We start from the raw sequence: 70,299 nt of genomic DNA on the forward strand, positions 1-70,299 counted from the left end.
CACCCCCATTACACCAAATTGAATATCCTATTTAAAAAATGGTATTTGCCAAAACCATACTAACCAAATTTCCACTAAGCAATGTCACGTAAATATGTACAGACACCTATAGAGAAAGCTTAGTTTAGATAGTGGGACTTGGAACAACCAATTTGCTTGGGTGTCAATTTTGCTCAATCACAAATATGAAAGAATGTCGAGATATTAGCGACTTCAATTCGCCATCTAAAACAACACGTACCATTACCAGTTGTAGCTATTCCCTGGTAGCTTAAAATTATTAATTTCAAAACCTCACGAGGAAAAGCATGTTTGCTATTGAGAATGAAATATTAGGAACCATAATTTTTTTCAAAGTTTCAACACGAAATTATATGGAGCTTATCGACCAAATACAAATAGATGAAGTGGATGGAAAAATGATAAGCATTAACAAGGAACATGGTCTAAGATACCATAGAAATTTAGTTTGACAACAAGAGCTGAGTTCTTAACTCCACCTAGGTATTTAGTAAAAATTTAACACTCGATGTTAAAGGTTGACGAATATATTTTTTATGGGCGTTCAAAATTCAAGATCGAATTTATATCGGAAGTAGGATATCTATAAAACCAGTTGATATTTCAGTATTTATTTTGTATAATTGTTTGAAAATGGTTATTGAAATTCAGTTCTTGAATTCTTAATTATCGGACAAATCACTTAATTTTATGTGTTAATAATATACTATATTTATTATATACCGGGTAATGCATTCTATAATTATCTGCTTAGGAATGGTACAATAACTTATAACTTGGAAAAAGAAAAATAATAACTTATAACTCATGCTATTATAAAATTAAATCCATCATAGATGGATTTTATGTAGAATGGGATCCCATTCATGTACCATAAGAAATATTTGAAAGTTAGATAATTTGTTGTATGGCATATAGTTCATAATCCTGTTAATTAGAGATTAAGACTATGTAACCTTGGAAAAACATTTTTATGATATCAACCACTTCTATGATTATACATCACACTATACTTCACCAACCTACATTCAAAAACTCAATCTAAAACTCTGGATATTACATAACCGAATTTCAAATTACCAAAATAAAGCTTAGATGGTATTTGAATATAGGTTTCGTAGAAAAAAAAATTTCTAGCAAATTTATGATTACGGGTCGATGAACCACTCTAATAGTTTATGCTAGTTAAATCTTTTTGAGGCAAGTTGCTTTGCACATTCAAAAGTAAAGCAACTATATACAAACTGCCAATATTCACACCAATCTGGTCATAGAAAGTTATACTAAATGATACAGCTCGAACATTAGCACAAAACCCTTATGAAAACCTAACAATTTCGCACTTCTATACTCAGCAAGGAAACTGCTATATTCAACATCATTTATTCTGGCTTTTCATATCAACTTATACTTTCACTGATCCACTTTGTCACTGATGCTTGCTGATTGTTTTTGCGCCAGCTTTGCTTGCTTTTTTGCCAGTTTATCAAGTGACATTTGTATCTCACGGCATCCAATAGAGCAGAACCCGCAGAAGTCTCTATACCACATTACCAATATTATATTCAAAATAACAAAAGTATAAGTTAAATTAAATTAAACAAATCATCCTTATATAACCAGCCTCAAATTTATTATTACATTTAATTTATTATTACATTATTAACAGTTTAAATTGTGAATGTAGCATAGGTTGGCAGAAATAAAAACTTCAGCCTCTCCTATCCCCTACCTCTTCCCAAAGAAGACAATAGGAAAAGAAAGAAACAATTTCCAGTTTTTGAACCTTTCCTATTCATGCCTCACTCATTTGTTTTTTAAACATCCCGAGAAGATATTAGAAAAGATTGGTCAATATCATAGCGAACATAAATATCATACAAAAGCCCTGAAATTAATAGATCTGGGGATGAGAGATTGAAATCATTTTAATTGGATGGAGAGGTGGGAAAGAGAGAGAGAGAGAGAACAGAGAAAGAAGAAATCAAATTTTGCTAGAAATCAGCTTTGGAACAAGAATAATAAATCTATTAATGCAACTAAGAAAATATGAAATTAAGATTATCAGCCAACAAAACTGTTCTACAAAAGTGAAATCGCATATTAATGCAGAAAAAAAAGATTATACGTTGAACATCAAACAGCAGACTTGACACATTAACATGAAACATATTAAATTTTACAAAATGATTAACAGTGAAGTACTAGTAATGGTAGCTAAGATTACCTATACATGTAGACTTCAACACCCACTGGCATATGCTTCTTGCAATAGTGGCAGTTGTCTAAAAAATGACCAAGTTTCGGTGGATTACTCTCCTTGGCTATCTTTTGAACCTAATAATTTAACAAAAAAGAAAAGAAACAAGAGAAAGCTAAATGACACCTCTCTAATTGATTCTACTATAGAAGAGAAAAAAAAATCTCATTACCCTAGCTTGATCCTCTGTTGACTGTTTCTGTTGCTGTTGCTTGATTGCAACCGACAGTGTCAACTCCTCTTCGGTGTCAACTCGGCTACGCTTCATTGGCATTACAGAAAGAATAGCTGCAGGGAAAAAAAGAATGAAATGAAATGAGAATTTATAGGAACAAAGGTGGCGTAGTATTAGGAAAATTTTGAGAGGAGTGATTTTTGGGTTGTACAACAGATGACTGAGTAGGTAGAATAAGAGCAGAAGAGAAAGGAGAGGAGAAACTATAGAAGATTTATGAGTGAGCGCAAACTCGCGGTTGAGGAGTGAATGTGCTAGACGGCAAGTATTTGACGGCTGCCGTAGACACTATTTATCACTTTTCAACTAAGGCAGTAGTAGTCCTTTCCTTTTTTTCGTTTTTCTTTTTTAATTCGGATAGTAATTTGGTGCAATCTATCACATTCAAGTATCTTAAATTAAATCAATGCCACATAATAGTTTCGTTAGAAGTTACTGTATCACCAATACTTTGTTTCAATTTCAATAAGGCATTGTTTGCCTAGGAGTGATTTGAGGGAAATTTTTTGTGGTAATATAAATTTGAAGGAAAATTGCAACATAAGATAGCGCTATTTCTTGTTATATTCCTTTTTTTTTTCTAAGCGAAGTGATGACATTGAGATTAGTATGAGTAATGTTGTATGATAAGTAATAGAATATTGTAATTGTTTATTTTCTCCAATTAGATGAAAATCATGGCGAAAAATATAGTTTTCCATAATTCTAGCGTCTTGTGCAATTAAATTTGTATGACGTGTGAAATTACAACACCACCGACGCTTGAAATCAAAGTTTGTCTGCATGACGTTCACAGTTGTGTTTAATCCACCGCATACAAGTGAGTGCAGATGACTTGTAAAACTTTAATTCTTCTAGAGCACTGAAAAATGGAAAAGAAAATTAAATACAAAAGGAAGATCGATATAGATATTGTTAAGAATGATTAGTAGATTTATAATACTATTGAAACACAATTGGTGATTTCAAAGTTCCGTACTTGAGGTATGGCTTTACTTAAAAAAAAAAGGTGTAATATTGAATTTCTAGCTCAGTAAGGACTAGGATATGTTTTTTGTCTAGCCAATTAGTACTAGGTAGTTGATGATACTTGCAACTCACTTTGTACATGCCAACTCATTAACAGACATTAGCATAATGGGGTATATTGTATGCAAAAAAATTTTAATACACAAAGGCGAAGTTGCAATTTAGGAGCAAAAGAATAGCGCAATGGATCTTCAACCAAAATCCTGAAAAACATTATTTGGTAAGTTATTCTAATGTCTAAAGTTAGGGATCATGTCTCATTGAGCGGAAATAGATTGAACGCAATAATTATCGTAATTTATCACCACCAATTAAAGATGTTCTCTAGTTTTGGAAAAATATAGAAATAAATAAATAAATAGAAGGAAAAAAAGAATATCTCATGTAAAACAAAAAAGCATTAGTATTATCATTTTTTCTGCTTAGTTGAGAAGTGTATACTTTGTACTTAATGTACGTTTACATATGCCAAAGCATTACTGCAACATGAAGGGGCGAGAACAGGCAGCTCCAAAGTTTTATATATTATGAATATTTACCCTAAGAACTTTTTTTATTAAGGTTTTACCCCATCAAACTTAATATTCAATCCTTACCTTCTGAAATTAATGGCTTTATTAGTTATATATATATTTTTCATTTTTTACAAGTTAAAATTATTCTTCTTCAAACACTCCTATTACTAATTTAGGCCCTCCTGTTTCTCTTGTAATTTAGGTTACATGTAGTAAAATAAACACATAAAAACTTAATGGCATTTACTTTGTGTTATTTCTTTGGAGCTTGTGAACCTTACACATGAATAGAATAGGAAATTGAGTTCCAATATGTACATTTTTTTAGAGTAGTTTAAACAAGTACTTTCCACATATATTACAGGGATAATTTCAGAAACTGCCCCTGAAATTTTTGACAATTACATTAAGCTCCCCTGAAATTTAAAAAATTACACATACCTTCCTTGTCATTTAAAATGACAATTTTACCCATAAATATTTTAACGAAATTCTCTTATTTGGTATACTTATACTTAGAATGAGTTTTAAAATTATTTTTTCATTCTTTTTCCTTCTTATTCCTTTTTTAAGTTTTTCGCCAATAAAACTGTAGAACTATAACAATTGCCTTTAGATTTATATTATAATCAAATGTCGAACTAGTGATTTTTTTGACAAGTTAATTTTATATGTAATCCAATGTTTTTGCTGATCTTTGTTTTCTATTTTTTGGTTTTAAAATTAACAATAAATAAAAAAGAAATGGCCCAAAAGCACTACTAAATTATGATAATTTCACTACTTCAAAAATTTATAAACTCTAAATGAATTATTTCATCATTTTCCTTTTTATCTTATAAATCTAAAACATAATAAAATACCAAAAAAAATATCACATCATAGTAATAAAATTATTATTATAATTATTTATCAAATAGTAGATATGGACATGAAAATTTTGGCACCTTTTCCTTATAATTATACTAAATAATCTTATAATTATATAGGAAAATAAATTAAAATTCATTCCACAAGGGCATTTTGGGTATTCATTTAAAAAATTGTCAAAGTCAATATTATTTTAGAATTTTGTTACTAAAACTATCAAATCAAGGGAGGTAAGTCTAATTTTTCAAACCTAAGGGGAGCTTAGTGAAATTGTCAGAAACCTCAGGGGAGGTTTCTGAAATTATCCCTATATTATATCCTTTTTATTTAATTCTTTAAAGCACCCAAGAACCGAGGTGCCATTAGTAGCCATTTTATAAACCATTAATGTTCAATCTTGTTAAGTAATAAATCATTATTAAACAAGTACTTTGCTATACTTTTAATAAAAATGGTTAGAAAATGAGAAAAATAAAAACGGTAAGTCATACTTTTCCCGACTAGTAAACAATGTCAATGTTTGAATTAACAACTCTAGCCCTCAAGAGGAAAGGGGCAGAACCTCGATAAAGGACAAAATGCTCTTATTCTCACCTATAGTCCTTCCTACCCTATGTATTCAAGGTGAATATTACAAGATTAAGAAAAATATAAATTCTATCATGAAGAAAAATTATCACGTCAATACCAATGAGATGGACGTCGACTGCAAGATAGTTCCAGTAGAGGAACATCAATATAATGGTACATGAGTAGCCAGAAAGTAATTATTACCTTAATCCAACTTCTAATCCCTTTTTTTTGTTGCCGTTGAATGAACTTTTTTCTCTCCAGGTTGTAATAACATCACATGGTACTACTTGATAACTCCATTGGAAATTTGAGTCTTAAATTCTATATATTTATTTTATTTTTGATATTTATATCCTATTAAGCCTACTGCAAAACTCAAATATATACTATATCAAAAATTAAGGTGAAATGAGAGGATATTCTGCCCTCTCCTTCACCATTGTATTATTTTATATGTCTTTAATTACTTGCTGGCTAGTCTTAGTCCACTTTTTCACACAGATCAAGCAACAAGTAGCAAGGGCTAATTTGTTCCAAGAGAACCTTCTTTTTTGTGTCAATTTATTTTGATGATCTTGCAATTGTGACTAATGAAAAATTTTAGATTGAAAAAACAATTGAAGTGTGCATGGGTAGGAAGAGAGTTTTAGATTGGGTCATTGCCTAGATTGGGTCATTGCCTCTATAACCCAAACTTAATGAGCTCTGGGAGAAGGATGTTTTATTCATGTAACTCCTGCAGCAATTGAAATACAGCAAATGTAATTATGAATAAAGAGTGCATTTAGGCCACTATTGAAAATTAAGATGAATTATGCTTAATTACACTCTAAACATATCGAGAAACCGTGATACTTATAAAATTATAAAGGATTTGGGTATCTCAACCATTACTTATATAACTAAGAGTTTTACTCACATTCTAAATTTAACAAAATTCATGGTACTTTTGTAGATAGAGTATAGATAAAGGGCTCTAAGTCTGTATTCATCGTTTAATGGATATCCTCTTTATCATAAGTGGTGAGAATTGGCTATTTTATTGATTGCCTCTCGAAATCGAAATCCTTGTTCGATCAGTGAGTAAACCGAGAAAAGGTTTTTGCATAGTTAACACCAGACAAACTGTCATGTAGAAGTAAAACTCAAATTAACTAGTTCAATTAATATAACATGTAAGGTGATAGAATTGATTGGAACTAAATAATCACACAAAATATGTAGAAGAGAAGAAAAGAATAAACAACTCAAATTATTGTTAACACCACGAACCAAGAAGAAATTCTTACCACAATGACGTCTAATAAGTTCTACAGATTCTCTTTTATGAAAAATAGTCCTCTATATATAACTCTTATTCATAATCTACTAGACTTGTTAAATAAGTGACAATCACACAAGTAATTACCTAATAAAATATTAGTTGCTAAACAAGAAAACTACTAAAAACTTGAATCTGATAAAACAACTAAAATTAATTAGGAATCTTCATAACTTGGTTCATTTTGTCAATAGTGATTCTCTTGATCCAAACTTCCTATTAAGGTCTAACACCTTCTCAACCAATAGTTGCTATTGAAAATTTTGTTGGTTGGAAACAACATCAGAAATAGGTTAAAAAGTAAGTAGAGAAAAGAAAGCTAAAAAAAAAAAAAAGAAACCCCTTTCGTAGAATTTGTGCACATAAACTGAAACTGCCAAATCTCATTCCCACAGTCCTATTCCCACTAGGATTTTGTTGCTTATATTCGTTCATTACATGTGCAGTATCCTCAAAACTACAAATCCTCTTCACTTTAGGAGTCGGGAGAAATCCTATTCCTCTATGTAACTCCTCTCAACTCATTCTATATAAGTTTATTATCCTCGCTGATTTCTTCATACTTTGTTTTCTAAAATTTTTCGATATCGTCAATGGCTAGACAGTCAACTATGTATTCTACTTTGAAGCCTTGCCTCTTTATTCTAATCTGCATCCTCATAGTCAGTCCTACAACTTTCACGGCTTAAGAAACCATTTGTCCCTTCCAACATATCTACCAGTTCGGCGATTCAATCTCAGATACGGGAAACATCATCCTCAAGGATGGCTTAGCTTCAGTATCTCCCTTATCTCGCTTGCCATATGGAATGACTTCCTTCCATAGACCTACTGGTCGATGCTCAAACGGCCTTCTCATGATCGACTCCATCTCCAGAGCTCTTAATCTTCCTCTCCTGGACCCCTACTTGAAAAGAACTGGAGTATTCAATCAGGGAGTAGACTTTGCTGTAGCGGGGAGCATAGCTCCCGACACCTCATTTTTCCAGGCCCGAAATATTCCAGTTCCTATCTCCAATACTCCTCTCGGTGCTCAGATGCAGTGGTTTAAAAATCATCTCAAATATGTTGGCCGTTCCCCATCAGATTGTGCAGCTAGACTTCAAAGATCCTTAATAATGATGGGAGAAATCGGGGGAAATGATTATAACCATACTTTCTTCAATGGAAAATCAATACAAGAGGTCAGGACTTATGTTCCTCACGTCGTAAGTGCGATAATCAATGGGGTAAGAGAAGTTGTTAGACTCGGGGCTGCTCGTGTTGTGGTTCCAGGAAATTTCCCTATTCGTTGCATCCCAATTTATTTGACTAGTTTTGCGATTCCTGAACCAGAAGCATACGACCAGATGGGATGCCTGAGAGAGGTAAATGAGTTTGCAAGGTACCACAACTACTATCTTCAAAGGGCTCTTCATTCTTTGAGGCAAAAGTTGAAAAGGGATAATCCAAATGTGGTTGTTGTCTACGCTGATTACTACGGGGCTCTGGAATCAGTTCTTGCTTGTGCTCCATTTCTTGGATTCGACCGAAGATCTTTATTAAAATCATATTGTGGGATTGGAGGGATTTACAACTATGATGGTCGGAGGATGTGCGGAACACTTGAAGTTCCAGTTTGTCGGGAGCTTGAAAAGTACATATATTGGGATGGAATTCATGTGACACAGAGAGCTAATCGCCATATGTCTGAGTTTCTGATCAGTTACATGTTATCAAAGATGCAGTGCGTGTGGTAGATACTAGATAGATATATGGATAAAGTTGGAGACAATTTTCTATTACACGTGTGCTTGCTTAGTCTTAATAAAGGTGAATTCTAGGCCTAATAATTTGTTTGGTATCAATTGTTGATGACATGGACTGGTACAAATTCTTGTGCAAATAAGAGACATTATCCAAGAAGATTGATGCTTAGAATGCTCTAATTCCAATTGCTTCCTGTAAATTTGTTTGTTTATCAATTGATTTTCAAATAATGTCACATATGATTGTTATCTAATACAAAAAATTAAATACAAAACGAAGATCGATATAGATATTGTTAAGAATGATTGGTAGATTTATAATACTATTGAAACACAATTGGTGATTTCAAAGTTCCGGACTTGAGGTATGGTTTTACTTAAAAAAAAAAGGCGTAATATTGATTTTCTAGCTCAGTAAGAGTTGAGATATATTTTTTGTCTAACCAATTAGTGCTAGGTAGTTGATGATACTTGCAACTCACTTTGTACATGCCAACTCATTAACAGACATTCGCATAATGGGCAGGGGCGGAGCCAGAAAAAATTCTTAGTGGGGCAAAAACAACACTAAAATTTTGTACCTCCTCTTTTTCTTGTTTTTTAAGCAAAAAAAAATTCACTAACAAGTACAAATGATGTATATATTCCATGAAAAACATAAAAAGGTAAATTCAAAATTATTAATGTAATAATAATTTTATTTTAAAAACAAACTAAACTATAGGTGGTGAGAATTGGCTATTTTATTCATTGTCGCTCGAAATCGAAATCCTGGTTCGATTAGTGGGTAAACCGAGAAAGGTTTCCGCATAGTTCACACCAGACAAACTGTCATGTAGAAGTAAAACTCAAATTAACTAGTTCAATTAATATAACATGTAAGGTGATAGAATTGATTGGAACTAAATAATCACACAAAATATGTAGAAGAGAAGAAAAGAATAAACAACTCAAATTATTGTTAACACCACGAACCAAGAAGAAATTCTTACCACAATGACGTCTAATAAGTTCTACAGATTCTCTTTTATGAAAAATAGTCCTCTATATATAACTCTTATTCATAATCTACTAGACTTGTTAAATAAGAGACAATCACACAAGTAATTACCTAATAAAATATTACTCCCTCCGTCCCGAAAAGTTTGTCACTTTTCGGGAATTAGAATATTTTTCAATAGTAGACAAGAATAAGAGATAGCTGTCTGTAATTCCTAAATTATCCCCGCCAAGCTGTCCAAATTTTGCCTATAGTGGTGCGGATGAAGTTATTCAAATGGTTTATGCAAACTAGTCAACACTTTGGGCCCACTACATTATTAAAGCTACACTAACTTTTTGCTTATTTTGCACTGCACGCGCTAGTAAACATTGGCTAGCATCAGCCACGCACTTCGAAGCGTGTCTTATTCTTTTGACAATTTATGCTGGATCCACATATTTAAAGGTAGTGTCAGAAGGGTAAAATTAGAAGAAGGAGAAAAATTCATTTGCCATTTTAGGTATGTGACAAACATTTTGGGACAGACCAAAATGGAAAGCATGACAGTTTCAATGGGACGGAGGGAGTAGTTGCTAAACAAGAAAACTACTAAAAACTTGAATATGATAAAACAACTAAAAATTAATTAGGAATCTTCATAACTTGGTTTATTTTGTCAATAGTGGTTCTCTTGATCTAAACTTCCGATTAAGGTCTAACACCTTTTCAACCAATAGTTGCTATTGAAAATTTTGTTTGTTGGAAACAACATCAGATATAGGTTAAAAAGTAAGGAGAGAAAAGAAAGCTAAAAAAAAAAAAGAAATCCCTTTCTTAGAATTTGTGCACATAAACTGAAACTGCCAAATCTCGTTCCCACAGTCCTATCCCCACTAGGATTTTGTTGCTTATATTCATTCCTTACATGTGCAGTATTCTCAAAACTACAAATCCTCTTCACTTTAGGAGTCGGGAGAAATCTTATTCCTCTATGTAACTTCTCTCAACTCATTCTATATAAGTTTATTATCCTCGCTGATTTCTTCATACTTTGTCTTCTCAAAATTTTTCGATATCTTCAATGGCTAGACAGTCAACTATGTATTCTACTTTGAAGCCTTGCCTTTTTATTCTAGTCTGCTTCCTCATAGTCAGTCCTACAGCTTTCACGGCTCAAGAAACTATTTGTCCCTTCCACATATCTACCAGTTCGGCGATTCAATCTCAGATACGGGAAACAACATCCTTAAGGATGGCTTAGCTTCAGTATCTCCCTCATCTCGCTTGCCATATGGAGTGACTTCCTTCCATATACCCACTGGTCATTCTCAAACGGCCTTCTCATGATCGACTTCATCTCCAGAGCTCTTAATCTTCCTCTCCTGGATCCCTGCTTGAAAAGAACTGGAGTATTCAATCAGGGAGTAGACTTTGCTGTAGCTGGGAGCACAGCTCTCGACACCTCATTTTTTCAGGCCCGAAATATTCCAGTTCCTATCTTCAATACTCCTCTCAGTGCTCAGATGCAATGGTTTAAAGATCATCTCAAATTTGTCTGTCGTTCCCCATCAGATTCTGCAGCTAGACTTCAAAGATCCTTAATAATGATGGGAGAAATCGGGGGTAATGATTATAACCATGCTTTCTTCAATGGAAAATCAATACAAGAGGTCAGGACTTATGTTCCTCACGTCGTAAGTGCGATAATTAATGGGGTAAGAGAAGTTGTTAGACTCGGGCTGCTCGTGTTGTGGTTGCAGGAAATTTCCCTATTAGTTGCATCCTAATTTATTTGACTAGTTTTGCGAATCCTGATCTAGAAGCATACGACCAGATGGGATGCTTGAGAGAGGTAAATGAGTTTGCAAGATACCACAACTACTATCTTCATAGGGCTCTTCATGCTTTGAGGCAAAAGTTGAAAAGGGACAATCTAAACGTGGTTGTTGTCTACGCTGATTACTACGGGGCTCTGGAATCAGTTCTTGCTCGTGCTCCATTTCTTGGATACGACCGAAGATCTTTATTAAAATCGTGTTGTGGGATTGCAGGGATTTACAACTATGATGGTCGGAGGATGTGCGGAACACCTGGAGTTCCAGTTTGTCGGGAGCCTGAAAAGTACATATATTGGGACGGAATTCATATGACACAGAAAACTTATCGCCATATGTTTGAGTTTCTGATCAGTGACATGTTGTCAAAGATGCAGTGCGTGTGGTAGATACTAGATAGACATGTGGATAAAGTTGGAGACAATTTTCTATTGCACGTGTGCTTGCTTAGTCTTAATAAAAGTGAATTCTAGGCCTAATAATTTGTTAGGTATCAATTGTTGATGACATGGACTGGTACAAATTCTTGTGCAAATAAGAGACATTATGCAAGAGGATTAATGCTTGGAATGCTCTAAATTCAATTGCTTCCTGTAAATTTGTTTGTTTATCAATTGATTTTCAAATAATGTCACATATGATTGATATCTAATACAAAGAATTAAATACAAAAGAAAGATCGATATAGATATTGTTAAGAATTATTAGTAGATTTATAATACTATTGAAACACAATTGGTGATTTCAAAGATCCGTACTTGAGGTATGGTTTTAATTAAAAAAATGGCGTAATATTGAATTTCTAACTCAATAAGAGTTGAGATATATTTTTTGTCTAGCCAATTAGTGCTAGGTAGTTGATGATACTTGTAACTTACTTTGTACATGCCAACTCATTAACAGACATTCGCATAATGGGCAGGGGCGGAGCCAAAAAAAATTCTTAGTGGGAGATAAAACAACACCAAAATTTTTTATCTACTCTTTTTTTAGTTTTATAAGCAAAAAAAAAAAAAAAATTCACCAACAAGTACAAATGATGTATATATTCCATGAAAAACATAAAAAGACAAATTTAAAATTATTAATGTAATAATAATTTTATTTCAAAAATAAACTAAACTATAGGTGGTGAGAATTGGTTATTTTATTCATTGTCTCTCGAAATCGAAATCCTGGTTCGATTAGCGAGTAAACTGAGAAAAGGTTTTTGCATAGTTCACACTAGACAAACTGTCATGTAGAAGTAGAACTCAAATTAATTAGTTCAATTAATATAACATGTAAGGTTATAGAATTGAATGGAACTAAATAATCACACAAAATATGTAGAAGAGAAGAAAAGAATAAACAATTCAAATTATTGTTAATACCTCGAACCAAGAAGAAATTCTTACCACAATGACGTCTAATAAGTTCTACAGATTTTTTTTTATGAAAAATAGTCCTCTATCTATAACGCTTATTCATAATCTACTAAACTTGTTAAATAAGAGACAATCACACAAGTAATTACCTAATAAAATAATAGTTGCTAAACAAGAAAACTACTAAAAACTTGAATCTGATAAAACAACTAAAAATTAATTAGAAATCTTCACAATTTGATTTATTTTGTCAATAGTGATTCTCTTGATCCAAACTTCCTATTAAGGTCTGACACCTTCTCAAGCAATAGTTGCTATTGAAAATTTTGTTGGTTGGAAACAATATCAGATAAAGGTTAAAAAGTACGGAGACAAAAGAATGCTAAAAAAAAAAAAAAATCCCTTTCGTAGAATTTGTGCACATAAACTGAAACTATCAAATCTCGTTCCCACAGTCCTATCCCCACTAGGATTTTGTTACTTATATTCATTCCTTAAATGTGCAGTATCTTCCAAACAACAAATCCTCTTTACTTTAAGAGTCGGGAGAAATCCTATTCCTCTATGTAATTCCTCTCAACTCCTTCTATATAAGTTTATTATCCTCGCTGATTTCTTCATACTTTGTTTTCTCAAAACTTTTCGATATCTTCAATGGTTAGACAGTCAACTATGTATTTTACTTTGAAGCGTTGCCTCTTTATTCTAGTCTGCTTCCTCATAGTCAATCCTACACCTTTCACGGCTCAAGAAACCATTTGACCCTTCCAACATATCTACCAGTTCGACGATTCTATCTCAGATACGGGAAACATCATCTTCAAGGGTGGCTTAGCTTCAGTATCTCCCTCATCTCGCTTGCCATATGGAATGACTTCCTTCCATAGACCCACTGGTCGATCCTCAAACGGCCTTCTCATGATGGACTTCATCTCCAGAGCTCTTAATCTTCCTCTCCTAGATCCCTACTTGAAAAGAATTGGAGTATTCAATCAAGGAGTAGACTTTGCTGTAGCTGGGAGCACAGCTCTCGACACCTCATTTTTCCAGGACCGAAATATTCCAGTTCCTATCTCCAATACTCCTCTCAGTGGTCAGATGCAATGGTTTAAAGATCATCTCAAATCTGTCTGCCGTTCCCCATCAGATTGTGCAACTAGACTTCAAAGATCCTTGATAATGATAGGAGAAATCGGGGGTAATGATTATAACCATGCTTTCTTCAATAAAAAATCAATACAAGAGGTCAGGACTTATGTTCCTCACGTTGTAAGTGCGATAATCAATGGGGTAAGAGAAGTTGTTAGACTCAGGGCTGCTCGTGTTGTGGTTCCAGGAAATTTTTCTATTGGTTGCATCCCAATTCATTTGACTAGTTTTGTGAATCCTGATCCAGAAGCATACGACCAAATGGGATGCCTGAGAGAGGTAAATTAGTTTGCAAGGTACCACAACTGCTATCTTCAAAAGGCTCTTCATTCTTTGAGGTAAAAGTTGAAAAGGGATAATCCAAACATGGTTGTTGTCTACGCTGATTACTACGGGGCTCTGGAATCAGTTCTTACTCGTGCTCCGTTTCTTGCATTCGACCGAGGATCTTTTTTAAAATCACGTTGTGGGATTGGAGGGATTTATAACTATGATGGTCGGTGGATGTGCGGAACACCTGGAGTTCCAGTTTGTCGGGGGCCTGAAAAGTACATATATTGGGATGGAATTCATATGACACAGAAAGCTTATCGCCATACGTCTGAATTTCTGATCAGTGACATTTTGTCATAGATGCAGTGCGTGTGGTAGATACTAGATAGACATATGGATAAAGGTGGAGACAATTTTCTATTGCACGCGTGCTTGCTTAGTCTTAATAGAGGTGAATTCTAAGCCTAATAATTTGTTTGGTATCAATTGTTGATAACATGGCTGGTACAAATTCTTGCGCAAATAAGAGACATTATTCAAGAAGATTAATGCTTAGAATGCTCTAATTTCAATTGCTTCCTGTAAATTTATTTGTTTATCAATTGATTTTGAAATAATGTCACATATGATTGTTATCTAACATAAAGAATTAAATACAAAAGGAAGATCGATATAGATATTGTTAAGAATGATTAGTAGATTTATAATACTATTGAAACACAATTAGTGATTTCAAAGTTCCGTACTTGAGGTATGGTTTTATTTAAAAAAAAAGGCATAATATTTAATTTTTAGCTCAGTAAGAGTTGAGATATATTTTTTGTCTAGCCAATTAGTGCTAGGTAGTTGATGATACTTGCAACTCACTTTGTACATGCCAACTCTTTAACAGACATTCGCATAATGGGCAGGGACGGAGCCAGAAAAAATTCTTAGTGGGGGCAAAAATTAAACTAAAATTTTTTACCTATTATTTTTCTAGTTTTAAGCAAAAAAAAACATACATTCAAAATTTAACAAAAATTCATAGTACTTTTGAAGATAGAGTATAGATAAAGAGCTCTAAGTCTGTATTCATCGTTTAATGGATATCCTCATTATCACAGGTGGTGATAATTGGCTATTTTATTCATTGCCTCTCGAAATCGAAATCCTGGTTCGATCAGTGGGTAAACTGAGAAAAGATTTTTGCATAGTTCATACCAGACAAACTGTCATGTAGAAGTAGAACTCAAATTAACTAATTCAATTAATATATCATGTAAGGTTATAGAATTGAATGGAACTAAATAATCACACAAAATATTTAGAAGAGAAGAAAAGAATAAACAACTTAAATTATTGTTAATACCTCGAAGCAAGAAGAAATTCTTACCACAATGACGTCTAATAAGTTCTACAGATTCTCTTTTATGAAAAATAGTCCTCTATCTATAACTCTTTTTCATAATCTACTAGACTTGTTAAATAAGAGACAATCACACAAGTAATTACCTAATAAAATATTAGTTGCTAGACAAGAAAACTACTGAAAACTTGAATCTGATAAAACAACTAAAAATTAATTAGGAATCTTCATAACTCGGTTTATTTTGTCAATAGTAATTCTTTTGATCTAAACTTCCTATTAAGGTCTAACACCTTCTCAAGCAATAGTTCCTTTTGAAAATTTTGTTGGTTGGAAACAACATCAGATATAGGTTAAAAAGTAAGGAGAGAAAAAAAAGCTAAAAAAAAAAAAAGAAATCTCTTTTGTAGAATTTGTGCACATAAACTGAAACTGCCAAATCTCGTTCCCACAGTCCTATCCCCACTAGGATTTTGTTGTTTATATTCATTCCTTACATGTGCAGTATCCTCAAAACTACAAATCCTCTTCACTTTAGGAGTCGGGAGAAATCCTATTCCTCTATGTAACTTCTCTCAACTCATTCTATATAAGTTTATTATTCTCGCTGATTTCTTCATACTTTGTTTTCTCAAAACTTTTCGATATCTTCAATGGCTAGACAGTCAACTATGTATTCTACTTTGAAGCCTTGCCTCTTTATTCTAGTCTGCTTCCTCATAGTCAGTCCTACAGCTTTCACGGCTCAAGAAACCATTTGTCCCTTCCAACATATCTACTAGTTCGGCGATTCAATCTCAGATACGGGAAACATCATCCTCAAGGGTGGCTTAGCTTCAGTATCTCCCTCATCTCGCTTGCCATATGAAATGACTTACTTCCATAGACCCATTGGTCGATGCTCAAACGGCCTTCTCATGATCGACTTCATCTCCAGAGCTCTTAATCTTCCTCTCCTGGATCCCTACTTGAAAATAACTGGAGTATTCAATCAGGGAGTAGACTTTGCCGTAGCGGGGAGCCTCGACACCTCATTTTTCCAGGCCCGAAATATTCTAGTTCCTATATCCAATACTCCTCTCAGAGCTCAGATGCAATGGTTTAAAGATCATCTCAAATCTGTCTGCCATTCCCCATCAGATTGTGCAGCTAGACTTCAAAGATCCTTAATAAAATCATGTTGTGGGATTGGAGGGATTTACAACTATGATGGTCGGTGGATATGCGAAACACCTGGAGTTCCAGTTTGTCGAGAGCCTGAAAAGTACATATATTGGGATGGAATTCATATGACACAGAAAGTTTGTCGCCATATGCAGCCACGGATTTAAGGGGGGGCTGGTGGGGGCTTAAGCCCCCCCCCCAAGCCGCCGGAAAACCCCCTATATATAGCCGTAGACCGCAAGAAAGGAAAGAAGGAAACGAATTGCAGGATGGCTGTCAGGTATGTAGTGCTGATTTTGACCTTATGTTTGATGACTGGTTTCGCTTCTGTTAACGCATATGGCACTATGAAGATTTTGTGTTACGAGAATCAACAATGTATCTGCAGCTCCAAGGAATGTGTGAAACTTTGTAACTGAGAGCACGATCGAGAGTGAGGTCGCTTTACTGAACCACTTGGTACAATTCTCTAGTGGTTATTGGCAACGCTCTTATATGTAGCATGCTCTACAACTTTCGATTACCTTTTCTTTTCTTTTCTTTTTTTAAAAATTTCGTCTAATTCAGTGTGTTTGGATATGAAATTATTTGAAAAAAATTATTTGGAGAAGCTCTATTACAATTTTCATGATGCGATGCATATAACATAAAAATATGCTTAAAAATTGCATTTATGATATAAATTGAATAATATTTGATTTTTTTTTTTGGTAACGGGGGAGGAGTGAGAATATAAAAAGGGAAGGAGGTAGCAGGATTGGCAGCGGGGCAGGTTTCAAGTAGGGTAGTTGGTAGTCCTCCCGCCTTGCCCCTGCTACTCTAGCAGGTACGTCTGTCCAACCCTACTACTATTTTTACTCTTCATCCCCCCCAAAAATAAATTTCTGGCTCCGTCCCTGGCCATATGTCTAAGTTTCTCATCAGTGACATGTTGTCAAAGATGCAGTGCGTGTGGTAGATACTATATAGATATACGGATAAAGTTGGAGACAATTTTCTATTGCACGTGTGCTTGTTTAGTCTTAATAGAGAAGAATTCTAGACCTAATAATTTGTTTGGTATCAATTGTTGATGACATGGACTGGTACAATTTCTTGTGCAAATAAGAGACATTATCCAAGAAGATTAATGCTTAGAATGCTCTAATTTCAATTGCTTCCTGTAAATTTGTTTGTTTATCAATTGTTTTTCAAATAATGTCACATATGATTGTTATCTAATACAAAGAATTAAATACAAAAGGAAGATCGATATAGATATTATTAAGAATTATTAGTAGATTTATAATACTATTGAAATACAATTGGTGATTTCAAAGTTCCGTACTTGAGGTATGGTTTTACTTAAAAAAAATGTGCAATATTGAATTTCTAGCTCAGTAAAAGCTGAGATATATTTTTTGTCTAGCCAGTTAGTGCTAGGTAGTTGATGATACTTGCAACTCACTTTGTACATGCCAACTCATTAACAGACATTCGCATAATGGGCAGGGGCGGAGCCAGAAAAAATTCTTAGTGGGGGCAAAAACAACACTAAAATATTTTACCTACTCTTTTTCCAGTTTTTTAAGCAAAAAAAAAAAAAAAATTCACCAACAAGTACAAAATGATGTATATATTCCATGAAAAACATAAAAAGATAAATTTAAAATTATTAATGTAATAATAAATTTATTTCAAAAACAAACTAAACTATAGGTGGTGAGAATTGGCTATTTTATTCATTGCCTCTCGAAATCGAAATCCTGGTTCGATCAGTAGGTAAACCGAGAAAAGATTTTTGCATAGTTCACACCAGACAAACTGTCATGTAGAAGTAGAACTCAAATTAACTAGTTCAATTAATATAACATGTAAGGTTATAGAATTGATTGGAACTAAATAATCACACAAAATATGTAGAAGAGAAGAAAAGAATAAACAACTCAAATTATTGTTAATACCACGAACCAAGAAGAAATTCTTACCACAATGACGTCTAATAAGTTCTACAAATTCTCTTTTATGAAAAATAGTCCTCTATCTATAACTTTTATTCATAATCTACTAGACTTGTTAAATAAGAGACAATCACACAAGTAATTACCTAATAAAATATTAGTTGCTAAGCAAGAAAACTACTAAAAACTTGAATATGATAAAACAACTAAAAATTAATTAGGAATCTTCATAACTTGGTTTATTTTGTCAATAGTGATTCTCTTGAACCAAACTTCCTATTGAGGTCTAACACCTTCTCAAGCAACGGTTGCCATTGAAAATTTTGTTGTGGTATAGATCATATGTAACTCCAAACTTAAAATTAGCCTTTGCTTGATACTTTGCATAGAATTTGGTTCCTAACTCTTCTCGATCATTGAACTTATTTATATTAACTCATCCACTATTATAAGTCAACACAATTACTCTTATGAGAATCACTAAGTGCCCGAAAATGCAAAATTATAATTTTCATTATTGCCAAAATTTTCACCACCAAAATCTTCCATTTATTTCAAATAACCCAAAAGGTCACTTTTTTTTTTGGCCTGTAAAAATTATAGCATCAACTGATTGCAAAAATCCACTACCACAACTATCAAAGATATTATCCATCCCAAGAATCCAAGTTGTAGCATTGTTTGAGTTTCTTTCTTTAAGAAATATTTCAATTCCATTAAAATCCACATCAATTAAATCAATTTTTCCATCACCATGCAAAGAGCCAGAGAAAATAAAATCTTCAAGAAAAATTTACTCTTTTTCTTCTCTTACTAAATCAAAATTTTCTTCTTCTTTTACCACATTTATATATTCATTTTTTCCCCAACATATTCATCACTCCCAACTTCTCCAAACAAGGTATAAAAATTATTGTAGAAAACTAATGTATGAGTTTTATTATTATGACGAGCAGGATTAGAGAATTGATGCAATAATCGAGATGTTCTTGTAGCACTATAAAAAATCAAACTTCTGCTACTGCCACTAGTATAGTTTAGCTTATAATGAGATAGTATGCTTCAGATTTTTTGGTGTAGCTGTGATGTCATACTTATAGTTCTTAATAAAATCATACATTTCTAACTGCAATTAGGCTAATCTTTAATTGGTTGGAAACAACATCAGATATAGGTTGAAAAGTAAGCAGAGATAAGAAAGATTTAAAAAAAATGAAAATGGAAAAAAAAAGAAATCCCTTTCGTAGAATTTGTGCACACAAACTGAAACTGCCAAATCTCGTTCCCACAGTCCTATCTCCACTAGGATTATTGATTCCTTATATGTGCAGTATCCTCAAAACTACAACTCCTCTTCACTTTAGGGGTCGGGAGAAATCCTATTCCTCTATGTAACTCCTCTCAACTCATTCTATATAAGTTTATTATCCTCGCTGATTTCTTCATACTTTGTTTTCTCAAAACTTTTCGATATCTTCAATGGCTAGACAAGCAACTATATATTCTACTTTGAAGCCTTGCCTCTTCATTCTAGTCAGCTTCCTCATAGTCAGTCCTACCACTTTCACGGCTCAAGAAACCTTTTGTTCCTTCCAACATATCTACCAGTTCGGCGATTCAATCTCAGATACGGGAAACATCATCCTCAAGGGTGGCTTAGCTTCAGTATCTCCCTCATCTCGCTTGCCATATGGAATGACTTCCTTCCATAGACCCACTGGTCGATGCTCAAACGGCCTTCTCATGATCGACTTCATCTCCAGAGCTCTTAATCTTCCTCTCCTAGATCCCTACTTGAAAAGAACTGGAGTATTCAATCAGGGAGTAGACTTCGCTGTAGTGGGGAGTACAGCTCTTGACACCTCGTTTTTCGAGGCCCGAAATATTCCAGTTCCTATCTCCAATACTCCTATCAGTGCTCAGATGCAATGGTTTAAAGATCATCTCAAATCCGTCTGCCGTTCCCCATCAGATTGTGCACCTAGACTTCAAAGTTCCTTAATAATGATGGGAGAAATCGGGGGTAATGATTATAACCATGCTTTCTTCAATGGAAAATCAATACAAGATGTCAGGACTTATGTTCCTCACATCGTAAGTGCGATAATCAATGGGGTAAGAGAAGTTGTTAGACTCGGGGCTGTTCGTGTTGTGGTTCCAGGAAATTTCCCTATTGGTTGCATCCCAATTTATTTGACTAGTTTTGCGAATCCTGATCCAGAAGCATACAATCAGATGGGATGCCTGAGAGAGGTAAATGAGTTTGCAAGGTACCACAACAACTATCTTCAAAGGGCTCTTCATTCTTTGAGCAAAAGTTGAAAAGGGATAATCCAAACGTGGTTGTTGTCTACGCTAATTACTACGGGGCTCTGGAATCAGTTCTTGCTCGTGCTCCGTTTCTTGGATTCGACCGAGGATCTTTATTAAAATCATGTTATGGGATTGGAGGGATTTACAACTATGATGGTCGGAGGATGTGCGGAACACCTGGAGTTCCAGTTTGTCGGGAGCCTGAAAAGTACATATATTGGGATGGAATTCATATGACACAGAAAGCTTATCGCCATATGTCTGAGTTTCTGATTAGTGACATGTTGTCAAAGATGCAGTGCGTGTGGTATATACTAGATAGATATATGGATAAAGTTGGAGACAATTTTCTATTGCACGTGTGCTTGGTTAGTCTTAATAGAGGTGAATTCTAGGCCTAATAATTTGTTAGGTATCAATTGTTGATGACATGGACTGGTACAAATTCTTGTGCAAATAAGAGACATTATCTAAGAAGATTAATGCATAGAAAGCTCTAATTTCAATTGTTTCCTGTAAATTTGTTTGTTTCATCAATTGTTTTTCAAATAATATCACATATGATTGTTATCTGATACAAAGAAAATAGCAACTCGGTTTATATATTCATGTAATCATAAATTTATGCTAGATATGCAGTACTTTTATGGAGTGTGGAAATTTTCCATATGCAAGAAAATATTTATGCATAGCACAACATAGTGGAAAGAACTTGGCGACATTACCCAAGAATGGCCAACGTACAGTTCTGACAGCGAATAAGTGCTAGTTCCATGAACAATAGTAGGATGCAGTACATGAACCAAAGAATTTTTGCGACAGAAACAAGTGTATCCAAAGCTATTTGAATTGGAAAACTACAACTCTGAAATTTGTCTGATTGAGTAGTTATTTGTTCTTAAAACAGGCTAATAATCATTGTTCGAATGATCCATCATGCTTAAGTGTGTCTATTTCACATGACATAGAATATGTGACAGTAAATGGAATTTCTTGGTGGCAAGCTTTTTGCATATCAAGGAAAGTTATTTTTCATACTGTTTTCTGTCTTACAGAGCATTTAGTTGTTTCTTTCGGCCGTAGGACGATTCAAATTGTCAAATAGAAAAATTGATTGAGGAATTTGCACTTCTTGGATAAGATACTGACTTCAACTATTCTTGTATACATGCACCCCTGACCTTATGACGGCAGATTACATTGATTTGCAGCCTATAATTTCAGATTACATTGATTTTCGGATTACACGCAAAATTTGGTTTCAACCTAAGTTTTCGATGTCTTTTTAGCATGAATTCACCATATGATTCACGTGCAATAATTTTTATGTACAAAAAAGTCAAATCTAACTCTTTTAATAGAAAAAATGAATATGAATTAGGTTAAATCCTACTTTTTAAAGAAAAATGAATATGGTTCGAGTCATATTTTACTTTTTGAGGGGCAAAAATAAATAGAAATCGGATCATTTATTTAATTACAAATGAGATCTAATATTTTGTCTCTGAAAAAACAACATGTATGGGTCACGTAATGGATTCATAATAAAAAGTGGTCGAAAACTTAGATTGGGACCAAAGTTTACCGAGTTAATTTTGTAAGGGATGTAAAGTTACTATTTTAAAAGTGAAGGATAAAAAAATTCATTTTACAAAACGTAAAGGACGTTTTGGATGATTTTTTCCTTAAAAAAATTATATAAATACAAGAAAAATTAATAATTGTTAGTATGTGTATATATAAATTAGGTTGGATGAAATTTAAATGAGTTAACGTGTGTCATTAGACACCCGCTAAAAAAAATCCAAACTAAAATTAATGGATTAAAAAAGTGGATGTGAACTCCCGAATGACGCTATCTATAATCTAGTTGGATTTGTCCCCTTCTCCATAATGTAGGAGTAGGAATAGATCTATGTGTATATTATTGACGTCTGACCAAAAAATAATTCGGAATCTATAACTTCCCTATTTTCCTTGCGCAAACTACGATTATCTTTTCAGGTACCTTCGATCTACTTAAAAACGTCTTTGACTAAGTTGGGTTGACAATGAAAGATGAAGACTTATAGGAAGAACTTTCAAATATGGAGACTAAATAGAACAGTTCTGTTAAGGTAGTTGATACCAGTGACATGCTTTAATTAGTCACATGTATGATCCCGATGGTGTATGGGCAAAGCAGTTGGTACAGGGCATCTTCGTTTAATAATTGTTGTCTGGTTTAGAGCTTCTATGACAAGTGACTTCAGAAAGAACACTCTTTTGTTTCTTAAGATAGCAGTAACTAGAATGATTCTAATCCAAAGAATTTTTTTTATGACATATATCACATTTTTATATATTTAAAAGATAAAAATTCGTGGGGCATAACTCGGAGACTAAACGCCCCATCCTACATCTTTGCCTTTTAAAACATTAGTTGGATTGTAGTATTTATTAATTAAAATATGTGAGATGGCTTCGGATGTTGCACAAAATTCTTAGTTTTTATGCTTTCTTGCACACACAATTGATTTGCAGCTCACAGCCTATAATTTTGACTTAGATTCTATTTGTTGTGAAATCATTAATTTCTTAAATAGAAAATTTCATTTGTCAATCACTTTGATGCTTTGTATGAATTTTTTTGATATTGTTAAAAGAATATAAAGAAAAGATTTCGCATACGGATTGATCCACATATCTGATCCAAAAATTCTGGATATCTAAAGGTGCAGATATGAATTCGGATAAGAAAATTCCTTATCCGTAATTTGCGGATCGGATTAACATTTAAGCTCGCGGATAAGATATCCGATCCATATGCAACCCCAGTACCTAACCAGGTGCAAATGAGGAAAGACTTTTGTTTAGGCATCCCAAATCAACAGGATCGCTTTTTGTTACTTTCAAATTAAGGTCTCGTTTGGTAAATGAGTTTTTTTAGTGTTTGCATAAAATTTTACTGTAAAAGTTCTTTTCTTTTTCTTTCTTTCTTTTTTCTTTTCTTTCCTCTCTTCTTCTTTTCTCTTCCCCCTCCCCCTTTCCCTCCCAGCCGCCGAAACAAGCAAATTTTGCTTTTTCTCTTCCCCTCTTCTCCTTCTCCCTCTCCCACTCCTCCTCTCCTTCGCTTCCCCTTCCCCCTCTCCCTCCCCTGCCACCTTTCTGTCCCAGCCACCGAACAAGCAGTAGTATATGCAAATTTTTTTTTTCACTTTTTCTCTCCCCCTCTCCCTGGCTGCAATCTGGTCTCGTGACCAGATCAGGCAAAGGGGGAGGGGAAGGGTGGCGGGAGAGGGAAAGGGGGGAGAGAGGTGGCGGGGGAGAGGGGAGGAGATGGGGAGAAAGGAGGGGAGGGGAGGAGGAGAGGGCACAGGAGAAGAGAAAAAAAAAAAGAGGTGGCCGGCACTAGAAGAGGTTGTCGTCGATTAGTCTTGGCCAGCGGCGGAGGTGGTGGTGGTTTGAGTTAGAAGAAGAAAGGAGGAAGGGAATTTTTTGTATATTTGGGTATTTTAAAGTGTGTAGTTTAAAATTTTTGAGAAGTTTTTTTAAGATTATTGTAGTTAAAGTTGTTAAAAAAATTGGTAGGAGACAAACTTGGCAAAAACTCACTTTGCCAAATAGGGCCCAAGTTTAAATGATGGTTTAGCATATAATAGTTGTAATATCCTTCTCATAGGCTACTAAAGTATTACTCCACGTTATTGTCGAGGGAGTTTTCCTAATAACTTCAATTCTACATTAGTTAGATTCTATTGCTCTCGGCACTTAGCTAGTTTGATAATTGTTAGCATAACAGCACATTAACAATGAATCGTGGACACAGCACATTGACTCGTGCATTTTTGTTTTTTCAAATGTGTTACTTTCAGGTGGTCCTGGGAACTGTAAGACAATATTTACAGCAAAAGCACAAAAATGAAAACAAGTCTTTGAAGCTTGGAAATGACTATTCCAACAGATAAGCCGCCATCTAATATATATAAAGGATAATTTCAGAAACCTCCACTGAGGTTTGTCATAATATCACTCAACTCTCTTGAAGTTTTTAAAATCTCACTTACCTCTTTTGCCAACTTAACAAGACTAAATATTCCTATTAAATGTCACAAATTGACAACATTGCCCTTGCTCTTAATAACTATTTAACCACAAAGCCAAAAAAAATAAAATTTTAAAACCAAAAAATGTAGATTTAAAAAGTAAATTGCTAACTAATAATGGTCCATATTTCTTTGTATTGTGATTATTGTGGAATAGCAAAGGACGTTGATAAATTAAATTTAATCAAGGTCAACCACTTAGGAGGATTTTGGTGAGTAATTAATACCTTAAAAAATTTCGTGCATAGTTAAGTTACAATTAAGGAAGTCAAGATATATTTTGGGAAAATATGTTTAATTCATGGTGTAGTTTAAGTTGTATTGAAAACTAAAATATTCTCTTCATATGTGCTAATTTTTCAAGGTGTAAATTTTATTTTTGTTTCAATACAACTAAAATAAATAGTTTCCGTCAAGAAATTTGTGCCTTATAAAAATTTAACCTTATTTTACTTTTCATTGTTGTTATAAATTTCATAAGCAAGATAACATAAGGGTAGTATTGGAACAAAAGTTTTATGTTTATTGTATTTCATCCAAAGGGGTTAAAATGTTACACGAAATATTGATCCAAGGGAGGTAAACGAGATTTTATAAATCTCAGGGGAGTTGAGTGATACTATGAGAAATCTTGGGGGAAAATGTTGTCAAAACCTACGGGGATGAAAAAATCAAGAACAGAACCCCTTAGCTGGAAAGTAGGAGTGTGCAAAAAGAGGGGAAAATGAAGAGGGATTTGTCTAATTAACACTCATTAAAATATAGTTCAGGTGCTAAATTTTTGAAAATGTACACTTAATTAGAAAAAGTATATAAATGTAAAGGAAAACAATAATTATTAGTATGTATATTCACATGATAGCGTGGGTGTAATTAATGTGTGTTAACGAATGTTCATTGAGTCGACGCTTATTAGAAAAACTCAAATGGGAAAATATATCAGAGTTGATGGAGAAATATTTAGTGCGACTCACAAGAGTTGATGGAATAGTTAATTTTTGATTAGTCGTATTATTGACCTTTTGAGTAAAATTGCTAATAACACAAACCTAAAAATATCAGACTCCCTCTTGCTGAATTATTTGAATTCTACGTTACAACGCATTTAATTACATGATTTGCCAACTGTCATCTCAATCAAATAATACAGTTCAATGAATCTCAATAAAATAATGGGCTGAAGCCATGGCATTAGTACTAGTTACTACTATGACAGTATCCTTCACTTCCCCTGCTCTTAGATTGCACAGAGTCATGGGGAGAATTCACTGTAATTTCCTTCTTGGACTTCTCTTGTCATGCTTTCTATCAGATAGCTTAGCCATGGCATCAAACAACATCACAACTGATCAATCGTCTCTTCTTGCCTTGAGAGCTCACATTTCAGTTGACCCTCAACAAATCTTGGCCAAAAACTGGTCTGTTTCATCTTCTGTTTGTGACTGGATTGGAGTTACCTGTGGCTTTCATCATTGTAGAGTGACTGCCTTAGACATTTCGAACATGGGGCTTACCGGCATCTTACCGTCACAGTTGGGAAACCTGTCATTTCTCATTTCTCTTAACATGAGCATGAACAATTTCCATGGAGAATTGCCGAATGAACTTGCTTGGTTGCACCGATTAAAAGTACTTGATTTGGGTTTGAACGATCTTACCGGAGAAATTCCTGAGTGGAGTAGTTCATTTCCCAAACTTCAATACTTGTCCCTAAGAAACAACAGTTTCACTGGCCTAATCCCGCCTTCCATTTCTAACATGTCAGATCTGAGAAGTTTATACCTTTCAAACAACTCTCTTGAAGGTAACATTCCGGAAGAGATCTTCAACATTTCTTCACTGGAAATGATTTCGTTGGGAGGTAATCGCTTATCTGGAAGTCTTCCAATTTATATGTGTGGCAATCTTCCGAGACTAAGAGTCATTCGCCTATCAAAGAATGAATTGAGTGGTCCAATACCATCAAGCTTAGTCCAGTGTTCAGAACTTCAGGCTGTATCCTTTTCGTTCAACAAGTTTAGTGGAACCATACCAAAAGAAATTGGGAAGCTGAAGAAACTTGAGGTGATATACTTCTCCATGAACAAATTAGTAGGTAAGATATTAATTTATAGGTCTATGGAGCAAGTAGAGTTAGATGACTTGTCATCCTTCTACTTCTTCAAAATTTAGATGGTTAATTGCACCTCAGTTGCTAGGAGAGTTTGATGGTTGATTCCATGTCTTGTTCATGCATAGTCGTTATAGCTTTCACTGGTTGCATCTATTACCATAATAAGAAGGGCAAAATACACTTTACCCTTGTGGTGTAGCTTATTTTCACATAATCTCTCTATAGCCCTCATAGTTTGGAGTAAAGTATCAAAATAACAAAAATAATTTAATTTTCGTAATGAAATCTAGGAAAATGTCGAAATTATCTTTTGTTTAAAAACTGAAATGGGTGAAGTGACTAAAATATATAAACATAATATGTATGATACTCTAACCCCATATGATTTTATGTTTTATCATATAAGCCTTTATGGTTTAGTGCTTTATAACCATATAACCCCCTTATATTTTCAAAATATATGTATAACCCCTCTATGATTAATCAATAATTTTCAACTTTATATAGGGGTATTTTTGATATTTTAGTTGATTCCGTTATGGAATGCAAATTCCGTTACTATGATACTTTAATTTAAACCAAGAGGAGGTTATCCATAGCTTTTGAAACTATAGGGGTTATGCAAAACAACACTAAACCATAGGGGTAAAGTGTAATTTGCCCTAATATAAAACTAAAATTTTGAACTCCTGACCAGACCATTGACACCATTTTATTTTTTTTTGGTCTCTCAAAAAAGATATATCCCTTTCCAACTACCATCAAAGATGTAACGCGGATCTTCAAGTTTATAATTTTTACATTTTGCAGGTGAAATTCCAAAAGAGCTTGGAAATTCAACCATGCTCAAATTCTTGGACTTAGCTGATAACCACCTAACAGGTACAACAATAGCTAATTACACATAGATTACTGACTAAGACGATCTTGCGGTCTAATTCGAAGAACAAGGGTCATTCATGCACATGCTTATTACATTATTGGCAGGCGTAATACCGCGAGAGATCGGCAATTTATACAATCTGGAAACACTCAGCTTAGGGTGGAATAACTTGACTGGTTCCATACCAGTAGAGATCTTCAACCTCTCCAGGGTAACATTGATGTCACTCGCAGGAAATCAGCTTTCAGGAAATCTTCCATCAACAGTGTTTTATGGGCTTCCAAATTTAGAACAACTTTATCTCAACTCTAACCACATTGTTGGAGACCTACCCGAGTCAATTACAAATTCTTCTAAACTTCTTCTTGTAACCGTGTCTGACAACTTCTTCACAGGCCATATTCCCATTTCCCTCGGTAACCTAAGACACCTCCAAGTGCTGGATCTAGGAAGCAATAAGTTAGTCACTGACTTTTCGCATCCAGAGACTAGCTTCATCTCTTCCTTGGCAAATTCCAAGAATCTGAGAACATTAGCTGTGAATGGCAATCCACTGAATGGCATTCTTCCGGAATCAGTTGGGAACCTTTCTAGCTCCCTTGAAAGACTTTATGCATACAGGTGCAATCTCCAGGGAAAAGTTCCTGATGGAATTGGAAATTTGAGCAGTTTGTTTATCTTAAGCCTGTACGTTAATCAGTTGACTGGACCGTTGCCCATTACAATACAACGTCTGCAAAATCTTCAAGCGATAGTTCTTTACATGAACAAACTAAACCAAGTCAGCCTGGATTACTTCTGTACTTTCACAAAGTTGGGTGCAGTAATTCTGGGCCAAAATCAAATTTCAGGAGCAGTCCCAGGTTGCTTAGAAAATGTTACTTCTCTGAGATATCTTTACCTAAATTCCAACAGATTGAAGTCTAGTATTCCTAGAACTTTGTGGAACCTTACAGATCTCTTGTTGCTCGATCTTTCCTCAAATTCACTAACTGGCTCTCTACCTCTAGAAATGCAGAACTTGAAGGCTGCAACAAGCTTGATTTTATCACTGAATAACTTATCAGGTGGCATACCAAGCACAATAGGAGATATGCAGAGCCTGGATCATCTTTCTTTGGCACACAACCAACTGGAAGGTTCAATACCGAAGTCAATTGGTAGTATCTTAAGTTTGGAAACTGTGGATCTATCACATAACTTTTTCTCTGGTTCCATTCCAAAATCACTTGAGAATCTTAAGTATCTTACAAGCTTCAATGTCTCTTTTAACAATTTAAGTGGCGAAATTCCTCCGAATGGCCCTTTTGCAAACTTCACTAGTGAATCCTTTAATTCAAATAAAGCACTTTGTGGAGCTCCAAGGTTTACACGTCCCACCATGTGTAAGTTTTTCAGCTAAAACATCGGGAAACAAAAAGAAGTTTGTAATCATTTTTACTACAGCAGGGGTGATAGCAGTTTTAGGTGCCATGTCCCTGGGATTTGTTTACCTAAGATATCGAAGGAAAGGTAAAAGTCCCATAGAAGCAGATATGTTTACACAAGAAAGAATTTCCTTCTACAAACTTTCACAGGCAACCGATAATTACGATGAAAGGAACTTTTTGGGAAAAGGAAGCTTTGGATCTGTTTACAAAGGTACCCTTGATGATGGGAGGGTTGTGGCTGTTAAGGTGTTTGATTTACAATCAGAAGGAGCATTGATGAGTTTTGGAGCAGAATGTGAAGCATTGCGCAATCTTCGCCATCGAAACCTCACAAAAGTCATTAGCAGCTGCTCTAACCCTGACTTCAAAGCATTGGTTCTTGAATTCATGCCTAATGGAAATCTTGAGAAGTGGTTGTATTCCAGTGACTCATCTCTAGATATTATCAAGAGATTGGACATCTTGGTGGATGTTGCTTCTGCACTGCAGTATCTCCACTACGAGTGTGCAACACCAGTAGTGCACTGTGATTTGAAGCCTAGTAATGTCCTGCTAGATGAAGATATGGTTGCCCATGTAAGCGATTTCGGCCTTGCAAAGCTGTTGGCTCCAGAGGAAAGCATTGTATACACCAAAACACTAGCCACATTTTGCTATCTTGCACCAGGTATGATTTCTGTTCTGGTCCCCCCCCCCCAACACAATTTTTTGAAATTCCAGAATTTCAAAAGCTCATTTACTTTAAATAACATATGGTGAAAAGTACTTGCCATTCTTGTAGAGTATGGATCCGAAGGAATAGTATCCCCCAAATGCGATGTTTATAGTTTTGGAATCATGATGATGGAAGTGTTTACAAGAATGAACCCCAACAATGAGATGTTTGGTGAGACTTTGAGCCTCAGGAGTTGGGTTGTGGATTCTATGGCTAATACATTAGCTCGTATTGTAGATGCCAATTTGGTAAGCACAACTGATCGTCACTATCTTGAGAAGCTGGAGTGCATTTCTTCCATCATGAAATTGGCTCTAAATTGCACGAAGAAGTCTCCGGCTGAGAGAAGCAATATTCGAGATGCTCTTGTGGCACTGAAAAAGATCAAAATTCAGCTTGTGCAATATGTGTAATATTTAAGCTTCAGTTTAGATTGTACGCTACTGATTTTTTTGGTGATATTTATGGCTTTGGGAGTAAAATCATATATGGTTTGCTGCAACTAGGATCAAATCGTACCAACTTTAAGGGCTGGCCATCATAAATGCAGCATGTTCTTCCTATCTTGACACCAAAGTCTTTCAAGAAAATTTTCAGACTTATTAAATTACTGACAACGAGGTATAAACAACATTTTGTTCAATAAGTAGTTCATCTACTCCTTTATCAGTTTGGACATGTTAGTATAGATAATGCATTTCATGAAATATTAGACTTGTATCAAGCCATAGTCAGAATTCAAAATATGTGGTCAACAAATCAAATCATGCATCAAAGTCTCATTTAGATTGATAAAAAAAAAAAAAAAGAAGAAGCCATATTTAGATTTATCAAACGTTCATATCATTCATAAGTTTTAGTCTTTCTTAACTTTTTATTCACAACCTGAATATCTAATTGTGACTGTTCATCAAGTAAAGTAGGCCAAACGTTCCTAACTAATCCCCCGCTAGGCATAGAGATCATATCATAATAAGTTGGGAATCAAGAGCTTACATAAGTGTACAATTGCAATTGCATTTCAGAAACTTTCATATACGACCAACATTATCTTCATATAGCTAAGAAACACAAAGTACACCTATTAATGATGGATTTTCAAAAAGCTTTTGAAGCAACAAATCTAATAAAATGCATTTTTTAAACATAGAGGGCACATTAAGCAACTTACCTCGAAGGATGTGAGCTAACATCCATGTCAACTCCATTATCTCATAAATATATTAAAACGGATTAATCCTTCCTACACTGATAGTGTATATACTGTCAGTTTTGAATGAATGACAACTATATAAAATTTGAATTTGAAATCTAATTTTTATATATGTGTCATGAATCTAACAGTGATAATATATACATCATTAGTATATATAAAATTTACCCTATTAAAACATGCTTACTTATCATAGTTTTATGCGTGGACTAAATTACTAGTTTAATGAGGTCCAATAAAGCCAAACAAAAAAATCAGTAGTAAATCTTAAACGCGCGTGCCTAATAACACAAGAAAAAGGAAAACAGCAGCATCAGTTTTAAGGTTTTGTCAAAACATCATATCTTTGTAACTGAACACTATGATTCAATGAACAAAACATTCTGGAAAATGGAAGGCAATTTATGATTCTCTTCAAAAATTTGAAGCTATAATTGAGGAAAGGAGAAGTAATTCACAAATGTGCCCTGTACTTTGAGCAGAAATCCTTGAATTTGTACCCTTATATTGGATTGGACTTGTGTGTCCTGGTATAACCTAGATCCATGTACATATGACTCTTACAGCAAGCAAGAGTTTTGGAAAATGTCCATTAATATTAGGAAAGAAGTAGCAAAAACATGGGAGAAAAGCGCCTTAACAATTGTGAAAGATGCTACGTCTGACTTTAGAAATGGAAAATGGTAATTAGTAATCCTTGGAATGTGAAAATTATATCATTAGACTTTAGCTACTTGTTTTCCCACATTTTCGTCATTCGTGTTACTTATCAACTTCCAATTGGAGTTTTGGAGTTCGCAGGGTGCATTATTATTCGTTAACGAAGAACACAAAAAATAATGCAAAGAAATGAATGAAATTATCACTTACGAGGCTATAACTCGATAATTGATGCAGCTAATTTTATGGCTGAAATGAATGTCCTGCCAAAAATAGAAACTGAAAATTGACATCAATTATTTCACTTTCTAGATAGAGAAAATTTAAGGGATTTCCTTGGAGCGACAAAAAAATAAAGAAATAAGCTTAAAAGTCATCAGAAACTCTGAACATTTTAAAGTTCTTTTTCCTTTTTGTAATTGTAATTTTCAGTTTTGCAAATAAATAGCTTTTAGGAAATGTCATGGTATATCCTTATTTAAGGGTGCCGTTTGCTAGTCCTGAAAATCACTCAGCATTAACCAAAGTATGAAAGAGAATAATGGACCAGAAAGGAATTTATCTATTACTTCAAAAGAAGGGTAAATGACTCCAATACCCTTAGAATTATCAATGATCCAATTTGGTCTCTTAACCTTTAGAAGTGTCTGTTAAGATAAATTTCTGAATTTGGTTTTAATTGATCTTGTGGCCAATTTCATTTTTCCCCAAGTACATTTAGTTTGATCCAATTTATAAAGTAGTCAAATTTCTCCAATTTAGTGGTGTGGAATGTGGATACAATTGCTTACTAGTTTATTAACAAAAAAAATGATAAAATATCTCTTTTAGAAAATTCTATTTAAGCATATTGTGTTCTAATATATTGTTATGAATATTTTCATTTTATTTTGGCTTAGTCAATATATTTAATTCTAGTGACGAATTAATCGCAAAAGATTACCTCATGCAGAATTTACATAACTAAAAAAATAAACAAAGAAGAAAAAAACACAAACCAGAGTATGGAAGTGCCTATTTATTTGTTATTTGGGTTATCTTTATTGTGGAAATTTATCATCATCTCAATACTAATTTAACCTTAAGAAATTATTTTCCTATTATGTACCTGACTCCCCAAATTTTAGAATATGAAATTCAGGAGCCATTATTTTCATACATTTGACATTTTTCTCCTGAAAATTACAAAAATTTTATTTACAAATATAAAATTTTTACCAAAAAATTTGTTTTGGTATTTCATTTTTACCCTCCCTCCCTCTCCTCCCACCTGCCAACGGCAATCACACCAAATTGAATATCCTAGTTAAGAAATGATATTTATCTGTTAATAATATACTATATTTGTTATATACCAACTAATTAATGCACTCTATACTAAACTACTTACAAATAGTGTAATAACTTATAACTTAGAAAAAGAAAATTAATAACTTATAACTTATGCTGCTATAAAATTAAATCCATCAAAGATGGATTTTATGTAGAATGGGATCCCATTCATGTATCATAAAAAATAGTATTAGAATATTAGATAATTTCTTGTATGGCAAATGGTTCGTAATCTTGTTAATTAGAGATTAAGAATATATAACCTTGGAAACACATGATTAGGATATCAACCACTTCTGTGATTATACATCACACTATATTTCACTAATCTACACTCGAAAACCCTATCTAAAACTCTGGATATTGCCAAATATGTTACTGAAATAAAATAAATAATTCCAAATTACCAAAATAAAGCACAGATGGCATTTGAATATAGGTTTCGTAGAAAAAAAAAAAAGTTTCTAGCAAATTTATGATTACGGGTCGATGCTCTAATATTTTTACCACCTATTTGGTTCTTACTCGGGAATGATAATGATAATCACTATCAAAAGCCTCCTCAATGACAACGGGTTTTTGGTATTCCTTTTCACTTGTTTGATTTGTCTCTTCAATGAGAATTTATTTTGGTTTTTCTTCTTTTTTCCCACTAATATTTCTTTTCTTTTCTTTTTCCTTTCACCACGTTTTCTTCTTTCTCAATGTCTCGGCATCCCCTCTGCAAATAATCTATGAAGAACCCAACACACCCAAAATCCCAATTTAAATTTCAACACATATTAGAAAACCCAACCTCCAATAAAAAAAATCCAAGCCAAAATAAAGGACAATAGAATTATATCAAAACAACAAAAAGCCAAAGAAAAACACAGAACCCTAAACCCAAAAGAAACAAATTATTGACAAGCTTAGATAATTCTGAAAACTATAGGCTTACCACTGCAGTCGTGTGCTTGGAAGTCCATAAACAGTTAAAGAAAAACGAAGAGAAATTGAAAGTTTCAGTTTTCAAAGCAATTTTTTGCTCAACATGTTCCTGGCTATTGAATTTTTTATATAAGGAGTAAACTAGTCTTCTGGAGTATTTGACAAGAGGAGCTTTGGACTATGAGATTGGGTTTGAAAGTTTTGCATGAAAGATGGAGGAACAAGAGAGAGACAACTGATGAGAGGTGAGAGAGAAGAGAGGTGGGAGAATGGAGAGACAAGAGAGAAAAGAAAAAGAAAAGATATTATTTTGGATTTTTTTTTTTTTTTGGTGATAGTGAAGCAAAAGTGTCCAATTTGATCAGGAATGGGGAATACACACTATTAAGTCTTCCATTATCATAGATTGGTTGTCATAGTAGTGTATCAAACACTGATAATAACTATCATTAATGAGCATTCCCATTGAGAACCCCCTATTTTCCCCCCCAAAAGACTGACTATACTAGTTAAATATTTTCAAGGCAAGTTACTTTGCACATTCAAAAGTAAAGCAATTATATACAAACTGCCAACATTCACATCAATCTGGTCATAGAAAGTTATACTAAATGATACACATCGTACATTAGCCCAAGATCATTAGAAAAACTTAACAATTTTGCACTTCTACACTCAGCAAGGAAACTGATATCCTTAAGATCTCAAAGTAGATTCAACATCATTTGTTCTGTACTGACTTTTCATATCAACTTTTAGCTTCACTGATCCACTTAATCGCTGCAGCTTGGTAATTGTTTTTGCGCCAGCTTTGCTTGTTTTTCTGCCAGGTTATCAAGTGCCATTTGTATCTCACGGCATCCAACAGAGCAGAACCCGCAGAAGTCTCTACACCACATTATCAACATTATATTCAAGATAACAAAAGTACAAATTATCCTTATATAAACAACCTCAAATTTATTATTACATTATTAATAGTCTAAATTGTGAATGTATTATAGGTTGGCAAAAATAAAAACTTCCGCCTCTCCTATCCCATACCTCTTCCCAAAGAAGACAATAGGAAAACAAAGAAACAATTTCAAGTTTTTGAACCTTTTCCTATAAATGCTTCACTCATTTGTTTTTAAACATCCCGAGAATATATTAGAAAACATTGGTCAATATCGTAGCAAACATAAATCAAACAAATGCCCTGAAAATAATAGATCAGGAGTGAAGGGTTGAAATAATTTTAATTGGATGGAGAGAGACAGAGACATACAACTAAGAGAGAAGAAATCATATTTTACTAGAAATCAACTCTGAAACAAGAATAACAAATCTATTAATGCAATTAAGAAAATATGAAATTAAGGTTATCAGCCAACGAAACTGCTCTATAAAAGTGAAATCACATATTACTGCAGAAAAAAGAAATTATATGTTGAACGTCAAACAGCAGACTTGACACATTATAACTATAACCAGTCATGAGTAAAACATGCATTCTGAAATTCAATAACAAATGTTATGCCAATTAACATGAAAGTTATTAGATGTTTAAGATGATTAACAAGAAAGTACTGGTAATGGTAGTCAAGATTACCTATACATGTGGACTTTAACACCCACTGGCATATGCTTCTTGCAATTGTGGCAGTTGTCCAAAAAATGACCAAGTTTTGGTGGATCACTCTCCTTGGCTTTCACCTAAACATAATAATTTAACAAAAAAGAAAAGAAACAATAGAAAGCTAAATGATTGATTCTACTATGTTTGGCAAATGAGTTTTTTAGGTATTTGTCTAAAATTTTACTGTAACTTACTGTAGAAATTGTAGAAAAAAAATTTTAAATGGAAAACTTTTTTTCTTTTATTTTTCTCTTTCTCTTTCTTTTTCTTTTTCTTTCTTTCTTTTTTCTTTTCTTTCCTCTCTTCTTCTTCTCCCTTCCCCCTCCCCCTCTCCCTCTGACGCTAGAAGAACTAGCAGCAAACATGGAAAATTTTTTCTTTTTTTGCTTTTTCTCTCCCCCTCTTCTCCCTCTCCCTCTCCCTCTCCCCCTCTCCTCCCCTTCCCCCTCCCCGTCTCGCGTCTGCGAGACCAAATCAGGCAGAGGGGGAGGGGGAGGGTGGCAGCGGAGGGAGAGCGGGGAGAGAGGTGGCGGGGGAGAGGGGAGGAGGGGGGAGAGGGAAGGGGAGGGGAGGAGAGGGAGAGGGAGAAAAAAAAAAAAAGAGATGGCCGGCGCTGGAAGAGGTTGCCGGTGCCGGAACCAACGGTGGCCGGTCTTGACCGGCATCGTAGGTGGTGGTGGCTTGAGGTGGAAAAAGAAAGGAGGAAGGGAAATTTTTTTGTGTGTTTCGGGTCTTTTAAAGTGTGTAGGTTAAAAATTTTTAAAATTACTGTAGTTAAAATTATTAAAAAGTTGATATGAGACAAACTTCGGCAAAAACTTATTTGCCAAATAGGCCGAAGAGAAAAAAAAAATCTCATTACCCTAGTTTGATCCTCTGTTGGCTGTTTCTGTTGCTGTTGCTTGGTTGCAAACGATGCTGTCAACTCTTCTGTGGTGTCAACTCGGTTGCGCTTCATTGCCATTACAGAAAGAATAGCTGCAGGGAAAAAAAAAAAAGGAATGAAATGAGATAAGAATTTACGGGGACACAAGTACCTTAGTACTAGAAAAATTTTGAGGGGAGTGATTTCTGAGTCCGTACAATAGATGATTGAGTAGGTAGAATAAGAGCAGAAGAGAAAGGAGAGGAGAAATTATAGAAGATTTACGAGTGAATGCAAACTCGCAGTTGAGCAGTGAATGTGCTAGACGACAAGTATTTGACGGCTACAGTGACGCTATTGATCACTTTTCAACTAACTAATAGTAGTGGTCCTTTCCTTTTTTTGTTTTTCTTTTTTGATTCGGATAGTAATTTGGTGTGATCTATCACATTCAAGTTTCTTAAATTAAATCAATGACACATAATAATTTCATTAGAAGTTACTATACCACTAATACTTTACTTGAAGTTAAATAAGGCATTATTTGCCTCAGGAATGATTTGAGGCAAAATTTTTATGGTAAGATAATTTTGAAAGAAAATTGTAAGATAAGGTAGAGCTATTTCCTGTTGTATTCCTTTTTTTTTTCCTCTGAGCAAAGTGATTACTTTGAGATTAGTGTGAGTACTGTTGTAAGATAAGTAATAGAAAATTTTAATTGTTTATTTTCTTCAATTAGACGAAAATCATAGTGAAAAATAACGTCTTATGCAATTAAATTTGTATGACGTGTGAAATTACAACACCACCGACATTCGAAGTCAAAAGTTTGTCTACATGACGTTCGCAATTTTGTTTAATCCATTGTGTGCAAGTGAAACAGATGACTTGTGAAACTTTAATACTTCGAATGCATCAAAAATATTTTCTTCAATTAGATGAAAATCATAGTGAAAAATATAGTTTTTCATAATTCTAACATCTTATGCAATTAAGTTTGTATGACGTGTGAAATTACAACACCACCCATGCTCGAAGTCAAAAGTTTGTCCGCATGACATTCACACTTAAGTTTAATCCACTGTATGCAAGTGAAATAGATGACTTGTCAAACTTTAAGGATTAATCTTTCCTATAAGCGTTGGATAAATGACAAATATGTAAAATTTGAATTTAAAATTCAAATTTTGTAGATATGTCATAGATTCAACGATGATAGTGTATATACAGTCAGTGTATATAAGATTTACTCAAACTTTAATACTTCTAACACACTAAAAAATGGAAAAGAGAATTAAATATGAAAAGAAGATCGATATAGATGTTGTTAAGAAAATATTAGTAGATTTATAATACTATTGAAAAACAATTTTTGCTTTTAAAATTCCCTAATTGAGGTATTGTTTTACTTAGAAAATTTTTTTTAAAAAAAAAGTGCGATATTGGTATTGAATCTCCAGTTCAATAAGAGCTGAGATATGTTTTTTATCTGGCCAATTGCGACTAAGTAGTTGATGATACTTGCAATTCACTCTATACATGCCAACTCATTAACAGACAGACATTAGTGTAATGGGATATTGTATGCAAAAAAAGTTTTGATACGCAAAGGCGAAGTTGCAATTTAGGAGCAAAAAAAATAGCTCATTAGATATTCAACCAAAATCTTGAAAAGTGTTATTTGGTTAGTCATTCTAATATCTAATGTTAAGGATCATAACTCATTGAAAGGAAATAGATTTAATGCAATAATCATCGTATTTTATCACCACCAATTAAAGATGTTCTCCAGCTTTGGAAAAATATAGAAATAAATACATAAATAGAAGAAGAAAACAAATGTAAAGATCTCATGTAAAACAAAAAAGCATTAGTATTATCATTTTTTTCTGCTTAGTTGAGAAGTGTTACACTCATATGCCAAAGCACTGTCACACCATTTTTTTTTTTTTTGTGCCCTCCTAAGACTTTCCAAAGTTTTATATATTATGAATTTTTACTCTAAGAACTTTTTTAATAAGTTTTTACCCCACCAAATTTGATATTCGGTCCTTACCTTCTCCCAAACTTGAGAATTAATGACTTTATTAGTTATATTTTTTTATCATTTTTACAAGTTAAAATTCTTTTTCTTGCAAGATTCCTATTGACTAATTTAGGCCTTCCTGTTCCCTCTTGTAATTTGGATTGTATGTAGAAAAAAAATCACATAAAAACTTAATGACATCTACTTTGTGTTGCTTTGGAGCTTGTGACCCTTACACATAAATAGAATGGGAAAGTTCAGTGCTCTGAAGCAGTTTAAATAAATACTTCCCATATATTATACGCTTTTAATTTGTTTATTAGTAGCTATTATAAACTATGAAAGTTCAATCTTGTTAAGTAAGAAATGATTATTTAGGCATACTTTCCCATGCTTTTACTAAAATGGTTTAAAATATGGGAAAAAAAAAAAAGCTTAAGTCATGCTCATATTTTTTCTGCGGGGCAAAGAACAACAGAATAATTTTTTTCTTTCTTTTCTTTTGGAGCAGAGAATTACAGAATCTAAATAATGCAAGCACTAAAATTTCTAAGGAGAAATCCCTCCACAATTACTTGTAAAGCTAATTAATGTCTTGCTTGTGAGTTTGCAGCTGCAGAAAAGATACTAATACTCCTGTAATATGTTGTCTCTCGTAAATGCATCTTCTTCTGTTTCTTAAGAACAGCTTCAAAATGAGAACTATCTAAAAAAGACAATAATTTTTTCACGTCTGAAAAATGACCAGAAGTTGCATGATTACCACATGTAGCTGTCAATAAATGCAAAATCATGTATTCATGGATTCTTTTCTTGATTTTGTCAATCACTGTAAGTAGTATATAATTACTAACATTATTGTTTTTAGGGCAAATTACACTTTACCCCCTATGGTTTAGTTTTTTTATATAACCTCTCTATCGTTTCAAAAACTATACATAACCCCCTCATGGTTTGGATTAAAGTGTCATAGTGATGGAAATGATCATTCATAATGGAACGTTTAAAAATATCAAAATTACCCTTATAAATACATGACCACTAACCCTGTATGATTTTATGTTTTACCATATAATCCTTTTATGATTTTCAAAAGATACGCATAACTCCCCTTAGTTAATAAATAATTTTCAACTTTACATAAAGTTATTTTTGACATTATAGGTGATTCCATTACGAATGATCATTTTCGTCATTTTAACACTTTAATCCAAATCATAAGAAGGTTATATATAACTTTTGAAACTATATGGGAGTTATGTGAAAAATACTAAATCATAAGGGAGTAAAGTGTAATTATCCGGGACGACAATGTATCTGCTTGCCTAAGTAGAGCCTGTTCAGGGCAGGGCAACAATGAGAAAGTGACTACTGACTACTGATATTTCCCTTATGATTAAAAAAAAAAAAAAAAAAACAGGTAATGTCCAAGAATGCTCAACTCAGAACTTACAAGTTTCAATTGTTGTAGAATATGGCCCCAGTTCACAAATAAAGAACCAAGAGATATGATAAAGTCAAATATCATTTCTTGCTGAGTTAATTATTTGAACAAGTATCAGATAGCAAATGCTCACACTCATCCTTACCTTACTTTATTGTATTACTCAACATGCGACAATCAATATTTATACAACATAGCTAATTGCATCACTCGTCATCTCTATCGAGTAATATGCTCCAAGGGAACTTCAATGAAATAAAAAAAAATTGGTAGAAATCCCTTTTACTTTGGCCATTGAATTATACCGTCCTTCCCCGCTCGCAACTTGCACACAACCATGGGAACAATTCTACTTCTCTTCTTGTGTTTTCTTCCAGGTTGCTTAGCCTTGACCTCAACCAACATCGCCACTGATCAATCATCTCTTCTTGCGTTGAGAGCTCAAATTTCATTTGACCCTCAAGAAATCTTGGCAAAAAACTGGTCTGTTGCCTCGCCTGTTTGTGACTGGATTGGGGTTACCTGCAGCTCTGGCCATCGTAGAGTGACTGCTTTGAACATTTCAAACATGGGTCTTAGTGGAACCTTACCTCCCCAGTTGGGAAACCTGTCATTTCTCGTTTCTCTTAACATGAGTAGGAACAATTTCCGTGGAGAACTGCAACCAGAACTTGCTCGATTGAATCGATTAAAAGTACTGAATTTGGCCGTCAACAACCTCAATGGATTGCTTCCTAACTGGTTTGGATCATTTCAAGGACTCGAATTTCTCTCTCTCAGAAACAACAGCTTCACCGGTCTTATCCCGCCTTCCATCTCCAACATGTGAAAGCTAGCAACTTTAATCCTTGTTAACAACTCTCTTGAAGGCAAAATCCCGGAAGAGATCTTCAACATTTCCTCACTGGAAATGATTTCCTTGGGAGTTAACAGCTTGTCTGGAAGTCTTCCGGATTACATGTGTTTCCATCTTCCGAGACTGAGATTCATTGGCCTATCAATGAATAAATTCAGTGGTCAAATACCATCAAATTTAGCTCAATGTTCAGAACTTCAGGCTCTGTCTTTTTCCTTCAACAAATTCACTGGAAACACACCAAAAGAAATAGGGAACCTGAAGAAGCTTGAGGTGATATATTTCGCCATGAACAGTTTAACAGGTAAGATCTTGATTCTTGAGTCAAAGGAGTAGTGTTTATTACTCCTGAGTTTGTAGGAGTTAGATTGCTAACATGTTTTTTCTATATAGTAATTATAGCTTTCACACATTGCTCTGATTACTAAATTTTAGCAGTATACCCATTGCACACTCTTGTTTATTTTTATTTTCTGTCTTTTAGTAACTGTTATGTTCCTTTCCCAAGTTTTGTCAAAAGATGTGGACTTCATGTTCCATAAGTTTTGCATTTTGTAGGTGAAATTCCAAAAGAGCTTGCAAATTTGACCATGCTCAAGTTCTTAGACTTATCTGATAACAACATAACAGGTACATGAGACAATTCATAGTCACACCAATTACTTATTTTGATGAACCTTAGGTCTACTATGAGGATGATAGTTCATTTACATATAAGCTCATACATTTCTGCCAGGCGAAATACCAAGAGAGATCAGCAACTTACACAATCTGGAAAAACTCAACTTGGGGTGGAATAACGTGAGTGGTTCCATACCAGTGGAGATCTTCAACCTCTCCAGGCTAAAATTGATGTCGCTTGCAGGAAATAAACTTTCAGGCATTCTTCCTTCAACAGTGTTTTATGGGCTTCCCAATTTAGAAGAACTTTATTTGAACAATAATAACTTTGTTGGAGATATTCCCGAGTCCATCTCAAATTCTTCTAGACTTTATTTCATAATATTGTCTGACAATAAATTCACAGGGCCGATTCCCATTTCCATTGGTAATCTAAGGCTCCTTCAAGTGCTGGACTTAACAAACAACAATTTAGTCTGTGACTCTTCCTATCCAGAGTTGAGCTTCGTCTCTTCCTTAGCAAACTCCAAGAACTTGAGAAAATTAAGTGTGAGTAACAATCCACTAAATGGTATTCTTCCAGATTCTGTTGGGAACCTTTCTGCCTCACTACAAACAATGTATGCCTACGGTTGTGGACTCAGGGATCGCATTCCTGATAGAATTGGGAATTTGAGCAATTTGATTATCTTAAGTCTATACAATAATCAGTTGACTGGATCATTGCCCATTACGGTAACGGGTTTGCTAAAGCTTCAAGCAATAATGCTTCACATCAACAAACTAAGCCAAGTCAGCCTAGAATACTTCTGCTCCTTCAACAATTTGGGTGTTATATCTCTCAGCTTCAATCAAATTGTGGGATCAATACCAGAGTGCATAGGAAATGTTACTTCTCTGAGATATCTTTACCTAGCTTCCAATAAATTCAACTTTGCACCTAAAAGCTTGTGGAACCTTAAAGATCTTTTAGCGCTCGACCTCTCCTCCAATTCATTAACTGGCCCTCTACCTCTTGACGTTGCAAACTTGAAAATTGCAACAGCCATAGACATGTCAATAAATCACTTCTCGGGTGGCATTCCTACCACAATTGGGGATATGCAGAACCTGAATAAACTTTCCTTAGCCCACAACCAACTGCAAGGTTCCATTCCAGAGTCAATTGGTAGTATGTTAAGTTTGGCAAAGTTGGATCTATCACGTAACTTTCTCTCTGGCTCCATTCCAAAGTCACTTGAGACCCTTAAGTATCTCACATACTTTAATGTTTCGTTTAACAATTTAAGTGGTGAAATTCCGTCAAATGGCCCTTTTAGAAACTTCACTAGTGAATCCTTCACTTCGAATGCAGCACTTTGTGGAGCTCAAAGGTTCCTTGTCCCACCATGCGTAAGATTTTCACCTCAAAGTTTGAGGAAAAAAAAGAAGTATGTAATCATTCTTGTTCTATCAGGGGTGATACTAGTTTTAGGTGCCATGTCCTTGGGATTCATTTACCTAAGATATCAAAGGAAAGATAGAAGTCCCATTGAAGCATATTTGTCGTTGGTTGCAACACAAGAAAGAATTTCATATCACAAACTTTTACAAGCAACTGATGGATATCATGAAAGAAATTTTCTGGGAAAAGGAGGCTTTGGATCTGTTTATAAAGGTACTCTCGATGATGGGAGGGTTGTGGCTGTTAAAGTGTTTGACTTACAATTAGAAGGAGCATTGAAGAGTTTTGATGCAGAATGTGAAGTATTGCGAAATCTGCGCCATAGAAACCTCACTAAAGTCATTAGCTGCTGCTCTAACCCTGACTTCAAAGCATTGGTTCTGGAATTTTTGCCTAATGGAAGTCTTGAGAAGTGGTTGTATTCCAATGACTGTTTTCTAGATATTATTCAGAGATTGGACATCTTGGTGGATGTCGCTTCTGCACTGCAGTATCTCCACTATGAGTATTCAACACCAGTGGTGCATTGTGATTTGAAACCTAGTAATGTCCTGCTAGATGAAGATATGGTTGCCCATGTAAGTGATTTTGGTCTTACAAAGCTGCTGGCTCCAGAGGAGGGCATTGCATACACCAAAACACTAGCCACACTTTGTTATCTTGCACCAGGTATGCTGAAACTTTGTTTCTTATTCATATGATTTCTGTTCTTCCTTTCCCCACAGAATTTTTTGAATCTCTCAAATTTCAAATTCTCGTTTACTTTTAATATATAATATATGGTGAAGCGTACTTGCCTTTGTTGTAGAGTATGGATTCCAAGGATTAGTATCAGTCAAATGCGATGTTTATAGTCTTGGAATTATGATGATGGAAGTTTTTACAAGAATGAACCCCAGCAATGAAATGTTCGGTGAGAATTTGAGCCTAAGGAGTTGGGTTCTTGATTCTATGGCAAATGCATTAGCTCAAATTATAGATGCCAATTTGCTGAGCACAACCGACGATCACTTTCTTGAGAAGCTGGACTGCATTTCATCCATCATGAAAGTGGCTCTAAATTGCACGAGGGAGTCTCCAGGAGAGAGAAGCAATATTCAAGATGTTCTTGAAGCACTAGTAAAGATCAAACTTCAGCTACTGCCATTAGTTTAGTTTAGCTTCTAATTAGATAGTATGTTTCTGATTTTCTGGTGTTGCTGTGATGGCATACTTATAGTTCTTGATAAAATCATATATATTTAAGTGCAATTAGGCTAATGTTTTATTTTTTGGAAATGATATCAGGAATAGGTTGCAAAGTAATGAGAGAAAAGAAGATTTTTTTTTTCACTTAGGGTATCCTAGCCTTTCGACTAGACTAATCCCTTAAAGTTACATAGGGTCTTGCCCCTAGAATACACAGTGAAGTAGGACACGAAAGTCAATCACGAAACATACTGGTAACTACTAGGCTACGGAACTAGTTAAAAAAGGAAATTAAAAAAAAAAAAAAGGAAACCCCTGTGCTAGAATCTGTGCGCATAAACTGAAACTGCCAAATCTCGCTCCCCAGGCCTATCCTCAATTCATATAACACGGAAAGCTTATCTCCATATGTCTGAATTTCTGATCAGTGACATGTTGTTAAAGATGCAGTGCGTGTGGTAGATATCAGACAGATGGACGGATAACGTTGGAGACAATTTTTCTGCTGTATATCTGCTTGCCTAATAGTTTGTTATGTATCAATCGTTAGTGATATGGATTGGTACAAATTTTTGTGTGAATAGGAGACATTATCTAATATTAATGTATGAAAGTTGTAATTTCAGTTGTTTCTGGTAAATTGTTGGTTTCATCAATTCCTTTTCGAATAATAACATCATATGATTGTTATCAAAGAGAAAGTAAATAGTAACTCTGCTTATATTCATGAAATCAAAAATTTATGCTGGATTTGCAGTACTTCTGTGTAATATAGTAATTTTTCAATATGCACGAAGATCGTTATTTATGCATAGCATAGCAGAACATTGGAGAGAGAACTGGGAGACATTACCAATTTGAAGAAAGGATACATCACCTGAAAATCACTTCATATCAACATCCATTAACGACAAAGGATGTCAAACTCAAACAGACTTTACAGGATATATTCAACGAAAAAGTAAAACCCTTAACGTTTCACAGCATATAGTATTAAATTTGAAGAAAATAAATTCTAAACCAAAATCTAATCAAAACCACTGTATATTCCGTGGTAAGATTACTTCCATATATGCAGACACTCACTTGTACAATTCTTCCATAGTCGCGTTCAACTGCTTAACATCAGCACCAACCATCTCGGATGCCTTTTTCCCGTTCTGAAAGAAGTGTATGGTGGGCTGCAACAAATGCCATTGGCATCGAAATAGCAATCAATGAACTAGTTAAGATGAAAAGCAACTTAAAAACTCCTCGTAGACTGTTGCCCACAATTGGATTAAATACAAGAATAACTTGCACTTAGGGATTCTTGAGTCCATGTGTCTAAGAAAACATCGATATAGTTTAAACTATACAGAATAGTTTGCATGATAAACTAGTTGTAACATAAATTAGGTGTGTTGTTCATTCATGACTTTAAGACTCTATTATCGAACAAATAGAGAAAAGATTGTGAATTTATGCTTGGTGCCAGAGGAGAGGGCAAAAATACCAACATGAATATGGTATATCAAACATATGAGGCCATTGTGTCCAAGCCAACACGAATTCCAAGATTACATCAGTTTAGAATCATATATGGTCAGTTTCTAATTGAACAGCAAAACCAGCCAGTAAAGCCATCAGATTGTCATAAGAATCATTAGATGAGGAATCTCTAGTTCTCTGCATATAGGAGATTAACTGCCATCAACCTACATGAGGACGGGACAGGACAGGACCTACACTCGTCTAAATCATATGCATAAGGTCAGAAGAGTACAAGACTAAAACTACTCCAAAAGATCATGAAGTCATTTTCGTACGTTCTGATGCCGATGGGAGCTAAGTAAGACCACAAACTGACTTCAATTCATCATCCAAGCTCTGGTCTCTTGAAGTGAAAAAACAAAAACAAAAACAAAAAATCTCTGTTGATGCAAACCTTGGGTATTTGAGAAGGAACTTAATTAACTAAGCACATATTCTTAACAAAAACTTGACTAGGATTTTAACATATTAATGGGTATAAATCCTTTCCACATCCCCAATATATGGAACTTATTCCATTTAAAGAAAATTAAATTTTAACTGGAATCGTGAGGCAACAAAGAAAAAAGCAGTATACAAATCCAAGCTCAGGAAGCTACTGCAGCATAATGGTACTCATTAGAACTGTTCACTTTTTACGCTCCTTTTCATTTTTTTGTTTTCTCCCTTGTAACCTTACAATAGCCCAGACATCTATTGAATTAATGGAGAGAAGTATCTATCCACAATACAAAACCATTTCAGGGAATAAAATTTTGGCTTGAAATTTAAGAAACTAAACCTCAATGAAAATCAGCTAACTGCCCATCTTTTCTTTGTAACTTTTTTCACAATGTGGTAAGAAACTTCCCTATACTTTCTATGTATCCATTTTCTTTGAAAAAAGCAAAATGAGAAGTTACTGATAAGAAGTAGTACCACAGAATGGATTCCTAATTTCATTAATGCTTCAGCAAGAGCGTCCTGCATATAATAAGCCAAGGGAAGTAAGCTAGGTGTAAAACAAGAGAATTAACAAAAAGACTAAGAAAAGAGTTGCAAAGAAGCTATTTTGTTGCATAGAAATTGCACTTCAAGTTGCTATTGATGATAATCTATATCGGAAGAGATTATGAAAGGAGAATCACACCCAATAATCTATAAAGAGCCTTTGACCATGCATAATAGATTAAAAAATAGGGTAAGGCAAGTAGATCTTCTTATTTGAGATTCAAGTGAAATATGAAAACACTTTGATCAAACATGATATGAGTGTCCTGTAGGGTCCCAAAAAATTTTTTCAAAACTTCCCTTCCATTGTTAAAAGAAAAATTTCTGCCATGCAGTCTTTATTACCTTATCAATGTCAATTTTGTACGTGGTGACATGAGGATATTTCTCACTCAGCTGTCCAATAACAGGAGATATGAACTTACCTGTACAAGATAATGGTGAAAGTAAATTACAGATCAAACTACTATGAAAATGTGAAATAAATATTAATGCTGCAAATGAGAATAAAGCATTCAAAGCCAGAGTGCTACATATGTCTACAATTTCCAATACATAAATCTTACAAGGTCCACACCAGGCTGCTGTGAAGTAAAATAGCGCAGGTAATGATTCATCTGCAGCATATTTGAACATTAAAATATCAGCATCAGGTTAGAATAATAGTTAAAAACCAAGAATAATCCAGAAGACATTAAAGATGATAAACAATCTACATATGACGTACATAAAACCAACTGGCCATAAACAAATTTATAAATTTATACCTTGGGCCTTGCGAAGTGAATCATTAAGCTGCTCTTCAGACTCAATGGAAACAATTTTTGATGGACCTGCAATTCCAACTCACTTCAGCAAACATATTATGCAGTATGCTCCAAAACAAATCTCACAAAATTGTATGAATTGCCAAAAGTGAGAAGAGAATATGCACAAGTTGGTCAAATAGGAGTACAATCGAGGCAGCAAAATTCAATATTAGAAGCTTCTTTTAAAATTTATATCAAGAAAGTTTTAGAACCAATTACAATCTCAAAATCCATTTTTTAGGAACAGTGGATAAAACTTTGAACATCGCAAAGCTTCTGGTCATTCAAAAATGTCAGCTCAAAAAGAGAATAGTGGCTTTATTCTTAGAATCAACTACAACATACGTATTAGTTTCTGTTGGCAAATATAAAATATTGTTTTTTACAGGCATCTAACATTACAAGGTCAGGAGATGATTATCTTTTGATGAACCTCTTGTTTTGGGCGGTACCAAAGTGTACACTTTTCCCTTCAGAAGGATACCCAAAGAAAAAAAACCTCATTATTAAAGTGGGTGCACATCGACACATGATTTTTAATACCTGCATCCTGGAAAATGCTTCAATGAGATGCATAAGCCCTCCCAATTAGTAAATGGACACCACAGCTTCAGAACTTAGCACCATTAAAAGCACCAATTGGGAGATTTTATGCTTAACCTCTTCAATTATAACTGGACACTACAGTTTTGGTAACTTAAACAGACTAGAGTACCGCATAAGTGACTCAGAACCTATAGACCACAAATGTCTAACTCATGGCTTTCAGATAAATCTGACCTAGATTAGTGACGTACCCTATCCTCACCTTCAGCAATGTCAAAACAATCAAGGATCTACGTTTCTAACACTAGGTCAAGAATCCAAATTCAGAAGTTACCATCAAGTTTCCCATGCCAAGTTATGGAAAGAGAGGACAAAGCAAGCCATTGACTACCACTAGCTAACATAGAGTGCTTCTACATCATACTCTGCCAAGAACAACACATTTTATCAACCAGTAGCCATTCCCAATGATGATACTATATGTGTAATAGCTCCAAATGTTCCTCCAAGACAACTGCATTGTCTTCTTTGCTATGCACATTATGTCCTATTTCCTCCAATAAGTATTTCATCAAACCCGGAGCAAAAAAAAAAAAAAATCAACACAAAAACCTCTTCATTTCAGGGAAACAATTAGTTAAATTACAGATAATTTAATCGCAATTAGTTAAATTACAGACAATTTAATCGCAACATTTCACTAATTCACTAAAGACAGAATCCTCAATTAAGCCTAAACAGAAAACTTGAAACAGTAATTTTCCATAATATAAAACTAGTAACCAGATCACTCTTCACTAACAAATGTACCCAATTTTTTCCAATTTTTGGTAAAAACTTCACCAATTAATTAAAATAAAGCTACAAAATTTTAAAAAACTAAATAAATAATAAAAAAGAAACTTCTGCTGTATAACTAGTATATATAGAAATAGAGACGGAAAGAGAAGGGACCTGAGGAGGAATCGGAAGAGAAGCTTCGAGAATGATTAAGAGGAATGGTAGACGGTAAATTAGGAGAAATAGCCGGGGTAACTACGGAATTGAAAAGCGGGCGGCGCTTGTCATCGGAGAGAACAAATGTCGAGTACGACAACGTTGCAGCGGCGGAGGAAAGCACTAGGGTTTCGGTGAGCGACGATGAAGAAGAAAATCCAGCAGCTATGGAAGAAGGCCTAGAGGCTGCCAAACGACGTAGTATCGTCGGAATCCCTTTCATATTTGCTCCTCCGCTGCTTCTGGGGTTTTGCGTGGGTTTTTCTATACCAATTAAGTAAATGCAGACGTTAGAGTAAATGTTTAGGTAATTTCATCATCAACCCCTAAAGTTGGCTTATTATCATTCTGTCCACATTAATCAAGTGATTGTGTTGAAATCATGTTATGCCCTTTAACTTTTTTTTTTTCACAAAACTTCCCCTAGATCCTACCACTATAATTACTTGTGGAAAAGGAAATTAAAGGTGATTTAAATTAGTATGCCATATTTGGTTTTTTTTCTTTTTTTTCGATGTTAGGGTTGGGGTGGAGGGTTTGGTTGGGACACGAATCAGCCTTTAACAAGGCCGAAAATTGAATTTGGCATTATACATGGAAACGTAATTACTGCAAGATTGATTTTGTTGAATAATTTTGCCTAATTTGTAATAATAGACAAGTTCGCTAATAGAGTATATTTTCTTGGCAGGCACAGAGCAATTGGAAAAAAAAAAAAAAAAAAAGATAAGTGAGGATAGCATGTCAAATTAATGCAACGTCAAGAGCTAAATCAATGAAAGTTAAAAAGAAAATTCACCTAAAGAGGGGGGGAAAAAAACTTAAGAAGAAGAAGAAAGGTGATGCATGCATGTGTAACTTTTTTTCATAAACTAAGATTGGAAAAAAAATGTTTTCAATTTCGCGAGAAAAAGGGGATGCTTGAACTGCAATTTTGACGTCAAATGTAATTGGAAGTTTTCAGAAGGTGAATCCCAAATCTTGAAGATAATTGTAATAAGTTCAAATCTAGAGGAAGATCATCGAAATTAAAGATTGACCCATTAGGCCTTTATCTTTCTTGTTGGATACTAAATAAACAGAAAATGATCGTTGATCAATACTTGTTGCAAACGAATATTAGTAAATGCAGCTGTTCTTATGATTTTCTTGCTATAACCACAAGTGTCAAATTTATCATTAATGTGAGAAATGCTCTAGTGCTTGATTTTCTTATAAGCCAGTTAAGCACAGATGTTTTATGACTACAGGTTTGTAGATATCCTTTGTACTCTTAAAGAAAATGCAATTGTTTCAAGTTTTTAATCTTTCCGTTTTCACTTTTGATGCTTCAGATTTTAGCACTCATAATAAGTTGGACCTTAAATATTTTAGTTTAAAGATTGAGTAAATTTTATATACACTATCACGATTTGATGGATGACACATAAGCAAATTATGGATTTCAAATTTAAATTTTGCACATAGGACATATATCTAATGGTGATAAACTGATAATGTATACAATAACAATGTATATAAAATTAATTGTTAAATATTTTATCTAGTGATAATTTGACCAGGCATATTTGGAAATAGCGGAGTGGCCGATTTTTATTGGTCGTTTAGGTCATTTTATCCTAGTCGCGCCATGCGAAATTGTACACTAAATTGTAGATATAACAAGTACTAATGAGTAATTTTTTTCTTTTTTTATAACGACAATAATCTACGCTACTCCTATACTGCAGGGAAAGAGGAGTCTAACGGAACTTGTATGGAAGTTGAAAATGAACTTCCAACCATAAAAGTGTTCTACTGCACTCTTTGATCTTTCACTCCGTAGATATAACAAGTATTTTACAGCACTTTCTGGATTTTTTTAAATACTCGAGTCTTGGGACCGGGGTGAACCTAACTGAGTAATTACTTGAGTCTGCCTTGAGTAGTCAAATAGGACTATCACAGTCATGCAGTTCTTCTTTGACTCTGTAATCGGTGGACAATTGAGCTTACCCTGTGAAAGTGCATTGAATTCAAGGAAAAAGACAATTACCGATTGCTTCACATTTAGTACCGTCTAAAAGATGCAGAAAACGGTAAATTTTCTCAACAATAGTCAATACTTATTAGCCACCTTCTTTTCCTTTTCTCCTCACTTTTTTGCAAGTATTATCAGCCTTCCTAGCTACCTTCATATTTATACTTGGCGAAGACAGTTGCCTCTTCATTTATCTTTGGAGTAAGCAGCCGATTGCCTCTTCACTTACTATTGATCCGATAGCTGTATGTTACAGCTATTAAATGACCTCCATTTTTCTCTTGATATAAACCACAGCTCCCTCGCTCAAGATTTACACAGAGTTTTAACCTATAGCAAAAGTAGAAAAGTGTTAAGAGTTTATGAAAATGGGAGCAAAGGGTATTATCACCGTTGCTACTCTAGTCCTAATGGCTATGCTGATAACAGTGAACTCAGACGAACAAATGGCACCCATTCCTGATCCTTTTCATCAGAAGAGCCACATTTATCTATGCTACAAGAAATGCTCCGACGATTGCTTTCTAAAGAAGGACATTAATCACAAATGTTTCCTGAACTGCCATCACCAATGTCTTGGTTTCCTGACTGCTCATCCCATGCAGTATTGTAGCATGGGGTGTTCAATGGCCCGTTGCAGCCAATTCAGAAACGGTTTGTTATATATCCTTCATGTATTTGTTATCTTTGTTTTAGTTGCAGTCAATTTCTATGTGAAAACTATATATTACGAGAAGTTGACATGCACCATTTTAAAGATTACAGATCTAAAAATGGCAGCTATTTACTTTTTCCAAACACTGTTCTTTTGCATTTTCTTGCCTATTGATTGGTCAACTGATTGAGCATATTTTCTTGACAGATGCAGCCAAGAAGGAAGAATGTGAAAAGAGCTGCTCAAAGTACTGCAACGGCAAGGTCTAATGCTTTGTAAATCCAGAGTTGATGTAACAATAATCTTATATGTATTTGTCATCAACAGCACTGAAAAATAATTGGTAGACAACAGTCGAAATAAAATCATTTGGCTGGATGTATTTGGCTTTTGCTCTCTATAAACAAATTTCTTGTGGGGTATTCAGAAGTTTAATGAAAAAAATCACTTGGTTAATTGGATGGTGTTTGGCCTTTCAATCCTTCTTCAACTTTCATCTGTGGTATTCAAGCCATATGAGGGAAAAAACAGATTCCAAGACAGAAAATTGTAAAGAGCAAGAAATTCTATCCTTGTTCATGTGCTGCCCCCAAAGTATATCAGACCTGAACTTGTATATGCTCCAAAACAGATACATACATATACACACAACCAAGCAACATAACCTGCTTTTGGATGCAAATAAATTTCTTAAAATCCTTTTTGTTTGCACATATAAAATCAAAATAGAAAGCCATAACTAGGCGAAAGCACTTTTCTTTTTTCCTTGCTTGAAAAAGGGTGTGCTAGGCAAGAGGGATTTACGCTGCCTCCGGGAACAATAATACTTCAAAATAGTGACTTCTTTTGCTTATAATTAAGGTAGAATTATTAGGCTTATTTTTGGTAATTAAAAGGGTTAAAGAGACACTTAGGTAAGAGATTAATACAAGACCGGACTACTAGAGGCTACATAATATGAATTTTGCCTAATAATTTATATACTATTATTTGGACGTCCAAATTTTTCAATGAACAATGGGAATAATATACTCCAAGAGAAATTAAAAAAAAAATGCATGTTTGCTCGAGGACAAAATTTTGAAATCTTTTGGTAAAAGAAATCAAAAAAATTGGAAACAGAAAAAAAAAACGTAGTTGATGCATTCTCAGCATGCAAGATCCCTGCTCAAGAACTTCATCATGCAATTAGGCCACTGGACTTGTCCGACTTGGTAATAGTAACTCGTGTCAAAAAAAAATTTTTTGTCTAAAGATAAGAGTTAACATTAAAAATAAATAAAATATTAAAGGGGTGAAACACCACTATGTGGTATATATATTTTTGTCTCAATATTTTTTCAAGAATAGGATTAGTGATAGGACACCTCCACTATATATACTCCCTAATTTTCTTATAACTAAACCTTGACTCCTAATCATGTTTATGATTATATAATCAATCCAAGGTCCAGACTTGAGAATTTAGGTTTCGTATCTTTTTTTTTCTTTTGATAATTAGACGTAAATATGACCAAGCAGATAAATCATAAATCCATCCTCCAGAATAAGAAGTAAAATCATTGACACCCATTAATTGTTTGGGCGGAGACAAAACCAGCTGCATCTACAAGTTGCAGGAAAACATGTAGAAGCCCAAGTTTGTACCTTTCACAGGCTTAGGTAGACGGTTGTAATGGTATCGAACAGTAGCCAGGCAACAGACCAGCTCCCAATGAACTGGCTTATGAAACTAGCACAGATCAAGAATAATTAACAGGAGAATCAATAACCAACTGATGAACAATCAAATGAATTGATGTTAATATTGATATTGATTCAAATAAGTAGATTACAGAATGGACGGGAAAAGGAAAGGAAATGATAGAATGAAGGAAAAACAGAAGAGAAAGGTTCTGGGAATGATCCCTTACAAATAGCTAACAAAATCCTATCCTACTGCTACTGATTCTATCGTTATATAGAGTTGGCCAACAATTAGCTCCTTTGTCGCATCCTACTCCAGCTTGGCCATGTGATAGTTAACAGAATTCTGTTGTAGAGCCACTTTCTCAGAAGCTCACGCTGCTTGAGCTTGTTTCCCAGAAAAGGCGTGGTTTTGATCCCACGCTTCTATCCGCAGTCTTCTTTATTTCCCCCGTCTTCTTTACTTCATAAAGGCGTGATGCCCGCATTCCACGCTTTGCCGTTTGTTTGCAGCTTCTTGCTTGAAGGCGCGTCCCTTACTTCATGCTTTTAGTTTCTCTTAGCTAACTTCTGCTCCATGACAATTGCCCCTCCTTCAATCAATCTTGTCCTCAAGATTGGGATTCAGGGAATTCTCTTCTTATCTTCTCCGCATCCTCCCAGGTAGCCTCAGCAGGAGTGGTTCCCCACCAGTGGATGAGCCACTGCACTGTTGCTGCATTTCTCCTCTTGATGCTCCTTCGATCCAGGATGGCTGTTGGTGCCACCCTCAGATGTCCCTTCTCATCTAAATTTGGTAATTGGAGTATTGGAGTTGTATCTTTCCCTACCTTTTTCTTTAGCAAGGAAACATGGAACACAGGGTGAATCTTGGATCCTTCAGGTTGCTTGAGTTTATATGCTACCTCTCCTATTTTCTGAATCACCTGATAAGGGCCAAAATATCTAGCAGATAGCTTGGTGTTGCTCTTCAGCTCTACGGACATTTGTCTATATGGCTGTAACCTTAAGTAGACCCAATCTCCTATCTGGAATGATCTTTCACTCCTATTTTTGTCAGCATAGAACTTCATTCTGTTTTGGGCTTCCTGCAAGTTGGACTTGAGAATCCCATCCATCCTTTGTCGATCCTTCAGATGATCCTCCACTGCTGCTACTCTAAGAGGAAGGTAGGGTCCTATTGCCAACTGAGGAGGAGCCATTCCATACAAGGCTTCGAATGGACTCATCTGGATGGCTGTGTGGTAGGTAGTGTTATACCACCACTCAGCAAGAGAAAGCCATGCATTCCATCTCTTTGGCTCTAAATGTGTCATACACCTTAGATACATTTCCAGTGCTTGATTTACCCTTTCAGATTGGCCATCCGTTTGGGGGTGGTAGGCAGTGCTTAACTTCAAGTCTGTACCTAGCAGAGTGAAGAGCTCAGTCCAGAATTGACTAGTGAACACTTTGTCTCTGTCAGATAGCATACTTAAAGGAATTCCATGCAGCTTGCAGATGTGGTCTAAAAAGAGTCTGGCTATGGTGGGAGCATCAAAAGGATGTGAGAGGCTGATGAAATGGGCTGATTTAGTGAGTCTGTCCACCACCACCATAATAGTGTCCTTCTTTTCTGATATTGGCAGTCCTTCAATGAAATCCATAGTGACATGACTCCATGAGTACTGTGGTATAGGAAGAGGTTGCAGGAGTCCAGGATAAGCAACGTGCTCCCCTTTACATTTCTTGCATGTGTCACACTGTAGTATGGTATTCTTGATATCCCTGTGCATCCCTGTCCAATGGAACAGCTGCTTGGCTCTTAAATAGCTAGCCTGTATTCCAGAATGTCCCCCAAGCTGCGAACCATGTATTGCAGCAATGATTTTCTTCCTTACATCTCCCTTTGAACCAACTACTATCCTGCCTTTGTACCTGAGCACTCCATCCTGATAAGAGTATTCTGATGGATTGCCAGGGGTGACCAATAGCTGTCTGACTAAGTTCTGCACTTCTTCATCTCCCTGATAGCTTCCTATAACCTCCTTCATCCATTCTGGGATGACACATGTCAGCTCAGTACAATCTCCTTCTTCTCTGCTTGCCCTCCTGGATAGAGCATCTGCTGCTACATTTTCTTTCCCTTTTCTGTATTGAATCTCATAGCTAAGTCCTAGCAGCTTGGTGAGCCATTTCTGCTGAAGTGTTATCGTGACCCTTTGGTCTAGGAGGTACTTAAGACTCTGATGATCAGTCTTAATAATGAAGTGACTCCCTTCCAAGTAGTGCCTCCACTTAGTAACAGCAGTGACCAAGGCTAACAATTCTTTTTCATAAATGGACATTCCCAGGTTCTTGGGACCCAGGCTTTGGCTCATGAATGCTATTGGCCTCTTATTTTGCATCAGTACTGCTCCAATCCCTCCATAGCAAGCATCAGTTTCTACTTCAAATGGCTTGGTGAAATCAGGCAAGGCTAGCACAGGGGTGCTGCACATTGCTAGTTTAAGCTTCTGGAAAGCCTCCTCTGCTTCAGTGTTCCAATGGAATCCATCTTTTTTAAGCAATATGGTAAGGGGCTTTGCAATAGCTCCATATCCTTTGACAAATTTTCTATAATACCCTGTTAACCCAAGAAATCCCTTGAGTTCCTTAACAGAAGTTGGTTTTGGCCATTTCATCATACTGTCTATCTTCTTTGGATCTGCCCTTACTCCTTCTCCTGAGATAATGTGGCCAAGGTATTCTACTTCTGTTTGTACGAAGGAGCATTTACTCCTCTTGGCATACAGCTGGTGTTCCTGCAATATGTTCAACACCTCTGCTACCTGCTGCAGGTGCTTCTCCAGAGAAGGACTATAAATTAGTATGTCATCAAAGAAAACCAGGACGTACCTCCTCAACAGATCCCTGAAAATGTGATTCATGAGGCTCTGGAATGTTGTTGGGGCATTTGTCAAGCCAAAAGGCATAACCTTAAACTCATAAAGGCCTTGGTGTGTTCTGAAAGCTGTCTTATGCACATCTTCCATTTTGACCCTGATTTGATGGTATCCTGCCCTTAAGTCAATCTTGGTGAAGTATTTTGAGCCCTGTAATTCATCAAGGAGTTCATCTATTAGTGGCATAGGAAATTTGTCTTTCAAAGTGAGTTCATTGAGTTGCCTGTAATCCACACAAAACCTCCAACTGCCATCCTTCTTTTTGACTAGTAGTACTAGAGATGCAAAATGGCTATTACTAGGCTGAATGATTCCCATCTGCAGCATTTTCTTCACCAACCTCTCTATTTCTGATTTTTGCACGTAGGGGCACCTATATGGTCTGACTTGGAATGGGGAAGCTCCTTCCTTCAAAGGAATGCTGTGGTCGTGGCTCCTCCTTGGGGGCATGCCTTGGGGCTCAGCAAACACTCCTTCAAACTTGTCCAGCAATTCCTCCATCTCTGCTGGTACTAACTCAGTGTCTCCTTTTTCTTCTTCCATCACATACAGCTGGGCAGTTATCCCATATGCCTGTTTTCTCCTCCATTTTGCTAGCTTACTTCCTTTGATGGCCTTGAGTTTAAGCTCACTGACTTCCCCCTTTAGCTCCACTGGTTGACCCTCTTGAAGGAACCTCATGGAGAGTTGCCTGAAGTCAAACTCAATAGGGCTATATCTGGCTAGCCAATCTACCCCCAGAACCATGTGGCAGCTTCCTAGTTTCAAGGTATTGAATGGATGTGTGAATTTGTTTCCCTGCATTTCCCACTGTAAAGGCTTTTGTAGTTGCCTAGACTCCAACTGCTCACCATTGGCAACCCTGACAGACAATGGATTCCCAATAGTTGGTAGTTGAGTGGTCTTGGCTAGCCTTTCATCAATGAAACAGTGAGTGCTCCCACTATCTACCAGAACTATGATCTCCCTCCCTGCTATTTTCCCTCTTAGCTTAAGGGTCTTATGTTCAGTTCCCCCAGCCAGAGCATGGATGGAGACTTCTATATTTTCCTTACTTAATTCCCCTTCTGGACAATCACAGAATTCTTCTGTATCCTTCCCTAGTTCATCTGAGCTCTCTTCTATTCCCCATGGTTCATCTATTAGTATGTAATTCAGGTGAGCTTGTTTGCAGGTATGTCCTAGTGTATATGGCTCAGCACACTTGAAACACAACCCTTTTTCTCTCCTATAACTCAGCTCAGAGGGAGAGATTTTTCTGAACTGATCTATTGTATGGGTTCCTGTTTTGGTATTTTGGTTGGAAGCAGGCTCTGGCTTCTTATATTGGAAATTAGGCCATTTCATCTTGGTATGTGGGGTGAAGTTTTGTTTGTTAACAGGTGGGGTACCAGGTGAGGGTGTGTATTTGTGCATCATTTTTCCTTGTGTTTTCCTAATGGCTTCTAGGTTCCTTTCCTGCAACTTAGCAGCTTCAATGGCATCTGCTAAGGTGAGGGGTCTGGTCATCCTAACCATACTTACTATTTCCTCCTTTAAACCACTAAGGAAGCATGATTTGTAATAAGAATCAGGTTGACCAGGAAGAGATAACATTACCATAGATTTCAGTTGTTCAAACTTCTCGAGGTACTCAGTGACACTCCCTGTCTGCATCAGTTTGTTGAATTCCTCTATGGCCTCCTCTGGATCTCCTTCTCCAAACCTCTCACAAACTGCCATTGCTAGTTCCCTCCATGGAACTACTCCCTTCTCGTGGTACATGCCATGGAACCAGATGTCTGCCTTCTCTTGAAGATGGAGTTGTGCAATGTCAGATTTTAGGTCTTCCTCTACTCCATGGATCTGGAAGTATTTGTTTGCTCTTTTAACCCACTCCCTGGGGTTGTTCCCATCAAATGCAGGGAAGTCCATCCTTGGTAGCCTGGCTCCCCCTTTACTCCCCCCCTTCTCAGTTAAATCTGTGGTCACTGCTATTCTAGCCTCGTTCCCAGAACTACCCCCTTCCACCTCCTTTCCCTTGTCATTTAGTTTAGCCATGATCTGAGCCATCATGTTCATCATCCCCTCATATTTCTGATCTAAATTTTTAATGGCTCTATCTGTGCTCTCCTGCCTATGCTCCATTGCCCTTACTGACTGTTCTACCCCATCATTCTTATTGGCAAAAGTCCTCACCACACTCCCCAACTCAGTGAGCTCCCTTCTCAGAGCTTCCTCCTGAGTCTTAGTCATGTCCCAATGGCTTGTAGCTAGCTCTGATACCACTGTAATGGTATCGAACAGTAGCCAGGCAACAGACCAGCTCCCAATGAACTGGCTTATGAAACTAGCACAGATCAAGAATAATTAACAGGAGAATCAATAACCAACTGATGAACAATCAAATGAATTGATGTTAATATTGATATTGATTCAAATAAGTAGATTACAGAATGGACGGGAAAAGGAAAGGAAATGATAGAATGAAGGAAAAACAGAAGAGAAAGGTTCTGGGAATGATCCCTTACAAATAGCTAACAAAATCCTATCCTACTGCTACTGATTCTATCGTTATATAGAGTTGGCCAACAATTAGCTCCTTTGTCGCATCCTACTCCAGCTTGGCCATGTGATAGTTAACAGAATTCTGTTGTAGAGCCACTTGCTCAGAAGCTCACGTTGCTTGAGCTTGTTTCCCAGAAAAGGCGTGGTTTTGATCCCACGCTTCTATCCGCAGTCTTCTTTATTTCCCCCGTCTTCTTTACTTCATAAAGGCGTGATGCCCGCATTCCACGCTTTGCCGTTTGTTTGCAGCTTCTTGCTTGAAGGCGCGTCCCTTACTTCATGCTTTTAGTTTCTCTTAGCTAACTTCTGCTCCATGACAACGGTTGGATGAGGCACCCATTGTACATTTTTTATTCTAAACACGATAAATTCTATTCTATACTTACTTCTACTCTATACTAAGAGGAAAGAGTGAATTTAAAGGGGCCAATAGAAAACCCAAAGAGAACTGAATCACCACCGGACCAAACAGATGATTTTGCAGCTGCTGATAAAATTTTCAGAAAATCCTGGACAAAAATGCAGGACTACATGAGCCGGTGGAAAAGTTGCAGAATGTTGATATCAATAAGGATGATCCCTCAAAAAAAAGATCAGGAACCGAAGAAATAAACAGCTTTTCTTGAAACCCAATGGCAAAGAAGCTGTTTCTATAAAAGAAGGAAGCAAATTTCAGCCCTTCACAGGAACGAAACACATATTAGGAAATAGGTAGCTGAATTCTAATTTCCGTTTTTGGCTAGGTTTTTGGCATGTTATGATGCTGTATTGTAAAAATTAAAACAATAAAAAAAGGGAAAGAAACATGAATAGGAGATTACCATTAAGTGTGTATATACTTTTGTAACACATGATAATTGCAATGTTTTCTGTGGCCACGCATGAATTTGTGAAATTAATTCCAAGATTGTTGATGAATATGAGAAACGTTTAATAATGGGTTTACGGTTTAATTTGGTGATTAATACTTCCATTGTAAATTTACACCATATTCACAATCAGGACCATAATGTCAAAATTTTCATGGCATCCAGCAAATGTTTATTGTTCTGAACTTTGGAAGCCAATCCAACCCATCAATGGCACACTCAACTAGAACTGGAATACCAAGGGAGGGGTCTTAAAGGGCAATTGACAACAGCCCATCCTGAGAAACACCGGTCCATCTTCATTTCTCTCTATATGAGATTCTTATTTTGCAAAATTCATATCCTGATTTTGGCCCAAATATCTAAATTTCATGTGCTTGAAGGCGAGAAACGTTCATTCTTCTCATACTTCATTAATAAAGATAATAGCAAATCTTAAACAAAAGTAAACAAGTAAGGATTAATCTCTATATACTTACAGTGTATATATTTTCACGATTTGATACATAAAACAAAATTCAAATTTAAATTTAAAATTCAAATTTTATGTATATGCCCTACATCCATCTATGATAACATATACACTATCAGTGTATATAAAATTTACTCAACAAATAATAGAAAATCTTAAGAACTTGCTAAGCCAAGACTGGGAAGGTAATACATGTGCCGACATCCTTACAAAAACCAATCTTAATCTTCAATTGGGAATTTCACCCTTCCCTGACCCCTCCAATGTAATCACTAATTAAGCCCCTTTCAAGAGCAGATATTAGAGGTAGCAATGCAAAAAGGATTTAGGATTTGCCTTCCTTTTGACTTCAAAATGATAATGATAATAATCATAAAACTTGCAGAAAATTCAGCTAAAAGAAGTTGATAACCCTAAATCTATAACATAGAATGGATGCCTAGTTACGTATCAGGAGCCACACCTACTAGTGGTTCACTTACAATACAACTAATAAATTAAGGATTTCGATTATAAACCTCAACTTTTCCGTACAATCCCTGGAATTTATGCTGCTCAGATTAGTGCGTTTATCTACTTTTTTTTTTATATAAATGTACTAACCAACATGCAAATAACTATTTTAAAATGAACAAAAACAGCAAGTTGATTCCCATTTTTTGGGTGCAAGATCGGCAACCAAGACTCAATTTTTGACGCCCCAAGAATTAGAAATTCTGGGTTCTAATTTTTCTATCCTCTCCTCGCTTCTTAAATCCTACATCTTTCTTGCTAAAAAAAAAAAATTGAAGGAAGAAAAAAAAAAAAGACCGACCAAGAAGCTACTTACCTGCTCCTTGAAACAGCAGCAGAATGGCAGCAACATCTCAACTAAAGCATTTCCAACCAACAAATGTTGCATTAGTTGATATCATATTCTGATGAGTTTAGTTTAATAACTAAACTTTGTAATTGACGTTGTACCAAGGATCTGGTCGTAGGTCACTTCCCTGGCTATCTCTACAACAAGAAGTATGATTTGTGATCCAAGTATCCAGCTCGATTTGGTCAGACGGACATTACAAGTTCAACAACTTCTGACTTAACCTTTCTGACTTTGAATGCATGACGCAGAAGTAAATTCTTGTTTATTTTGGATTGCCTAGTCTTCATGCACCTCAAAGTACAATTCATTTTCACTATGCATTTCTTGAACCAAAATAGTAGTACTGCAAATAATCTGCTAGTACAGTTGGATATTTGTTCAATTTTTGCATGTCATGATGACCATAGCTGCTTGATTTTGATTTTTGATTAGTATCTATTATGCCTGAGATAGAATAATAAACCGTTGAAGGAGAATTTTAAGCTCATGGGAAGTTATTTTTATGTACTCTCTATGTAATTAAGAAAAAGGAAAAATATTACCAAAATCCGTGCTCGAGATTGTGTTTTTTTTCGCATTTTCTACGAATTTTTGCAATTTGATATGAAAAGTTTATTAGTTTGGTTTAGAATTGGGAATCTTGCTAGCCTAAAATCATGATAAACAAAAATAATTTTGTTTAACCTTTTATTGAAATTTTTTTTAAAAAAAAAAAGAGAAGCAACTCTTTTATTAATGGTATAAAGAAAAGTGTCTCTACAATATGAGTTTTATATATAAAAAAAAAAAGTGTTATTCTCTTAATAATTTCTCCACAAACCAAATATATATATATATAAGAAAGTACATTTGTGGAAACACCACATACGTGCAACAACTTCTATTACACTTTCAATCATAAAACATCTTTTTGCGTGTGTATCATTAGTAAGAATTCCAATAAGAAAACACAAATGACCGTTGGCCCATTCCAAACTCATAGTTGGATTGGAGGAAAAGATGGAACCAATGAAGCTACATGCACCATGATTCATGAAACTCTTGTGTTTCTTCTCCATGCACGAATCTTCTTGTCCATTTTAGTGGGCGCAGAACATAAAAATTATCTGAAATAATACTGTAGCATTTTTTATAATATAATATATGTGGAATAAAAAGATGATTAGAACTTCTGCTTATGATATAAATGTAAACAGTACAAAATTTTAACATATTTTTAGGACCCAGTTGGGTCATATTCTACTTTTGTCCCTTCAATCAGTGGAAACAAAGTCATCTTTCCAATTAGGAATCCCTGCAAAATGGCTTTGCATTATGAAATTGGCCACGCAATTACGTTGTCATATCGTTGCCGCAATAATGTCCATTTTCTTGGCCCTTTGGCTTTTCAAGCCAACAAAAAGCATCGCTGCCGGCTTTTTAATGGATAAGTGGAGATTTCGTGAACGTAAGAAGGTTAAAATTACCGATTGCTTCATCCACAAGGACCTCAACATCCTCAAATGATTTTCCCTAGTTCATTTTGCTATTTTTCTTTGTGTCTTTTATTTTTGCAGTTCTGCCTCTTTTTTACTATTACTAGTGGGAAAGACGCACACAATGTGTGTGCACGTTAAGAAATCTTAAAGGAAAAAGATACTAATTTGTTGGTGATTATTTAAAATTTTATCAAGTTTTATAAATAGGTGTGTATTTTTTATTTTTTGTTTTTTAAAAGAGAGAAAATTATTGGTGCTTTTTGGAAGTTTTTATTCTAATTGTAGCTGTAAAAGTGGCTACTTGAAGATGCGGTATGGAAGATAAGATGCAATGTAGTTGTAGAGTGTTCCGTCATCCAAGGATAAAATTAGGCTACAAAATGATGACAGAATCTTTTAACACCAAACCCTAGTACTCGTGCACTATATATAGGAAGATTTTGAAAGGTAATTAATTGTATAAAAATGACTATGTAGGGCTAAAACATGAATCAATTTACTTGATAATCGAATCGAACTCGGTTTGGTAAGAACTTGGTTCGAACTTGATTCGCCTACTAGTCAAGCAAATTTGAACAACATTTTATGTTTGATAATATTCAATCTTGATATAAAAAAAAAATAATCGTTCGAGTTTAATTCGACAAATAAACAAGTCAAACTTAAATAAAATTTCAAACTCGTTAAAATGATCAAACAAACTTAAACATAAGAGTGTTCGGTTTGATTAGACTCATTTACACCATTATGACTGTGTGACTAAAGTGTAAATTGATAAGTTAATTAATTTTATTTTTTGATTGGAATGTTTAATTGTGGCTTATCATTGTGAATACTTTGAAAGGCTACTTAGCGACTCCATTAGTTAAGCGACTTCCATTAGTTACCATTTGTTTTAGATTTTCCAGGAAAGGGAGTGATGCGACTTAATCTATAAGTTGCTTTCCGTTCTTTTTGGTAGATTGCAATATGAAATTATGTGAAGCCTCGAGGCAAAACTTCCAATAATTGACATATAATACTTCTCTACAGCGTCAGATAATTAATATTTATTAAATTTATTTCTAAAAGGCCATTACGTTAAGAAAATTTCTCCAAATTTTAAAGCATTATGTCTCTTTAGAGTGATAAATCAGACAACTTCAGTAAGATAATTCACAATTTTAAAATAAATAATTTTGTCCTATTACGTGCACAACAATATGAAAACATCTCAAATGATTTCTTTTACGTTACAAGGACTTGTTTAGATTGCTATTTTTTACAAATTTTTTTTTATAATTATTTTTTTACTTCACATATTTCAAATCGTTACAAAATATATTTCTATAAAAATTTCTGAAAAATAGTAATTCAAACATGCTCCAAATTTGGGAGTTTTATAATAGCAAACTGATAATATATTTTACTGAATAAGAAAAAGCCAAATATACAGTGGTTTGAGAGGAAGGGGAAAGATGAGTTAGGTGACACGGAACGAAGAAGTGTAAGTGAGAAATGTCGGATTCGAGACTCTCCCCTTATACATATATGTGTGTGTTACATAGTGGTTTGAAACAAGTCCACCTAACCTTAAGAAATTGAGACAGCCCAACTAATGGAGATAAATTGTCTAAATTTTAGGTCCACCCACCCCGAAAGAAAAATGGGAAAGTTGCACCATATCCTACATAATCTACGGTGCATTTTTTTTGTTTTCTTGGGGGTATTCATGGTACAAGTCAGTAAGCATCAGGTCCAACCCTCTTCAAACCTAAATACTGGAGAAGAAAGTTCCTTCGTTGGATAGCGAACGACAAATGTTAGCGTGCTGTGTGGGTCAAATGAACGTTTGTCGGACGTCTGCCGTGTCTGCTACAGCCTACACGTCAAAGTCTAGAAGGAAATAAGCTGTTACACAAAATGCCATTGTTCCCAAAATACCCTCCCCCGGATGTCTTTTGGGATGACCAGGAATAAGTGAAAAGGTGAAAGGTGGATACTTTAAGGTCAAATGATTATTTTTAATGTTTTCTTTAATTTTTAAAGACACGTATATGTAGAGTAATTTACCATTTAAAAATTCAATAAAAAGGAAAGATTTTTGTCTTGAAAAGCTCACAACCTATTGTTTTTCTACCGCGTTAAATTGATGTAAGGATTATATTGGTAAAGTATCCGTGATAGTAAATGGTAAATGAAGTCAAATTCATCCAAAATTTTATTTATCAAAAAAAAAAAAAACACACAATGTACAACTAGAATTAATTCCACGTTTTATTCATTTTTCAACTAAACTTTAAAGAAGTACGCTAAAAACACATGGCAACAACATTGGAAACAAAAATTATGTTAGAAAACTACGGTAACTTTTGTTTAGGGAAGTGGAAATAGGTGCTGGAAAAATATTTTACAGTCCTCGAGATCTTGACAAAGATATTAGCTAGTTGGTTTTCTTGTTGGATTCTCGAACACTTCCCTTTCCCTTTTTCTCTTATAAGTTGTAAGGTACAAAGCAGCTCTCGAAGCCCCCCCAAAAAAAAATTAATGGTTTGTTTAATGATTGCCCATAAGACACTCATTAAAATATATTTCAAATATTATATTTTTAAAGATATAAAATTAATTAGTAAAAATAAATAAATTCAAGAAATGATAAACAAAATTAAATAAAAATATACAAATGTAAAAAAGAATAATAATTATTAGTATGTGTGAATATATGGTAGAATAGGTGAGTACTATCCAAAAAAAAAAAGGACATCTTATACTAAAATTTGTTTATTGGACAAAATCATGGAAGATGATGCATAGAAAGGGTGGCTTGTTATCTTAGATAATAATATACGAGACAAAATACTGAGAGAGAGCACATGAGCCACGTGAAATGAAAAGATCGCCAAGAATGCTGAATTGATAATACCGCAACTTGAATTTTTATATATTTGTCATGTTCCGATTTCATGTCATATAGTTAAAAAAAAATTTAAAGAGCGTGCCACAGCACCTCTTTAATTTAGATGGATTTGTCTTCTCTCTGACCTTTAATGTTGCTGATTGATCTAAAGTATTGTCTGGATTCCAGATTTTTAAGGAAAATTTTTATGTTTTTTTATAAATATATTTTTAAATCATATTTTTATTTCATATATATCAAATATATATTTTTTTTAAAAAATCCTACAAAAAATGACAATTCAAACAGGACTTGAGATCTTTTGGCTCGCAATCTTGTATCTCCAGTTTATGATTGGAAAAATAACTTGAATTTCCAAACTTTTTGAACCAATTGATAACAACTTTACAAGGACAATTAAAGGCACAAATCTTACTCAAAACCTGAAAATCAGCAGACATAATGACTTTAATAAAGTAATCAACTAACTAATCACCCAACCATAAATGCACCAAAGCTCAAAACACATCCACCAATCCACCCAACAAACCTAAATTTGGTAACCCAATCCATTCTTCAAAACTCAAGTAATAAAACCCTCAACTCCAAACTCTCAAAAACATCAAAATCACTCACTAAATGCAACAATAATCTTCATATCATTTGTTGTTTTTCTCTTAAAATTGCTCCATCTCAAATCTTAAATCTCCCCCCCCCACACCCCCCACCAAAACAAATAAAATAGGTCTTGTGTAGTACAGCCCTACCAAAACCATGCAGTACAAATCCCTAAACCGTGAATTCGTTCATCTCCAAGCCCTTTTTCGTCCATCCATAAAATTTCTCTCTCCTTTTACTTGAACTTACAAATTCGTTGTCTCTCCCAATTCGCCTCTCCCGTTCTCCCTCCACCCACAGTTTTTACATTCTCTCTCTCTACTGAAAAATTGTATCTGTATATATATATATATATACAGATATACAACTATTTAACATATATATATAATATAATATTCTCTTTTTTCCTTGCTTTTATTTTCTGGAATATATATGGCGCCGGGTACGAGGGACCTACAGCTAACGGCGGCGAGAGCAGCGTCGACGGAGGATGACGCCGGGGCCGGGGAGGAGGTGAGGCTGCTGGAAGAATATTTGGAGGAGGAAGTTATTAATTCCTCGAAAATACCGGCGAATTTGAGGAGAATTCAGGTGAGAGTTACGGGGATGACTTGTGCTGCTTGCTCCAATTCCGTTGAAGCTGCTCTTTCTGGACTGGACGGCGTTGCTAAAGCCTCTGTTGCCTTACTTCAGAATAAAGCTGACGTCGTCTTTGATCCTAGCTTGGTCAAGGTGAAGTCTTCATTCTTTCGTGACTTTTCTTTTGAGTGCTTTGAAATTTTTTTTCTGTTAATTTCAGTGAAATCGTGGTTGATTTGTTGAATTTTAGCTGGAATTAATAGGATACTTCATACTAGCTTGTTTGGATCTTTGAAGTAAAATTTTGAGACTTGGAACATGATGGAAGTTGCTCCTCCATTTTTTACTTCCTATAGAAATTTTAAACTTTCTGCTGATCTTCCCTTGCATCTTTTTTTTTCCCATTTTTGGAGTGTTAACTATGGTAGTTATTTTGAAGAAGTGTGCAAACAGAAATTTATTTTTCCTTTTAGTTTTTATTGATTGTAAATGACTGATTCGAAGTGTAGTAGGAAAAGTTAAGTCTGCAAATGAAAATGGAAAGGATAGAACGGATGAAGCTTTCACTATGTCTTAAAGGTTTTGGCTTTGCATTTCGGAAGAGGTTATCATGTAGTTCAAAAAGTGTCAATATGTTCATCATTAAACATAATGCCAAGTGATTAATCTACTTAAATGTGGAATTTTATCATGGAATCACCATTGGCAATATTAAACCCTTAGAATTGCAGTGAGATTTTTTTTTCTTGTACGATTCTCTAGCTTGGCTGCACTACCTGGAAGAATTGTTTGATTGGTGCTTATATAGCTTGGCTGCAATACGTGGAGCGATTGCATGATTGCTGGTTGAAACAACACCTTATTGCTGGTAATGATATTAATAGTTTGAACTGTCATTCTGCTTTTAGGATGTAAAAAGCATCAAAAGTGTAGTTAATTTAGCTATAGATGTTGTTTATCAATTTTGTATTGGTATGGAACTCTGTCTTTGTATCTAGGTGGAAGTATATTTACCATTGGCCAGATTTGTTGGTCTCAGTTCTTTGGATCCTTTACCATCCCCATATATTTTGCTTAGCTCGTTACTTGCCCTAATATTGGTTAATGTAAAACTGCTCAAGTAGCATTAAAATCATTGGAACCTGGGTTCTCATTTTCTTCCAGGACGAAGACATTAAAAATGCTGTAGAAGATGCTGGTTTTGAGGCTGAAATTATTCCTGAACCAAGTACTTCCCATGCAAAGCCAAATGGGACATTAACAGGGCAATTTACAATTGGAGGTATGACATGTGCAGCCTGTGTAAATTCTGTTGAGGGTATATTAAGAACACTTCCAGGGGTTAAAAGGGCAGTAGTTGCTTTGGCAACTTCTCTTGGAGAGGTGGAATATGATCCGACCATAGTCAGTAAGGATGATATAGTCAATGCTATTGAAGATGCTGGCTTTGAGGCTTCATTTGTACAGAGCTATGAGCAAGATAAAATCATACTTGGCGTTCTAGGTGTATCAAGTGAGCTGGATGTACAACAATTAGAAGAAATACTTTGTAATTTGAAGGGAGTGAGACAGTTCCATTTTGACCGGATATTGAAAGAAGTAGAGATCGTATTTGATCCTGAGGTCCTCGGTTCAAGATCATTGGTTGATGCAATTGAAGGAGAAAGCAGTGTGAAACTAAAGTTAGTTGTCAAGAACCCTTACACAAGAATGGCATCAAAAGATCTACAAGAATCATCAGATATGCTTAAGCTTTTTGCTGCTAGCTTCTTTCTCAGTGTGAGTTGGCTCCTTAACCTGTTTTTCACCTTTTAACATTGCTGGGAGTATGAAAATTAATGCTTGGGCTTTACAACAGTATATATTATAGTATGCTGAATCAGTTACTTATTGGTTCTTTAATCTTTAATTTTGTAATGTATTTTGAGTTTGAGGGATACTGGAATGGTGGTAATGTAAACTTGTGGGTTATGCTAAGGATCTGTTAAGCTAGAATAGTTTTGAAGACAGTATACTTCAATTATGTTTCATACAAGCATACACCTTTGACAGAAAATTATTTTTGTTGCTGAGATTCAGTTGCTATTTTGTTTGTAGGTAGAGTGGCTAATAGATTTTGTTATGTTACAGAACACTTAAATCACGCTACACCAATGATCTATTGTGCTCAAGAACTGGCTTTTTGAGTATAGACTATTGAAGTTAGAGACATTTTCCTCTTTTAGCAACTTCAGATTATTTTCTATGTAAGCTATCTATGTACTTTTAACATATCTTGAAACATGATGGAGGGTTTTCATCATTACAGAGAAAAGTGCAACTTTGTGGCTACTTCCATTGTGTGCTAAATAGTTTTTGTATGTTTTGCATGCACACCTTCGCTTCCAGCAGTCATTTGGTTAACTCTTTGTCAATTGCACCAGGTTCCTGTTATTTTCATGCGATTAGTTTGTCCTCATATTCCAATCTTGTATTCTCTACTACTTCGACGATGTGGCCCCTTCCAAATGGGTGATTGGCTGAAGTGGGCTTTGGTAACTATTGTTCAGTTTGTTATTGGTAAGCGCTTCTATGTTGCTGCTGGCAGAGCACTCCGAAATGGATCAACAAACATGGATGTCTTGGTTGCATTAGGAACTTCAGCTTCATACTTTTACTCTGTATATGCACTATTATACGGTGCAGTGACTGGGTTTTGGTCTCCCACTTACTTTGAAACAAGTGCCATGCTGATAACCTTCGTCCTTCTGGGCAAGTACTTAGAGACTGTCGCAAAGGGAAAGACCTCAGATGCTATCAAAAAGCTGGTGGAACTCGCACCAGCAACGGCTACATTGCTTCTTAAAGATAAAGGTACATTGTTGTAAATGCAATACGCAAACTTTGTAGGGGCGAATTTTTTGCTATATGCTTGAAATTGCATTTTTTTTTTAATAGACAAAAGATTGATGTAATAATTTCCACTAAGTGGGGAAGATGAACAGCTGATAAGTATATAATACTTTCTTTCTCAGAGGGAAAGATTGTAGGAGAAAGACAGATTGATGCTTTGCTTATACAGCCCGGTGATGTATTAAAAGTACTTCCTGGTGCAAAGGTTCCCGTTGATGGTGTGGTTGCATGGGGTTCAAGCCATGTCAACGAGAGTATGGTTACGGGTGAATCTGCTTCTGTTTTCAAAGAAGTGAATTCATCAGTCATTGGAGGTACAATAAACTTGCATGGTTTGCTTCACATACGGGCCATGAAAGTAGGATCTAACACTGTCTTGAGCCAGATTATATCTCTGGTTGAGACTGCACAGATGTCAAAAGCTCCCATTCAAAAATTTGCTGACTACGTAAGTATCATCCTTTCCATTCAATCTCGTTTTGCTTTATGTTTCCTGGCTTCTGGTTTCTGTGGGTTTAATTCTTTGAATGTGTTTGCCTTTGCACATCTGCCCTTATTTTTTGTATATTAATATTGATT

At 35.0% G+C, this 70,299-nt stretch overlaps 9 protein-coding genes, 1 non-coding gene and 1 pseudogene across 11 annotated transcripts in view; 8 read left to right on the top strand and 3 right to left on the bottom strand.

Annotated features, from left to right (window-relative positions):
* Positions 1 to 1,230: 1,230 nt before the first annotated feature.
* On the bottom strand, positions 1,231 to 2,765 carry LOC113710729 (uncharacterized). The gene is made up of 3 exons (XM_027233845.2): positions 2,454 to 2,765; positions 2,249 to 2,358; positions 1,231 to 1,561 (listed from the first exon to the last, which is right to left on the bottom strand). Exons 1-3 carry the CDS (start codon positions 2,553 to 2,555, stop codon positions 1,435 to 1,437), a joined length of 339 nt encoding a protein of 112 aa, XP_027089646.1. The 5' UTR covers positions 2,556 to 2,765; the 3' UTR covers positions 1,231 to 1,434.
* A 4,868-nt stretch (positions 2,766 to 7,633) lies between these two features.
* Positions 7,634 to 8,563, top strand: LOC113710728 (GDSL esterase/lipase At5g03980-like). The gene has a single exon (XM_027233844.1). The coding sequence runs from the start codon at positions 7,634 to 7,636 to the stop codon at positions 8,561 to 8,563; it is 930 nt and encodes a 309-aa protein (XP_027089645.1).
* Positions 8,564 to 10,897: 2,334 nt separating this feature from the next.
* LOC113710726 (GDSL esterase/lipase At5g03980-like) lies at positions 10,898 to 11,778 on the top strand. Its single transcript, XM_027233841.1, has 2 exons — positions 10,898 to 11,177; positions 11,315 to 11,778. The coding sequence occupies exons 1-2, from the start codon at positions 10,898 to 10,900 to the stop codon at positions 11,776 to 11,778; spliced, it is 744 nt and encodes a 247-aa protein (XP_027089642.1).
* A 1,848-nt stretch (positions 11,779 to 13,626) lies between these two features.
* Positions 13,627 to 14,538, top strand: LOC113710725 (GDSL esterase/lipase At5g03980-like). The gene is made up of 2 exons (XM_027233840.1): positions 13,627 to 14,184; positions 14,251 to 14,538. Exons 1-2 carry the CDS (start codon positions 13,627 to 13,629, stop codon positions 14,536 to 14,538), a joined length of 846 nt encoding a protein of 281 aa, XP_027089641.1.
* A 1,857-nt stretch (positions 14,539 to 16,395) lies between these two features.
* On the top strand, positions 16,396 to 16,857 carry LOC140014701 (acetylajmalan esterase-like). The gene has a single exon (XM_072065798.1). The coding sequence runs from the start codon at positions 16,396 to 16,398 to the stop codon at positions 16,855 to 16,857; it is 462 nt and encodes a 153-aa protein (XP_071921899.1).
* A 3,252-nt stretch (positions 16,858 to 20,109) lies between these two features.
* Positions 20,110 to 21,338, top strand: LOC113710723 (GDSL esterase/lipase At5g03980-like; annotated as a pseudogene).
* A 13,499-nt stretch (positions 21,339 to 34,837) lies between these two features.
* LOC113709764 (FCS-Like Zinc finger 3) lies at positions 34,838 to 37,080 on the bottom strand. Its single transcript, XM_027232615.2, has 4 exons — positions 37,006 to 37,080; positions 36,785 to 36,900; positions 35,896 to 35,999; positions 34,838 to 35,192 (listed from the first exon to the last, which is right to left on the bottom strand). Exons 2-4 carry the CDS (start codon positions 36,884 to 36,886, stop codon positions 35,078 to 35,080), a joined length of 321 nt encoding a protein of 106 aa, XP_027088416.1. The 5' UTR covers positions 36,887 to 36,900; positions 37,006 to 37,080; the 3' UTR covers positions 34,838 to 35,077.
* Positions 37,081 to 40,441: 3,361 nt separating this feature from the next.
* LOC113710721 (uncharacterized) lies at positions 40,442 to 44,429 on the top strand. The gene is made up of 4 exons (XM_072065371.1): positions 40,442 to 41,417; positions 41,672 to 41,743; positions 41,850 to 43,847; positions 43,987 to 44,429. Exons 1-4 carry the CDS (start codon positions 41,168 to 41,170, stop codon positions 44,331 to 44,333), a joined length of 2,667 nt encoding a protein of 888 aa, XP_071921472.1. The 5' UTR covers positions 40,442 to 41,167; the 3' UTR covers positions 44,334 to 44,429.
* An 810-nt stretch (positions 44,430 to 45,239) lies between these two features.
* Positions 45,240 to 49,542, bottom strand: LOC113709433 (thioredoxin O2, mitochondrial-like). The gene is made up of 6 exons (XM_027232197.2): positions 49,199 to 49,542; positions 47,657 to 47,722; positions 47,456 to 47,506; positions 47,235 to 47,314; positions 46,818 to 46,862; positions 45,240 to 45,547 (listed from the first exon to the last, which is right to left on the bottom strand). The coding sequence occupies exons 1-6, from the start codon at positions 49,461 to 49,463 to the stop codon at positions 45,449 to 45,451; spliced, it is 606 nt and encodes a 201-aa protein (XP_027087998.1). The 5' UTR covers positions 49,464 to 49,542; the 3' UTR covers positions 45,240 to 45,448.
* A 2,006-nt stretch (positions 49,543 to 51,548) lies between these two features.
* LOC113710749 (uncharacterized) lies at positions 51,549 to 52,293 on the top strand. Its single transcript, XR_011821244.1, has 2 exons — positions 51,549 to 51,914; positions 52,123 to 52,293. It is a non-coding gene; the product is annotated as an uncharacterized protein (transcript).
* A 14,221-nt stretch (positions 52,294 to 66,514) lies between these two features.
* The window catches only part of LOC140014489 (copper-transporting ATPase RAN1-like), a 7,757-nt gene continuing 3,972 nt past the window's right edge, over positions 66,515 to 70,299 (top strand). The window contains exons 1-4 of one of the 2 annotated variants that reach the window (XM_072065380.1): positions 66,515 to 66,981; positions 67,993 to 68,607; positions 69,252 to 69,681; positions 69,843 to 70,168. In XM_072065380.1, the coding sequence (XP_071921481.1) occupies positions 66,682 to 66,981; positions 67,993 to 68,607; positions 69,252 to 69,681; positions 69,843 to 70,168 (1,671 nt within the window). In that variant the 5' untranslated portion in view covers positions 66,515 to 66,681. Of the gene's footprint in view, positions 66,982 to 67,004; positions 67,697 to 67,992; positions 68,608 to 69,251; positions 69,682 to 69,842; positions 70,169 to 70,299 lie in introns of those variants that run through there. The other variant, XM_072065381.1, reaches the window with a different exon arrangement.

Source organism: Coffea arabica, chromosome 9e (genome assembly GCF_036785885.1).
Source record: "Coffea arabica cultivar ET-39 chromosome 9e, Coffea Arabica ET-39 HiFi, whole genome shotgun sequence".
In the NCBI taxonomy this organism is placed as follows: Eukaryota; Viridiplantae; Streptophyta; class Magnoliopsida; order Gentianales; family Rubiaceae; genus Coffea; species Coffea arabica.

What these genes read in the sequence shown, in the direction of transcription:
- LOC113710725 (XM_027233840.1), top strand. Translation starts at nt 13,627, where the DNA reads ATGACTTCCTTCCATAGACCCACTGGTCGATCCTCAAACGGCCTTCTC. An exon ending in AAATGGGATGCCTGAGAGAG is followed by an intron (nt 14,185 to 14,250) that starts GTAAATTAGTTT and finishes TTGAGGTAAAAG; the next exon opens with TTGAAAAGGGATAATCCAAA.
- LOC113710721 (XM_072065371.1), top strand. Translation starts at nt 41,168, where the DNA reads ATGATTTCCTTGGGAGTTAACAGCTTGTCTGGAAGTCTTCCGGATTAC. An exon ending in CGCCATGAACAGTTTAACAG is followed by an intron (nt 41,418 to 41,671) that starts GTAAGATCTTGA and finishes TGCATTTTGTAG; the next exon opens with GTGAAATTCCAAAAGAGCTT. An exon ending in ATCTGATAACAACATAACAG is followed by an intron (nt 41,744 to 41,849) that starts GTACATGAGACA and finishes CATTTCTGCCAG; the next exon opens with GCGAAATACCAAGAGAGATC.
- LOC113709764 (XM_027232615.2), bottom strand. Translation starts at nt 36,886, where the DNA reads ATGGCAATGAAGCGCAACCGAGTTGACACCACAGAAGAGTTGACAGCA. An exon ending in CAACAGAGGATCAAACTAGG is followed by an intron (nt 36,000 to 36,784) that starts GTAATGAGATTT and finishes TATTATGTTTAG; the next exon opens with GTGAAAGCCAAGGAGAGTGA. An exon ending in GTTAAAGTCCACATGTATAG is followed by an intron (nt 35,193 to 35,895) that starts GTAATCTTGACT and finishes AATGTGGTGTAG; the next exon opens with AGACTTCTGCGGGTTCTGCT.
- LOC113710728 (XM_027233844.1), top strand. Translation starts at nt 7,634, where the DNA reads ATGACTTCCTTCCATAGACCTACTGGTCGATGCTCAAACGGCCTTCTC.
- LOC140014701 (XM_072065798.1), top strand. Translation starts at nt 16,396, where the DNA reads ATGACTTACTTCCATAGACCCATTGGTCGATGCTCAAACGGCCTTCTC.
- LOC113710729 (XM_027233845.2), bottom strand. Translation starts at nt 2,555, where the DNA reads ATGCCAATGAAGCGTAGCCGAGTTGACACCGAAGAGGAGTTGACACTG. An exon ending in CAACAGAGGATCAAGCTAGG is followed by an intron (nt 2,359 to 2,453) that starts GTAATGAGATTT and finishes TTAAATTATTAG; the next exon opens with GTTCAAAAGATAGCCAAGGA. An exon ending in GTTGAAGTCTACATGTATAG is followed by an intron (nt 1,562 to 2,248) that starts GTAATCTTAGCT and finishes AATGTGGTATAG; the next exon opens with AGACTTCTGCGGGTTCTGCT.
- LOC113710726 (XM_027233841.1), top strand. Translation starts at nt 10,898, where the DNA reads ATGATCGACTTCATCTCCAGAGCTCTTAATCTTCCTCTCCTGGATCCC. An exon ending in AATGATGGGAGAAATCGGGG is followed by an intron (nt 11,178 to 11,314) that starts GTAATGATTATA and finishes TTGTGGTTGCAG; the next exon opens with GAAATTTCCCTATTAGTTGC.
- LOC113709433 (XM_027232197.2), bottom strand. Translation starts at nt 49,463, where the DNA reads ATGAAAGGGATTCCGACGATACTACGTCGTTTGGCAGCCTCTAGGCCT. An exon ending in CTCTTCCGATTCCTCCTCAG is followed by an intron (nt 47,723 to 49,198) that starts GTCCCTTCTCTT and finishes TTGGAATTGCAG; the next exon opens with GTCCATCAAAAATTGTTTCC. An exon ending in AATTAGGAATCCATTCTGTG is followed by an intron (nt 45,548 to 46,817) that starts GTACTACTTCTT and finishes CATTTGTTGCAG; the next exon opens with CCCACCATACACTTCTTTCA.